At 50.2% G+C, this 71,135-nt stretch overlaps 1 protein-coding gene and 1 long non-coding RNA gene across 3 annotated transcripts; both read right to left on the bottom strand.

Annotated features, from left to right (window-relative positions):
- Window positions 1-16,725: 16,725 nt before the first annotated feature.
- Window positions 16,726-43,408, bottom strand: SSUH2 (ssu-2 homolog). 2 transcript variants are annotated; one of them, XM_077860868.1, is made up of 12 exons: window positions 43,355-43,408; window positions 33,729-33,827; window positions 33,275-33,356; window positions 31,656-31,788; window positions 30,453-30,513; window positions 29,034-29,158; window positions 27,942-28,004; window positions 26,199-26,284; window positions 24,753-24,845; window positions 24,077-24,182; window positions 22,082-22,189; window positions 16,726-17,312 (listed from the first exon to the last, which is right to left on the bottom strand). In XM_077860868.1, exons 1-12 carry the CDS (start codon window positions 43,380-43,382, stop codon window positions 17,166-17,168), a joined length of 1,131 nt encoding a protein of 376 aa, XP_077716994.1. In that variant the 5' UTR covers window positions 43,383-43,408; the 3' UTR covers window positions 16,726-17,165. The 2 variants fall into 2 exon arrangements, with proteins under 2 accessions (XP_077716994.1, XP_077716995.1); XM_077860869.1 differs by having other exon boundaries at window positions 31,656-31,785.
- Window positions 43,409-50,084: 6,676 nt separating this feature from the next.
- Window positions 50,085-53,978, bottom strand: LOC144291172 (uncharacterized). Its single transcript, XR_013358507.1, has 3 exons — window positions 53,709-53,978; window positions 52,725-52,823; window positions 50,085-50,264 (listed from the first exon to the last, which is right to left on the bottom strand). It is a non-coding gene; the product is annotated as an uncharacterized LOC144291172 (long non-coding RNA).
- Window positions 53,979-71,135: the final 17,157 nt, after the last annotated feature.

The following is a 71,135-nucleotide window of genomic DNA, read 5'->3' as shown; positions in this document are numbered from 1 at the left end:
GCCACTTTCTATTTATGGAAACAATGCTGGCTTCCCATGTACAACCAGAAGACAAGGTAAAGAAATGTTAAGTAAATATAATTCAGCTGTTCTGCAAATGGTGATAAAGCAGAGATTTAATGAAGCTTGCATAGGCTTCCTGAAGCTGCCCCAGCATTACGCAACACAAGAGCTAGTGTGCAGGAGGGGAAGTCGGAGTGGGCAGAGAAAGTAGTCACAGTTAAGATATCCAGTATCCAACTTTTCAAATTCTATAAAAGCATATAACCATATTAATATATTCTGGGTGGCTTTTTTTTTTTCTTAAAAAGTGCTCAGTCACCTGGCCTAGAACTCCTGCAGCCATCCCTGACTTTTTCTTCCAATCCCATTTGTCATCTCCATCCCTGATAGTTGTCACCATAAAGTCATCATCGTCATTATCTTCACTATCACCATCATCACCACCACCACCATCAGCACCATCCTCCTCCTCACAATCACTATCATCTCTATCATCATCATCCTCATCACCACTATGCTCATCATCAATGGTTAGCAGCATTTATTGAATGCTTCCTATGAGCCAGGCAATGTACAGGCTCCACTTGAATTATTTCAGTGAATCCTCCCAACCCTCCACAAGCAGAGATACTCCAGCCTATCTGGATCGTGAAACAGACCTGGAGAGGTTGTGTGACTAGCCCATGTTTACACTTACAAGTAGGTGGCATAGTTAGGATTCAAACTCAGATTTTTTTTAAGACTTACTTACTTACTTATTTATTTATTCATTTATTTATTTATGATAGACAGAGAGAGAGAGAGAGGGAGAGAGAGAGAGAGAAAGAGAGGCAGAGACACAGGAGGAGGGAGAAGCAGGCTCCATGCTGGGAGCCCAACACAGGACTCGATCCCGGGACTCCAGGATCATGCCCCAGGCCAAAGGCAGGTGCTAAACCACTGAGCCACCCAGGGATCCCCTCAAACTCAGATCTATCATTAGAGTCCAAGCTCTTAATCACTGCATTTTTCTGCCTTTGGTGCAAGCACTCACCTAACTCACACCTTTAGTATTTCTTCCCTCTTCTTCATCACTACTTAACCAATCCTCTTACCTCTATCACCCCCCAGGCCCCACAAGAACCAAGCCATACATTGTTCAGTCACCAGCATTAAAATCTGTCCCATAGATTCCCCTAGTTAAAATCCCTAGTTAAAATCTTCCAAAGCAGCTCCACCACCTAGATAATATAACCTCCTTGTATCTATTAGAGCTCATTAATGAAAAGCAACATAAACAACTCTGAATAATTTATGAAGGAAAAAAGGCAAGAGCAGAGAGTGTATTGGAAGGAAAAGAGGTAGCTCACTTAAGCACAGAGCCTAAGATATTAAGTACTCATCACGAGTTTGTTAGATGGACAGATGAATGAGAGACTAAGTAAATGAATGGGGGAGGTTGCTTGGCTTCTAAGTAGAGCTGTAAGGATCCATGGAATTACTTCAAACACCCCTGGTGGTTGAGGCTCTGGGCCACACATAGCTCCCTTCCCACTACTTCTATGTATCTAAAGTTGAGAAGACTCACATAAGACATCTTTGATGGGTTCTATTTTTACAAAACCACAAGTAAAATAAGTAAAGCACCAGCCTGGAATCTGGAGATTGATCTTCTAACCCGGGCTCCAGCATTCAGTGGGTGGGCATTCTTGCTAGATGTGACCCCTCTCTCAGCTTTGATTCCTATAGCTACAAGACCAGCAAATCCAGCAACTTTAAGTTACCTGCACTCAGGAAGAAAGAGATGCAGCGTGACTGCATACACTTGGATAAGACCACGCACAAGCTCTGCAGATGAACTTTCTTAATCACATTTCTTTTTTGCATTAATAGTATAATGAAAACTACCCAGCCACAGGGCATGTTGGGGGCACAAGGGTAGTGACAGGAAGAGGGCCTTATCAGGGTAAGGCAGCCCGGAGTTTTAATAGCCACTACTAGTAATCTACTAAATGCATTTCCAGCATTAGGGTAAGTTGGAGGAAACTGAAATTAAAGATGGATGATTTGTGATTTTCCTATCCACCAGGCAGATTATGCAATTAAATGTAAATTTTGGATGTGTGTGTGTGTGCGCACACGTGAGTGTGTATGAGCATATGTGAACTCATTGGGAAGACCCTAGAAATCTACTCAACACTAACCCACATGATGAAGAAGCTGAAATCCAGAGAAGCTAAATATCTGCTTCTTGTACAACCATTGATTTTGTTCCGATGGTCTCTCAAGTCCCATGTCTCCTCATTCCACACCTAGGGCATGCCTACCCCTCCACCAACTCCTCATACATAAATCCTTTCTAAAATGCCTCCTGCCTGCTTCCCTCCAGGGGATCCAGCTGCTCAGGCAGTGTCCCAGAGGAGCCTGGGGTGGCCCCTGAGTCCACAGGAGCCCAACACACAGTGTTTTTGTTCTAAGTGGGTTGGCACCAAACCACCATCAACCTGCCAAAAATTTCCTGTACTCTTTGGGTTTAAGCCCAAGGTCATCATATCACCTTCCAGGGAGCTCTGGAATTGGTCCCAGAGAGAAAAAACATCTGGAAAGCAGAATATAGATATGTATTACTCTTGGAACCACTACATGTGCTCCCTACCAGCGGGCTCACCTTTGATACTAATGGAGGTGGAGGTGGGAACTGGGGCAGGCAGGGCCTTGAAATGAGGTTCTACCCAACTCCATAAGGCAGAGCTGTGTTGACACCTGCACTCTCATAGGTGACTAGTTGGACAAATGGGACTTTTCAGCTTCTCTAGAAAGCAAATAATCCGCATAGAACAGGAGTCTTAAAAATATATGTGTGTGTGTGTGTGTGTGTGTGTGTGTGTATATATTTAAAGATTTTATTTATTATTCATGAGAGACACGGAGAGAGAGGCAAAGACACTGGCAGAGGGAGAAGCAGGCTCCATGCAGGGAGCTAGACGTGGGACTTGATCCTGGGTCTCCAGGATCATGCCCTGGGCCGAAGGCGGCACTAAACCGCTGAGCCACCAGGGCTGCCCCCCCTTCATTCAGAATTTTAAAAGTGGATCATGGCCTGAAAGGAAACATTTATATGTATGTATGAACTACACATATTATATATTGAATATACATTATATATGTATCTGTACAATAGCAAAAAAAATACAAAAGAAAAATATTAAATGCCCACTATCATAAGAATAGTTACAAAAACAAATGGCAATCTCTATGATATAAAAAAACAAAGTTTTATTATATATATATATATTTTTTTTTTTAATTCATGAGAGACACACAGAGAGAGGCAGAGACACGGGCAGAGGGAGAAGCAGGCTCCATGCAGGGAGCCCAATGTGGGACTCGATCCCGGGTCTCCAGGATCACGCCTGGGCTGAAGGCGGCACTAAACTGCTGAGCCACCCAGGGATCCCCTATTTTTTATATTTTTGAAGATTTTATTTATTCATGAGAGATACAGAGAGAGGCAGAGACACAGGCAGAGGGAGAAGCAGGCTCCATGCAGGGAACCTGAAGCAGGACTCAATCCCAGACTGTGGGACCACGACCTGAGCCAAAGGCAGATGCTCAACCACTGAGCCACCCAGGCACCCCAAAAAAACAAAGTTTTAAAAATCATGTTTATCTGCTATGTTTTTTTAAAATATCTTATTTATTTATTAATGAGAGACACAGAGAGAGAGAGGCAGAGACACAGGCAGAGGGAGAAGCAGGCTCCATGCAGGGAGCCCGGTGTGGGACTTGATCCCAGGATTCCAGGAGGTACCAAACCGCCAGGGACATCCTGGGTGGAAACATCCTGGAAGGAAACATACTTAAATAACAACTGAGTTCTAAGTGGCAAGATCCTGGATATTTCTAGTTTATGCCATGGCTTTCAAATGTCCCATAGGAAACCTGAATTGCAGCAAAACGGAGGAGCATCTTTTCTATCTCCATACCGCAGAACTGGCCTGGCTGCCTTGCTTGAACCATTGTGTAAATGCTCCAGCTCTGCACCCTCCTCAGTCTGGCCAGCTCCACTCTGTATTTACTAGTCTGACACCTCCTCTCGTTGACATTGTAAACTGATCTTGAACCAAACCCCATTTTTGCCTCCGTACAGCTCTCATCCCAAGTGGGCTGGTCAGAGTCCTGGCAGGAAACAGCCAGCACCCTCAAATTAGGACAAATTTGGGAGTGTCTCATAGAGAAAAATTTTACAAAGGTGTGGGCAGGGTGTGGTTCCCTGGAACTGACAACAGCCAACTCAAGGCAATCTATAAGTGGGAAACAGGGGAACAAACAGCCCCCCACATCACTCTCCTCATTCTGAGGCCCTAATCAGATGTAAATGGAAGCTCCTCATTGGCCAACCCCAAATGAAGCTTCCATTGGCCCAAACCAAATGAAATTGCTCATTGGCCAACTCCAAATGAAGCCAGAGGGCAAGAGAGCCTCTCCAGCATTGCCTCTCAGGGCTAGAGAAGTGAAGAGATTCAGCCCACAAGCATTTGGGGATTTCTTAATAATTTTCACTGACACTGTGTATGTGCACAGGGAAGGCCCATAAAACCCAGCACCCTGGATGTCTCTTGAAAAGCTCCCCACCTGACACTTCAACCTTTCTCAGGCCCTTCTCAGCAGCACTACTCTCCCTGTCTGCCATCCTCCCTCACACCTTGGTCAGTTTTTAAAACCAATCACTCCCTCCTCAACTGCAAACTTCTCCCTCAATTATGCAGAGCAGTTTAGGAGGCATCCTGCTCTGTGTTCCAAGAGCTCATCACAGCACTTCTTCCTGGCCACACAGTGCCCTCCCCCAGAGGCAGTTTGGCAAACCACTTTCTCAGGTCACATTTCTGTCGTTCGTGTTGCACACGCCTGCTCATTACTAACTGCAAAGCCTTGTTGGAGGAGTATTGCAAAAAAAAAAAAAAAAAAAAGAATAATTCTCCCTAATTGATCTGGATAAACATGTGCCTGTCAATACAAATCCCCATCCCTTCACGGATCATTTGCTGCATCTCCAGCTCTAGGCTCCAGGGCAAAGCTAAGAAGGCTTTTCTGAAGCTGTACGGGGCAGCCACTGAGTGGATCTTTCTTTGAGAAAACTCTCCCAGAGGCAAGCTGGAGGGATGAGAAAAAATAGGCAGATGCCAGGAGAATTTTCATGTTTTCATAATGGGAGCTGGTCTGTTCCCTTGCAAGAGTCTACACTCCCTCGTGCCTACCAACCGCAGGCCCAAAGCCACCTGCCCAGGCTGCCTGTCACTGCCCAGGGCCAGACCACACTGGCTTCTGCTGCCCAGCCTGTGCCCATTCACTGTCATTCTAGGGAAGAGGCTGTATTCTGCACCACCTGAAGACAGTGTATGTCCCTTAGAAGCAAGTGGCTTCTTGTCTTCCTGGACCATCTCCCCACTATGAGACAGGGTGATCCTCAAAGGGCCGAGCACCACAGGAAGGAAGGAGAATGAGGAATCTGACTTTGCTGCCCAGCTTCAGACTGAACTCAGGCTGGTGTAGACAGAGAGGTTCAGCCCAGCCCCTGCATCCTCAAAGGAAACTGTGCACCTGGGTTCCTATCATGTGTGACACTGAACAGGTTCAAGCTCACCTTTTCGGAATGAAAGAGGTTGGCTGAGGAATGCCCAATGTCTAGAGTGTGTACAAATGCTGTCCCAGTAATTATTTGGCTGCGTGGAGTCTCCTCCCCTCCTGGGAGCAGCACCCAGATTATCCTAAGGGAACCAGCCTCCTCTCCTTCCAAATCCAGGTGGTTCTCATGGGGCTGGTCCCATCCCCAGACCAAGGCTTGGCTAATCAGCTCATTTCATCACCTGGGCCACAGTTATTGGCACAAAGATGGCCCAAACCAGGCCATTTGGCCCAATGAGTCTCAGTACTGGAACCTTTTCTGGAGCAACCAGGAAAGCCATGTGCTCTTGGCTGCAAGAGTTGCTGAGAGAGTCTGCATAAGCCTGGAACCAAGGTGGACAGCATGCCACCCAACTGGATGAGAGATGGAGAGAAACACATTCCTAATAGCACCGTTTGAACCTCTGGGTACACCCGGCCCCAGGCCAGAAAACCCCTGAAGCTTTCCAGTTCTGCAAGCCAACAGACTACATCAGCCAGGGTGAGCCAGGCTTCCGGTACCCACAACTCAGGGTCCCGGTGCCCATGTATACATCCATATTTTCTTTTGCTATACCTGAGTCACTCCGCTGGTGGTGTCAGCAACATCTACCTTCTGCACACCTTTCTCTGTCTTTGAGTGTCCCACCTTGGTCTGGAGGAGGCAGCATGTGGTGGGTCAGAGTCCTAGCTCAGCTGCGTGGTGGACAGGTGGTAATGTGTTGGCAGATCTGGGGTAAGACCTTGGAAGCTGAACCTAGGGATGGCCAGGGATCGGATGCTGGGAGAGGAGGCCCAGGATGTCCAAATATGCTCTGTGCAGTGAGAAGTGGGGCGGGTTTGGACTCTAGGACGCTGCTCAACAGGAGTCATCAGTTACAAGCCAGAATCAGGGGCGGGGGTGGGGCCTCACAGACGGTTGGAGCCACAAGGGTGATCAGGAAAGACAGGACAGGGAAGGAAGAACCATGCTCTGTGTTAGTATGTGCTTCCTGGGACGCCCGAGCCTCTTCTGGGCTTAAAGGAACTCTCTTCAATCCCATGCTGGAGATTGAGGAGCCAGGAGGTCCTGAGTCTAGTCCAACCTACCATGTGACTTTGGGCAGGAAGCGCAACCTCTCTGAGCTTCAGTTTTCTCATCTTCGAAGGGGGTCTTAAAATAAATAGGCCTCAAAGGACAAGAAGTACATCAGATTGAGACAGTAGGTGGATGGGTGTTTTGTAAGTAAGTAATTAGGAGCTGGTGTGGTTTGCAACGTGGTTTCCTATATAACCAGAGGACAGTTTAAAGGAGTCTTTGATGCCTAAGAACGTAGGGTTTTGAGCCCAAATATGTTGAATTTTAGGCACAACTTTGAACTCCTACTCTTTAGGAAATCTGGAACCAGACATTTTGCTTTTTTACTCATCTGTTGGAATATTGTTCAAATGAGAAAAGGAATTCCAGCTTTCCCTCCAAACCAGAGTGAGGACCAAAGGAGGGTACAAGAACTTAGTAAAATAAATAACAATAATCATCATCATCATCATCATCATCATCATCATCATGAGAACCCTTTAATGAGAACTTACTGTGTGCCACACATGAATTCATTTAAGTCCCCAATGACCTCCAAGGCAGAAGTAACAGGAATAACAATCATCATCACCAACATCAGATTAATAATAGTAAACGTTTCGGAGGGCTTAGCTTGTGCCAGGCCCCATTCTCAGGGCTTTCCAGACCTGAGCACTCAAACAGCTCCCAGAGGAGGAGCTACTATTAAGATCCCATTTTGCAGATGGGCGGACGGAGCTCACAGAGGTTGATGAGCCAGGGTCTCAAGGCCAGAAAGAGCATAGTTGGGATTTATGCAAACGCAGGGGTGATTTTACAATTCCTCATCTATCCGTCGTGTGTGTGCTCTACATATACCACATATCGTATGATGCATGAGTAACTCTAGCCCGGTGGATTATTGGCTGGGAGAAGGACCACACAGGGGTCGATTAGTCCCCTTCCCCAGGACAGTGGCACAAATAGGAAGCTGTGGACAGGACTGTCACTTGCACTCCAAAATGAAGCTCCTGCTCTTGGGTGCGGCTAAAGGGGTGACCTGGGACCAACCCACCTTGAGAAGAGGCCAAGTCAGCCCGGGCCACAGAGAAAGCTGGGCCCCAAATATCTATCCAAGAAGAACAACGCATTTCCTTTCAGCAGCTGCCAGGCTGGGGCCTCCCCAAAGCTGCAGCTGTTCCAGCTGCCCACAGGCAGGCACGCTGCTCAGCTCACCCGGCCTCCGCCTGCGGGGCGGGGGGGGGGGCCTGCTGTTGCTGGCTGCTCAGAGGCACACATCTCCCCTGCAGACCTGGGGGGTCGCCTCTTCTTACACGCATAGAAGCACACCATCTGAACTGGCGCACCGCATTCACAGCCGAGATTGAAGGCCAGACAGGATGGCTCTGCACTTCTCTGCTCTGTGACTTTGCACAAGTGATTTAAACTCTCTGGGCCTCAATCTGCTTATCTGTAAAATGGGGATAAAACCCATCCTTCCTTCACGAGATTGTTAAGAAGATTTAGGGCCAAACACCCGTAAAGTGGTAAAAGACAGTGCCTGGCACTTAGTAAAAGCTTAATAAATGTTCCCCATGATGATTATGTGTTTCAATCAGTGGAAACGGGAAACAGGAATTGGGAGGAATCACAATGCCTTCCCCAGGCCAGGTTAGATGAATCCCACAGAGCTCTGTCTGGTACGAGGGTGGGAGGCGGCGAGGGTTCTATTAGCATAATAAGGTCCAGATGTTGGGCTGGGTCTCCTGGATGGAGTCAAGAGGACTGCTTCTTTGGCCATGTGCCCCTAATGTGAGATGCTTGGATTTCTACCGAGTGCGGGGGGCGTCCAAAAGAAACAAGCAAGAAATAGAGCATCTCTCCTTTTGGTTTCTTCCAGGAACCCAGAACATCATGAAAGAGGGCAAAGACCAGACTGAAAGATTGCCTGACACCCAGGGAGGGAGGCAAAGATAAGCAGCTAGTGACTGAGCTACCTTCATTCACAAGATTACAGCGCGTGCGGGGTCTTCCCAGGGGAGCTCTTGAGCTGAGAGCCTGTTCCCACCTTATTACACTGAGACTCATAAGTGCCTGGTGAGGGAGCATTACCATCCCCATTTTACAGATATGGCAACTGAGGCCCCAACAGGTGATCTGTGGCTTGAGATGGCTAAAGAGAGCTAAGCAGAAGCAATTAATTGGTTAACGGTGCTGATACATTCGTGGGAAGAAAATCCTTTGAGGGTGTGAATGCAGGGCTCAGCAGGCACTGGAGAATCCTGGGTGTCTGGAGTATGACTCTCTGAGACCTCAGGGAAGCTTGTGGGTGCCAGAGGCCAGGAGGAAATCAATGAGGGAGAATGCACCTTAACAGCAAGGTCAGGCAGGGACGGGGATCCAGATTCAGCAGCTCAAATGCCATCTCTTCCGAGCGGCCTTCGCTGCTCCCCATGGGGCCAAATCAATGCCCCCCCAAACCTCTGCAGCCTCCAGCTCCACTCCATTCAGCCCTGGCATGTTCTGGGCTAGGCTATAGCTCTGAACTGGATGCAGCTCTTTGCTCCTTAAAGGATACACACTTCAGAGAGATGGGCGTCCCAGGCAGGGCTCCCCCCAGAGCAGGTCCTGAACCAAGGGCTGCAATGGAAATAGTTTAGTTGGAAGGCTCCACTGGGGAGCACCAGACGACGACGATACCTCAGAGTCATCCGCCCCAGGGGGCTGGGGCATTTATCCTCCAGGGGCACCATCGCCCCAGCAGTGCCCCACTGCCCAGCTCGGTAAGACATCATCAGCGCGCCTGGGAACATGGAGTGACTAAGGCACGCGTCTCGTACGGCTCTTCCTGCTAAGTCATTATCACGCCTGCTCCCCACTAACGCAGCTGGATCATGGGCTCTGGAGTCAGCCGGCCCACCTTCAGATCCTCGCTTCTCCCTTCCAAGTGGGACCTTGATTTAACTTCTCCGGACCCGAGTTCCCTCCTCTGTCAGTTACAGGTAGTAATAATACCCACCTGGCAGGGCTCACATGAGTTAACGCCTATGAAGAACCAAGAACAGCACCTGACACACGGGGGATGCTCTGAAAACGTTCACCATCGTCTTGAGAACAGTCCTCAAGGCTAGCTCAGCGCCTGATTCACCTTCGTTTTCCCCATGCCTGGCTGAGTCAGTGCCCACCCCAGCGAAGGTGTCAGCTCCCGTCTGCTGAGTGAACAAATGAGTCAGAGAATGAATGAATGAGTTGGATTCAAGAGCCGATGTGTTGACCTGGACCGTTAACTTCCAGTTTGGCATCTCAAGCCTGGCTTTCTAAATGTCAGTCATATGTCCTTCTGGAAGGATAAAACATTTCAAGTGGGGCCCCTGGGTGGCTCAGCAGTTGAGCATCTGCCTTTGGCTCAGGTCATGATCCCGGTTCGGGGATCAAGTCCCACATCGGGCTCCCCACAAGGAGCCTGTTTCTCCCTTTGCCTGTGTCTCTGCCTCTCCCTGTGTGTCTCATGAATAAATAAACAAAATCTTTAAAAACAGTAACAACAAAAATCACACAAAAAAATTTTAACTGGAGCCTCTGAATAATATCTACTATAAATATACTACAGGCATCTCTGAAGAACTTTCTGGAGACACCTCAATTATTTATTTCCCTGAGGCCTGAACCTTGCAAGGGTCTTCATGGCCCAGGAACAGCCGAGAACAGTCTTGCAGAAGTTCTGATTTCACCAGGCAGGGAACCGGCCCGTGGGAGGAGCTGCTCCAAGGTTTGGTCCACGTGCCCCTGCTGCCCCCCGGTGGACAGGATCAAAGCGGCAGGAAGCCCTGGAAAGCCTCGAGCTGGTCTTTCCAGCTGGTAACAAGGAAGATAAAAACGTGGGGTGCTAGTCCACAAAGTGCCGTCACATTCCGTGTTTTATGTGAGCCCTCAAGCAACCCTGGAAGGTCGGTAGCGCAAGGACTGTCCCCCTGTCACAGCGGAAACTGAGGTTTAGAGAAGGTAAGTCCACGGTGAGCTAACAGCTGAAATTTAAGGTGGAGAAATTTGATTCCAGAGCCCAAACATTTTGACTCCAAATGTCCATTTCCTGTTCTGACTAGGCACAAGAATCATCTCGGGGCATGGGTGAAGGCTGCAGAATCTCAGCCTCCAACAGCCCAAATATCCAGGGGTGAGACTGGGATCCTGGATCTTTCGCAAGCTTTCTAGGGGAGGCAGGTGCCATCAGGCCCCGACACTCAGCCCGGCTTTTGGAAACCACTGCCTGGTACCGCAAAGCCTCAGATTCTGTACTCAGACACCCTCTGCCTTAGTCTGGGACGCTATCACAGAGCACCATAGATGGGGTGGCTAAATGCTAATGTCTCGCATTTCTGGAGGCTGGAATCCAAGATCAAGGGGCCAGAAGACCAGTGGGTGGTGAAGGCCTGCTCCTCTGTTCACACACAGCTGTCTTCTCACTATACGCTCACATGGCAAAGGAGCTCCCTGCCTCTTCTAGAAGGGCACTAATCCATCACTGATGAGGGCTCTACCCTGATGACCTAATTACCTCCCAAAGGCCACATCTCCAAATACCATCACATTCAGGGGTTAGGATGTCAACATATGAATTTTGAGGAGTCAAAAATGCCCAGTCTATAGCACCCTCCTTCTGCCCTACCCCCAATGCTAAGGATCTGATCTCTTCCTCCCAATAGTTGCCTCTTCCTGTATACGCTCATACTACTAACCTCTCACACCGTTAAGGACCTGTGCCATGCAAACCATATACACTATTCATTTTGTCTCCCACTATCCTAGTGTCAGTGCACAGTGTGTCTGTCTTAAGATAGGCCCTCTGGGCAAGCAAAGGAACACTCGTCCACATGGGTGCATTGCAGCTGAGATTCCCAGGATCGGAATCCCAGGCTGTGACCACAGAGGCCAGGCCATGTGGCTTTGTCCATGCTGTGCTATCTCCCCTACAGAAAGCCTGACTCTCTGACCATGGGACAGAAACTAATTATTACTAAAATGACAGTGACTAATTTTGGCCTAAAATATTAGCTCCCTCTGTCTGGGTCACATCTTTCTTTGAACTGGAAATCTCAATTGGCTGATGGACAGAGCATAGAATGCCCCAGACTTGGAAGACATAAAGACAGATAGCAACATTTGCTTCCAGCTTGGGGACCGAAGTAGAAAGAGGGGATCCCAAATCTGGATGTCCTAGGGCCCTTCTGCTCCAGACACAATACAGGAGAATTATCAACCGGCGAGAGCACCAGTAGACAGACCTTTAGGGTGCTTCTTCTCTATATACATCTTTCACTCTGAGAAAGAATCAGAAAATAAGCTCACATCAAGGGTTTAACTCTCTTTAAAAAAAAAAATGACAAAGTTTTCAAGAGTGTCCTGTGGTCCATTAGAGATGCAGACTATCACCCAGAGAGACTCTGGGCTGGCCACGTTCAAGTGGGTGTCATGAGGTGAGAAGGGGGCAGACATCAGGGGACGGCTCTGGACCCCACCCATACCTCAGCCACAGCGGCACCACTTGGTCTATGAGCCGTGTTTAAATATCTGGGCCCCACATGAGATCTTATTTGAGGAGAAGGAAAGGGTACCATTAGAAAGAAAAGGAAAAAGTGATCCAACCAACTATTCATGGTACAAAAAGCAAATGGAAGCCCAAGAGGTAAAAGGGCTTATAGAGCATCACGCAGCTGGTGGAGACTGGGGTTAAAATGCAATGTTGGTTGTGTTACACCAGTATCCTGCTCCTTCATTCAGTCGATGAGTCACACTTGGTAGTATTTACTAAGGGCCCCTAGATAACCCTGCAATGAGCAAGGATACAAGTCAAATCACGGGAAAAATACACCTGTAATTTCTGCTGAGATCCTAGCTCTGAGCAGGGGCAGCAGGGCTGGCCTGACCTGAAGGTGAGGAGAAACACTCTTGGGAAGGGGTGGTTGAGCTGAAGGATGAAGAAAGGGAGAGCTGGCAGGGAAGGGAGCTGCAGCCGTCACTGGGGTGCATGAGGCATGGCTCATCGTCACCAGGGGAGACCCTGTGACAAACTTCAAGTGCTGCTCATCCGCCCCGTCCCCAAGGGGAGTTTCCTTCAGGGAGGACACAGTCTTTCCCTGTAATGAACACCCACTGCCACCAAGCTCTGCACACCTCATCCCTTGCCAAGCCACCCTGCAGAGCAAGTCATCCCCGTCACACAGCGAAGGTAGAGGGCTCGGCAAGGCTAAGTTGAATTGCCATGTCACACGGCAAGAGGCAGGGCCAGAGTTTCAACCAGAATGTATATGACCCCAGACCCCTGCCCTCTCCACGATCCCTGACCACTTGATGTGCGCAGAGGGAGACCAGACCTCCGATGTACCCACTGGAGCCAGAGGGTCTCTCCTGCTGAAAAACATTAACTCCACTTGGGTCGTTTGTCCTGACTGTGAAGAAAGCAGTTCTCTCATCATTCTCCGTACCAATGGCTGCACATGTCCTAGAAATTGAAGTTGGCCGTGGGCTCAACAAGCTAACCAAGTGACGAAGGCCGGGAACTACAGAGAAATGACAGGGGCCTGGAGCAAAGGGACGAAAAATAGGTCAGAGGAGGAAGCCCCTCCTGCCTTCTAAGCAGTATCCTCATCTGGCAAATACACACACACACACACACACACGCATGGGCACACATCCCCCATGCATACCCCATGCACACATAAGCACAAATACACACACATGCATGCACACCCCATGTGCATACACACAATATACACACATACATATGCACACATATACATACATATACATACATATATGTATGCAGGCATGCACACACACATAAACACAGATAAACCCTCTCTTACCAGGACCACATGCCTCCCCTGAGACCAAGATCAGTCCAAATTCTTATTTTAATAGCCAACCTGCGGAGGCGTAGCAACCCTACGACCCCAGCAAATACAGGGAAAGGACCGAGCCTTAATCTTACCCATCTGGCTCAGGATGTCATTTGGGGCAAAGTACACAGAAAACTCCTGAACACCATCCCTGGATAAACTCGGCACTTTCTGTGTGTGCCTCTAGTGGACCGATGCCCAGCTTCCGGTGCCCTTTCTGAGAGCCCCAGGCTGAGCCCAGCTTAAGGGGAGGGGTACATGTGACCAACTGAGTCGTTGCATTCACTGGTCAGTGATCGGTTCAAGAATGGGCATGTGACTCAATACAAGCCACTGAGAACCTTCCCGGGGATGTCTGTGGGAGTTTCTTTGGCAAAGCAGCTTGTAGCCCCCACTTTCCAGGGGTCACTGAGCTCTTATGATGAAATTCCAGAGCTGCTGGTAGCTGTCTTACTGCCAAAGTAGGGGAAATCTGCCTGAGAACAAAAGCAAAAGTGAGAAAAGCAGACAGGAGAGGCAGAAGGCAGGAGGGCCAGGGAGATCACATTCAAATGAAACCCTTCAAATCCCTGGATCCAGCTGTACCTGAAGCTGGAGAGCTCTATTAAGGGATAAGAACTAATCAATCACCTTTTCTGCTTAGGTCAATTTGAGTCTCTGTCCCCAGTAATCACTACCACTGACTTAGGGATCCTCAGCCTATAAAGCCACCTCTCACGTCCATGCTTTCACTTCCCTCTGCGTACATTCCCTCCTACTATCCTACAGCCTTAGGGCAGAGACTACCGATCCCCCTGAAACCTTCCCCAAGCCCAGCATCATTCTGGCCACCCAGCGGATGGACCGTCAGTGACTAGTGAAGAGAAAGCAAAGCACTGGAGTCCAGCGTTCTTTTAAAGCTAAACAGAACTGAGACCAGAGTCACAGTCTGCGGTGGCCAGTGCTGGGGTCAGGCTGTCCTTGCGCTCTACTCTCTACCCCCCGGTGACTTCAGTTAGGTTTAGGGCTACACACAACCAGCCAATTCAGCCCTGGGATGATAGAAAGAGGCAGAAATAGAAAATGAAGTCATACCCTGGCTGCAGCGGAGGCCATAAAAATAGGTAACGCTACGAGGCAAAACATGCAAGAGTTATGAAACGGCTGGGCGACCCAGGATTTATTTGGGATTTCTGCCAGAACCAAGGGGACTCATGGCCCTGGAGCTAGTGACCCCTGGTGCCCAATGGGAACGGTGTCCCCTTGGCCCCGCTTTATTCCCGCTGGATTTTTCTCCTCGGGTTCACACATCAGCAGCACGTGCAGGTCACTGGGCCCCAACCTCTAACATACTTAAGGCTCCTTTTTTATCCCAAAATGACACTCACGTATAGTCCACTGACATCCCACGTTTTTAAACACACACACACACACAAAGCGACTTAATGCCCAAACTGAAATATAACAGAGAAATGAGAAGAAAGTAACATCGCAGTGCACGTGGGGCGCTTCGTGAAGGCGCGGCCAGGACCGCGGGGGGGGCTGTACCCAAGTCGTCCGGGATTTACTGGTTTGGGCTCTCCGGGAAGTGAGAGGACCGGAGCCATCTCAAGCCAGGCTTGCGCGGCAATCAAAGAACAGAGCTGAGCACACGAGGGAGCACTGCGGCCGTAGCCACCGATGAGGTGTCGTGCCACGAAGCTCCCCGTGAATGCGGGCGGCAGGGCGGGGGCAGGATCGGGGGTCTGCGAGTCACGGAAGATGTGAAACAGGCTGCGCCGCACAGATTGCTAGACATCCAGGTCGCAAATGCCGGTGGCGTCACTTCCAATCACGGCGACAACCAGAAACCGAGCCCTCCGCTTGTCCAACGCGCCCAGGGGCAGAAGCACCCCAGTGGAAGGCCACGGAGGCAGGCTGTCGGGACACCAGGGAGGTGCCACCACCCCCCCCCCCAGGCTTGCACACGACAGACAGAGCTTCAGGAGGCAGAGGAGGAAGGGGTCTCGTCGTCCAGGCGCCGCCCCGGGGCCAAGGACCGACCTCACCTGCCCTCAGCCTCCCCACATGCAGAGCGCGTGGCACTGGCCAGGGTCAGCTGGCGCGGGAGGCAGAGTCTGAACATGGAAGCCTGGCCGGGTCACGTCCCCTTGATTCTCAGTTCCCCCTCGTCTTCCATGCAATGGCAAGGGGGCTGGACACCCCTCCAAATGCTGCTGCTCCTGTGAGCAAGACGCCAGCAGAAGTTTGGCCAGACTCAGGTGGGGGTGGGGGCAGCAGTAACTGAACAGGATACGGGCATCCCGAGGCTGGGGCGCAACAGGTGAGGGTGCAAGTGCTCATCGGCCTATCATTTGTCACCAGTGCCCCAGGGATGGCCTCCCATTTCCCAAGCTTCCTTCAACGAGGCCCCCTGTGTCCACATCCTCCCATACCCAGGGAACAAGGGCTGTGGGCAAGAACTGGGGGGCCACGGGGGCCCAGGCTGGCCCCATCAGTGTGTGGCAGTCCCCATCCGGGTGGGGTGCGGATGGACTAAGATGACAGGGGCCTCAGGTTACCCCCAACTTGGTGCACAGTGGCCCACTTGGCCCCCAGAGCAGGGCATTCAGTCTGCAGAGAAGAGAACCCCCTGCACCCACCCAGCCTCGCTGCACAAAGTGGGAGCTCCCATGAACACATGACTGGGCACACAGGACACCCCGTTCACGTCCCACTGATGTGCAGGTTCTAAGGTTGGCACGTGAAGAACCAACGTGTATCCAGAATCGCTCTCCAGAACCTCCCCTTGCAGAGGCAACATGTTAGATGCCAGCGCGCAGACCTTCAGCCCATCCAACTCAGCAGCGCTCTTCTCCAGCTGGGAAACACATCTGTTTCTTCAGTTGGCTGTGCATGACGGCCACTGCCCCTCAGAACCGCCCCAGGGGGTGGAGCCCAGGCTGCATGGAGAGGTGGCTTGCAGGTGTCCCAGCCAGCAGCCACTATCCACGGCCAGACCTCAGGGTGAACCAGCCTCCCACCAATAACCTCAGCTGCCCCCACCTGCTCCAGAGCCCACCCAGGCTTCACATATTCCAGGTGAGATCCCAGATATCACAGAGCCCGACATAAATGATCTCCACTGTGTATCTGAAATCCTAACCCACAGAGCGGGGGCGGGGGGGTGGGAGGCTTTGTTCTTGGTGCCTTAGAGCACCCTTCGGGACACATTAAGAGGCAGCCGGTTTGTAGGATATCTTTCAACATCTGAATAACGCTCAGCTTGGCAAAAGGCTCACCCTAGCATTGGCCCAGCAGAACTGAGACAAGCTAAAGGGAGAGGCAAAATCAAACCACACGCTCCATCGGGGCGAAAGCTTGGGAGACCAGGGGCCACTTAAATTATCTGTTCTAAAGAAATGTGTGTAGCTGGATTCTTGTAGGTTAAACACATGATGTGGATTCCTCTAGATGAGCTCTGGAAAGCTTGACAGGTGATTCGTTGAACTGTCTAGAAGGACATACTGGGATTTGTATATGATCGTCCAGTGTAGCCAGTCACTCAGGGACCTCATTTGTCCTCCTTGGGGAACAAGAGTGCAGGCTCTGGAGATAGCTGAGCCATGTCAGATGATGGTGCAGCCACAGCAGTACCGCTCAGGGTAGTCCACCACATACACCCTGTGGTCAGTGCCATAGATGTAGTAGACATAAGTCTGTCCTTGGTACCAGTAATGAACTTCTGTGAGGGGGATCAGCTCGATGGTCTGGCGCTGGGGAGACAATTGGGCAAGAAAAACCTCAGTGTTCTATTCAAGTCACTTGCCCGCTCAAGAACCTCCAGTAGCTCCCTACTACCTGTGGGATGAAGTTCACACTCTGGAGTTGGCCTTTTGGCTCCCATGTGCCCTTCTAGGTGTCTCTCCTATTACACTTCTTCACACACGCTAAGCTCTGGTCCAGACTAACTTCTCAGCTTTCACCACCATCTGATTCCATGTGTCACAAAGGGAGGGTACAGCCATCCCCGGGGGAGTCCCAGGATGTATGGAAAGCCACCAGCCAAACGGGACATCTTACAGAAACATTAGTTTTTAGATGGGGAGGAAGGGCAGGGAAAGGTGGAAAATAAAGTCATTTTAGGGCAGCCCCAGTGGTGCAGCGGTTTGGTGCTGCCTGCAGCCTGGGGTGTGATCCTGGAGTCCCGGGATCAAGTCCCGCGTCGGGCTCCCTGCATGGAGCCTGCTTCTCCCTCTGCCTGTGTCTCTGCCTCTCTCTCTCTCTGTGTCTCTCATGAATAAATAAATAAAATCTTTAAAAAATAAAATAAAATAAAATAAAGTCATTTTAAGCGTTTCTATATTAAAACAGCCATGGAATGAATGAATGAATGAATGAATGAATGAATAAATAAATAAATAAATAAATAAATAAATAAATAAATAAATATCAGCCATGGAGATATTAGGGAGTAGATTATACAATTTGAATGAAATTTTAAGGTAAAACACTGACACTAAAGAAATTCCAAAGTCTAGTGGTCTGCCTCAGGCTTTTTTCTCGGGACCCTCCCTCACCACACTCTTGCACTGACCTTACTTTAAGAGAGGCCTTTCTCAAATCCTCCCTTTCTTTTAGAAACAGGGAAACTGAGGCCTGCAGGCTCATGGAATTTCAGGTTTGGAAGATGATCCAGGTCAAGCCCCAGGGGTTTAATGCTCAAATCCCCTCCCAGCACCACCCTGTACCTAAGAGCCTGGGCGCTCACTCCGCCAGCAGAGTGGTCCTAAAGCCCCTCATGCCCCCACCCCTGCTCTGAGCACTTGCTCTACTACCTCCCAAAATTGTGGGGCCGTGAATGGAATGGAGGTGACACTACTAAGACACCCACCTCCATCAGCTTTGGATGCTGCTTGGTTAAGGGCAGCTGCACACAGCTAACGTAGGAAAGTTATTCCTAGTCGCTGAAGCTAAGCTTCCTTGGGGATGTACTGTGGTCCAGGCTCTGCGTCAAAGCCCCAAAGTTCTTCCGCACAAGATGCTTCTTTGTCCCAGACTCACATTTAAGGGTTCCCAAACCCAGAGGGAGGTGGTGTGGACAGCCCAGGGCTGGGTCCTTTTTGGGAATTTCAGGAAGTTCCACTCCTTGGGGACCGTTCCAAGTCCCCTCACTCTGTAGGTGACGGTCCAGGGGCCGCCGGAGAAGGGGAAACAGGCCAGGGAGCGGATTTTGAGAAGCGGGGTTCCTCACTCCACTGGAGGGACAGCCAAAGGGCAATGCGACATTGTGGCCAGAAGAGGGGACTCAGAGTCTTCCATGAAGTTCCCTGAGTGATCTCGTACTTGCTTTTTCTAGGAAATGGGGATCAAAGCTTCTATGCCACAGAGCTGCTGAGATAACCAGAGAAGACCCGGAGACTTCCTGTATGCCAGAAAGTGGTCTCTAAGTGATAATTTTGGAAATCACAGATAGAAGACCCCTCTGCGACATTTTGTTATAGAGGACATGAAATGGGGACCAGGAGACAAGAGAAGGTGGGAGCCCACGTCCCTGCTCCAAACGCCTGGGCAGACGGGTCAGGATCACTCTCGTTTCCAGGCTTTTCTACCAGGATCAAACAGGAAGCAATAGCCATACCACTCCCTTCCTGCCTCCATTTGCTTCTGATCCAAAAGGCCTCCAGAAAAAAAAAAAAAAATTTTTTTAATTTAATTTAATTTTTAGAAAGGCCTCCGGGTCTGAGGCTACAGATTGGTTGGGACATCAGCTGCCATCGAGTGGCTGCCTTGTGATCAGCCACGGATCTGTGTGCATGCACACCTTGGCCATGACCCCAGGACCAGCAGTTTCCAGGTCTGAGAGCCATGGCGGGGGCACCGTGTCGTGACAGGCAGGTCTCCGGCTGACTCCACTCGCTGACTTCTCACTCCTGAACAGAGTGATCTTTGCCTGCAGAGGCAGGACCAAAAAGGTTCACCAAAGAGCCCTTCGCTCCCGCTGCTCTGAGATGTCCACCTGCCCCGGGTTTACCCTTCCCGCCTCCGGGACTGGTTCCCAGGGGCCTGTGTTGCCCAAGTCAGGACTGCGCTATAGGGGATGTACTCCCCAGGGGGAAGCCTGGGGACATCCGGGCCTGCCACCGACACGGCGTGATCTCGGGCAGCTCACTCCCCCTCTGCAGGCCTCAGTTTTCCCAGCTCCCACATCAAGGACCCAAAAAGGACTCAACTTGTCAGTCTTCGAAGTCAAAGAGGCTCAGAATAACCGCGAGTGTCTGCGAGCTGCTGAACTTGGGCCCTTATCTTCTTCCCCTTCCCAGTGACGTACCTCAATACTGGGGGCTCTTCGTGTGACCCACACCATTAATACTAGTGAGGCAAGACCAAAGTCCCCCAGGGACGATGCTCTGGGGGCTTCCATGGACAATGTTCTCGTCTCCCCCGTGTTCCCACAAATCTGCTGCTTCTCTGCTACTCACAGCCCATTGCTCTTCCTCGGGGTCCTGTCCTTGGATACAGACCCTCGCACACAGGAGTACAAAGTGCCTTGGAAGTTGTGCCCGATGATTGGATGGTGCCAAACAACAAAAGGCCAGCTCCCTCATCTGCAGGCACACGGTTGCTGAGGTGTAACCGGCGCTCAGAGCTCCGACGGGATGGGGCAGTCACTGATCCCTTGCCACACTGTGCCCTTGTGTGACCCCTGCCCCTCCAGCTCTGGCTCCCCTACTCCTTTACAGGCTTTTTCTCCTGGGAGCCCTTTCTTGATAAATGTCCTGCACACAAGCTCTCATCTTGAAGCTGCTTCTGCAGACCCCAATCTAAGGCAATGTCCAATCCAGCTCATTTTAAAGATGAGGACATTGAGGCCCTTAGAGGGCAAGAGCGTGGCTTGGGGCCATGAGTCATGCGCCAGAGCTGGCAAGCAGATGCTACCCTGGTAAATGAGCTGTCCCTGCAGTTTCTGGCCCTAAATCCCTGTCAGCTGACATATCCCAATAAACCTGCACTGGCTTTGAAGGAGTTACGTATCTTGAATGCAGTGAGTAATCACCTTAGGCTTGGCACTAGGGAAGTGGGTTCTGCTCCTGGGCTCTTCCACCAAGAAGCTGTGTCACTTTAAGTGAATTACTTCCACTCTCTGAGCTTCCTCTGATTTACTGGGAGACTCATGGGTTTGGGCTAGGCAGGGGTAGCCGACAATAGCCCACAGGCCAGAGCCAACCCATCAGCACATACAGTATTCCTAGCATTTTTTTTTCAGCTAGCTTTTTTTTTAATTTATGATAGGCACACAGTGAGAGAGAGAGAGGCAGAGACACAGGAGGAGGGAGAAGCAGGCTCCACGCACCGGGAGCCCGACGTGGGACTCGATCCCAGGTCTCCAGGATCGCGCCCTGGGCCAAAGGCAGGCGCTAAACCGCTGCACCACCCAGGAATCCCATTCCTAGCATTTTTAAACGTTTGTTCTCAATATGGAAAAATTAGAAGGTTTCATATAAAAATCCGGTTTTTTAGAAGATCTGAAATCTCTGCCCCTGTGCCGATGCAGAAGATGAGTGGTGGCCCACCCCTCTGGATAGGGAGGCTCTCCCACCCATGATTTCTGAGGCCCACTACAGCTCCAAGAGGGGCATCATTACTTTTTAATTAAATGTATCTTTTTCTCTCCTGCAAACAGGGGAGATGTGCAGAGAGAGAAGGGGAAGTACTCGTTGCAAAGGGACCAGAAGGAAAAGGGGCATTTTGAACACCAGGTTCCAAAGCAAATTATTGCATCTCTAGCAAACCCTGAGGTGGTGCCAGCGTCTCCTTTTCACTCATGAGAAATCGGACTTCAGGGAAGAAGTAGCTGGGCGACGACCACATTGAGACACAGGAGAACCAGGATATAAGGCCAGGCTATAAGACTCAGGGAGCCCGGGCGCTGGCCATTCCCTGGCCAACCCCTCTCCCCCGTCCCGGGTCCCCCCAGACACCTGCAGCCGTGACCACTCAAAGCCGCAAAGCAACACCGCCACCTCGTGGGCCTCCCAACACAGCACCGGAGCAACCCTTCCCTGGAAGCCATCCCAGCCTGGAGACGCCTGGGATTTGCAAAGTGCTCCCAGGGGCAGGACTTGGGGCTCCAGACTTGCCTACCACCCCGAGGCTTGCACTTTTCTTCCCCCTCTCTGAAGATGCTAACCCATGGGGTTAGAGTCAAACTCATGCTGAGCCACGGTCCTGCCTGAAACCCTACGATAGCTTCCAGTTGCTCAGGATAAGAATCCTGCTCTCTATGTCCAGGGGTCCCACCTGCCCCTGAGGCCCCACACTGCTCTGCTCTCTGCCCTCCGGCCACATGGCTCTGGTCAGTGTCAGGTACTCCCTCCGCTTCCTAAACCGGGGCTCCTTTCCGCCACCCTTCCCCTAGCCGACGCCTCCCTCCCTCCTCTGGAAGGGGCCCCCCAGCAGAGGGAACAGCCCATGCCCTCCTTCATGGGACCAGAGGGCCGGCCCCAGAAGTCTCCCAACGGGCCCCAGCCCCCACCCCACTCACCTGCTGCAGGACTCGGGCCCGGGAGGCCAGGGCAGCGCTGTGCTCCGCAATGCCCCTCTGGGAAGCCAGAGAGATCTCCCGCAGCGGGAAATCCACAATGGGGTACACCTGCCGGAGAGATGCAGTCGCCTCGCTGCCCTGACCCAAGGTGTCAGCACCTGAAGCCTTGCAGCTCTGATTCACAGGGGGCAGGAACACGAGCCCAGGTAGGAAAGGGCCTGAGGCCACTCAGTGTTTAACCTCCAGGGGACTTTGATTCCAACCAAGAAAGGGGGGCTGTGGGTAGAGATGACTCCTCTACCTGCACCCCCCTGCTGCCTTCTGACTCAGGCTTGGGGCGGGCAGGGGTGCTTCCTGAGGGGCCGATGCCTGAGCTGGGCCTTTAGGAAGCCACACTGATTTGGGGCAAAGGAAGGAGTCTGAGAATTACTATTCCACCATAAAAAAGAAGGAAACCCTGTCCTTTGTGACAACATGGATGGACACTGAGGCCATTGTGCTAAAGGACATAAATCAGTCAGAGAAAGACGAATACTGTAGGATCTCTATGCTGAATCTAAAAAACAAACTCACGGATACAAAGACAGATTGGTGGTCGGAGGGGAGAAGGTGGTGGAAAGGTACAAACTTAGTTATAAAGTCGGTCAGAAAAAAAAAAAAGAAAGAAAGGAAAGAAAGGAAAGAAAGAAAGAAAGAAAGAAAGAAAGAAAGAAAGAAAGAAAGAAAGAAAGAAGAAAGAAAGTCGGTCAGTCCCGGGGATGTGCCGTACATCTTGGTGACTATACTTAACAATACTGTGTTGCATATTTGAAAGCTGCTAAGGGACCAGATCCTAAAAGTCCTCATCAGAGAAACTAAAAACCGTAAGTATGTGGTGAGAGATGTTAACTAGACATTGTGGGGATCATTTCACAACACATACAAATATCGAATCACTGTGTTATACACCTGAAACTAATACGGTGTATGTCAATTATGCCTCGATTTTTAAATATACATGCTATAAAGTGAGGGGAAAAAAGCCAATCTGAAAAGGCTACTTACTGTAAAAAAGAGAGAGAGAGAGAGAGAGACAGAGAGAGAGAAAAGGAGGCTGAGCACCTGCCCTCTCAGAGAAAACAAGCCCTCTCAGATGTCCCATAAAAGCCAAGTTTCCTGCCAAGGCCTACAGCAGAGGTTGGCAAATCTCTTCTGTATAAGGCCACATAGTAACTATTTCAGGCTTCTGTAGGCCATCGGGTCTCTGTCTCAACTACTTGACTCTGCCCTTGCAGCAGGAAAGCAGTCACAGACATATGTCAACAAACAGGCATGGCTGTGTTTCAATAACACTTTATTTATAAAAGCAGGCCAAGGGCCAGAGTTTGCCAACCTCTGCCCTGCAGGACCCCCCCCCCCCCCCCCCGCCGCCCCGATCTGGCCGCTGGCACCTCTCATGGCTTAGCTCCTTACTCTGCACAACCCACATCCCTCCTGTCCCACTGCCTTGTGCTGCTCCCTCTGCTGGACACCTTGGCTCCAGAGTCCACACTGTCCACCCCACTACACACTGTTCCAGTCTTTGCCCAGGGTCACCTCCCAGCCCCCCCCCCAAAACCCCACCCCACCCACTCCTGTCTCTTTACCCTGCTGGCATGTTTTTGGTGACCCTAACCACTCTCTGACATGAGGGCAAGACGTGATTACCTTCTCCCTTCACCAGACTATGAGATCGACCTGGGCGAGGGTTTTGTTTTACGGTATCCCCAGGGCACTATCCCCAGAATAGCTCCTGCTAGGAGAGGAGGGTCTCAAGCTTTGTGTCAGGGTGTGGAGGGAGGAAGGAAGGGGGTGAGCAGAGAACTGGCCCCGCGGGGTCCCAGCAGGCTCTCCCCTGCTCAGCCCCTCTGTTCCCACCCAGCCGGTCTTCCCATGAGGATGCAGCCCTCCAGGAGGCGGGAGGAGGAGGGGAGGAGGAACCCAGCTTCCTTCGTGATGGTTCAAAGCCCCCCTTACCATGGTGTTTTCATCCTTAAAGAGGCTTTCTCCTTTGGCTTTAGCAAGGAGCTCCCCAGGGCAATTCAGGCGGTGCTCAGACACAAACTCAAACAGGCTGTTCTTCCTGGAGGTGACGAGCGAGAGGAGCAGAGCACATGGCACGTTGGGTTAAGAACAGAGGTTTGGAATCAGTGCCGGGCTGGAGGGCTTGCATTACTACTGCTGGGGCCTCGGGAAAGCTCTTTAGCACCCTCATCTGTAAAATGGCAAACCGCTAGAGTCCTGACAGTTCTGTTCTAGCGCCTCATTTTGTCCTCAGCTGCGAGGCGCTTAGCACGGTGCTCACAGGACAAACCCATCACGCACGGGAGCCTTCCCTGATGGGGGCATTTACGACACAGGGACTCTGTTCCAGAAGAGACGGCCCAGGCCTCGAGTGGCTGCTGCACTAGAAAGTGGCGATGTCAGAATTTGAACCCAGGTCTGTCTGTTGTAAAGCACGCCAGCATCCAGCCACCCGACCCCCTTTCCCAGGGACCTCTCCTCTTCCCAAGGTGCCTGAAGCCCTCTTCTCCTGGCACGAGTCCCTGGACCAGGAAAACCCCAACCACCTGGAGTTCTCCGCAGAAACCAGTCCAGGCCATGTCCCCCGGGGACCCCCATCAGGCCACAGTGCTGAGACGCTGCCACATACCACATGATGACCAGCTGGATGAAGTGCAGCAGTTTCTTCTCCCCCTTGCAGGTGGCGCAGGTCTTGTTTCCCCTCCCTGAGCATGTGCTGCACCTGAGGGGGGCACGTGGTCAGCACCACTCAAACAGCTGCGGCGTCCTGGTGGCTTCTCGAGGGCTCACCCCAAATCCTCCCTCATAGAGGTGGACTGAGGTCAGCATCAGTTGCTTCCACCTGCCCACCATCTCGACCTCCTGCTTCTGGTGGCAATGCCCCTGGTCCCTTCAAAGACCACCCTTTTCCCACCCTGACCACACAGATTGTGGGCTCTGTGACCACCCCTTCTGTGACCAGCCTGGGACCTGGGTTTGGCCAATCAGCTTATTCCATCTGGCCACAGTGGCTGACGCAAAGATGAGCACACATGAGTGCACCTGGGTGAGTGCAATGAGATCTGCCCTAGAACTTTGTTAGAAACTATCAGGAAAGGGACATCTTCATCTACTGAGGTAATGAAGCTTGGAGTTATTGGTTGTCCCCTCTGTCACCACAGGAGACAGCATGCCTAAGAATGAAGCCAACACAAAGAAAAGCAGGATGAGCGATGGAGACAGAGTCCTGGTGACTTTGTTTAAGCACCTGGATCCAGCTGTACCTGAAGCCATCCCAGAAATATAATCCTGTACTTTTCTGTTCCAAGGGTAGAATTTTTTGTTAAGCTCATTTGAAATAGGATTCTTTGACTTGTAAACAAAAAAAAAGCTAAGCTTCTCTCCAAATCAAAGACCTTCTTTACCAACCACAGGTGGTAGGTCTGCCAAAGCTTTGCTCTCTGGCTTCTTAGAAGGATGGCCTGGGTCAAAATGAATCAAAGGTATCATCAACCAACACAACTTTGAATAGTCTCACTCCTCATGGTTTCCTGTTTCCCTCTAATGATTTATAAATAAATACATTAAGGACACGATTTACAAAATGCAATAACCCACTATTTGCAAAGCCCTGTGAAGAGAGATGGAACTTTGTTGATTGTTTAGTCAATCAACCAACCTTCCTTGATGTCTCCACTCAGGCTCCACAATGAGTTATAAATAAGGGTTTGCCTCGGTCCTGATCCTCAGAGCTTTACAGGTCTCACCTTTGGGTGGTTTTCTGTGGTTATTTCCCACCACATGTGCAGTCTCTCCTCCTTAAAGCACCCCTTCCCTTCCTCTCAGCAGTGCCTCATTCCTTACATCTGGCCCCAGACTGCTGGACGAGGTCTAGTCTCGTCTCGAAATAGCAAGCCTGGAGGAAAGCTCACCCACTCCACAAATATTTACTGAGCACCTACCAGGCACAGCACCCTGGGGCATAAGAGCGACAAGACAGGGCACCTGACTTCCCTCCAGAGGAGCAGACAATGAAAAGCAAGAAGGCCCAGAAGTGAGAGCTCGTCAGCTCAGCGCTGGGGAGACCCACTCCTACCTCCGCCTGCCAGACCCTGAGCACATCTGACACCTCCGGGACTGCTTGGCTTTGCGCTTGGCTCCGCTGCAGGAGGAGCATCTCACCTGTGGACACAGCACAGCCTCAGCCCTGCCGGCCTCCCAGGGAAGAGGGGCAAAGGGCATCTGGAGACTCGGTTCAAATCCCAACCTGGTGACCCTGAACAAGCCACTTCCTCTCCCTGGGCCTCAGTTCCTTCATCTGTAAGATGGGAAAGGTGGACGTTGTGCACCTCTGGGCCCCTCCAGCTGTAGCCTTCAAAGATGCTACATCCTCACATCTGTGTTTCTCCTGAGACACCATCTTCCCCTGCTCCTCTCTGATTCCCCATGACCCCTGAGAGTGCACCCTGACCAAACAGCCACGGCCAGACAGACTCAGAAGGGGGGCAGGCTGGCTGAGTTGGGGATGGGGAGTTCTGTCTTGGAAAGGCCTCCAGGCTTTCCAAGAGTGGACTCTGGAGACATTGCAGGGAAAGCCTGAGGGAGGAGGGAGAGGAGGAAGAGGAGCAGGGGTGGAGGGAGAAAGTATAAAGACCGCAGGGAGGGGCTCCAGGAAGGCCGAGAGGAGGCATGTGGCAGGAGTGAGGGTACAGGAGACAGAGGGGGCGGGACGAGCCATAGGTGGGCCCCATAGGTGGCATGTGAGTAGGCAAGGAATGCACGCAGCAGATGGAAGGTGGGCAGAGAGAAGGATGGGGAGGGCATGGCTTAGGGTGGCAACTGGTCAACATGTGTCCAAAAGATCAGAGCGAAAGGAGAGAGCTGAGGACACCTGAGGAGCATGGTCTCACTCCCGGGAGCGTCAGCAGCCTTGAAGTTTTCTGAAGAGAAGCCTGATGGCGCCAGAGCTTGGCTGTGCACGTAGGGACCTGTACTAGGTTGAAGACCGGCTCCCTCCACCCCCAACCACGACATTTACACCCACCAGAACCTCAGAATTGCCCTTGTTTGGAATTCGTCCTGGCAGATGTCATTAGTTAAGATGAGGTCATGCTGGACGAGGGTGAGCCCTAGATCCGGAGCCTGGTGCCCTCAGCAGAAGGCCTGAGGAGACCTGGGACACACGTCGGGAGAAGGCCCAGGACAAGAGAGGCAGAGGACGGAGTGGGGAGCCGAGGGTCAGGAGCGGCTGCCAGGCACTAGGAATGAGGCTCGAGGTCTCCCAAGAGAACCAACCCTGCTGACCTCTTGATTTTAGCCTTCCAGCCTCCAGAATGTGAGAGAAGAAATATCGATCGTTTTAAGCCCCCTGGTAGCCATAGGGCACTAACACAAGGTCCCCATCCATTCTGCCCCCCGAAGCCCCCTGAACTTCACCTCAGGCTCATCACCGCTTACTACATGTGCTGGTCATTTGTCGGTCTTCCCCAGGACAGAGGGTCCCTGCTGGGAAGGCCCTCAGCCCTGAGTCCTCTTATAGGGCCCAGCACTGAGCGAGTGCTCAGTCTCAGGGAGTGTTTGCAGACAAATGAGAAAAAGAGAGAAGAATTAAAATCATGAACCATAAACCATCCAAGGGAACAAAGGCCAGTAGCAAACAGCCGATCCAACTTGCCCATTTTACAGGTGAGCAAATGGAGGCCCAGAAAGGGAGGATGACTCGCCTCAGGTCACACTGTTAGTGGGGGAGCCCCAGGCCCCCAGCCCAGCCCTCCATCCCCACAGGGCCCCTCTTCCTCCTACACAATCATTAATTCACCAGCAGCCACACAGGACTCACCATGCCGGCCCCATGGCAGCCGCTGCACTTGTAGCGCCCACGCCCATGGCATTTGTGACATTCCTGAAAGTGAGAAGCCCTCCTTGGCTCCAGTCTCCCAAGCACCAAGGCCTCCTGATGTCAGCAGCCCCACACCCACCCCATGGCGTCACCAATCCAAACATAGGTACAGCCGTTCAGGCCCAGCATGGGATGATGGCCATTCTCACTTGACTAGGATTCCAAAGGGCCTTGAATGCCAAGCCAAGGAGATCATGTTACCATTTCCTGAGGGCCCCAGCCCAGTCTGTTCTCCAAGCTCCGCGTCCTAACTCATGCTCCCAGGCTAAACCACAAAGGCTGGTGTCCTCGGCCCATTGGGCAGCTAAGAGGTCTTTGGGAATAGAAATCACAAAAAATGCACAGCATTTCTGTGAAAGGCAAAGAATGGGCTATTGCAATCTAATCCCTGAATCAAAACAGCTTTTCCACTCCTGAGAAAAGAATAGAACCCTCTCTTGACCTCTCAAAGTTCTCGTCATCACATGATGCTATGAAAACTCATAGGGGAAAGTTACATACTTGATCAAGTTCTACAGTGAAGATGAGAACATAATAGGGAGTTCCTCATCTGAGGTTTTGTGATACACTAGACCAGCCTCACTTCGTGTCGGGATTATACTTCCATAAGACGGGATAGAAGTCAAACTCTGTCCCTTTACTGAAAATCCAAATAATGTTTGAGATTTGCTTTATATCCATTTCATTCAGCACTTCAGCTGTTTACTGTCAGGCAAAAATAAAAAACAAAAATAAATTTAAAACACTCAGATGGTCTCAGGAATGTGAACACTTACTGTTTAAAGCTGGTGACAGTTTGGTAAATGGAATCATCCCTTCGCTATGTGACTACTCCCTAATTTGCATGGAATTTTGTATGGGTCTATATTCCATGCTCTGGGGTTCCTTAGAATTCGCCTTATGGATAGCCACAGCATGAACCAGCGGTCTGCATTCTGGCTTTCCTTTCTAAAAAGAAAAGGTTTGAGGAAATATGTAGTGTCTGGGAAACCGGCTCAGAGAGAAGGGCAAAGACGCCAACAATCATGTTACCTTGACCACTGACGAGTGAGGGACTTGGAACTTCCTCGTGTCTTCATGAAACATCGGGGGGACCTGGACCCTGATGTCCCAAAGTCTGGGGGAGGTCCCTCTTTGTGGCCCATCCACTGACTGGTCTGACACAGAAAGGGATCATTGTAAGGCCAGTGAACAGCTGCAAGGACAAGCTTTCATTTATCTACCAAATAGTATAGAGCCTTCACTTGATGCCAGGCACTAGGCAAGATGCTGGGCCAAGGGACGGGTAGACAAGGCGCCCCTCGGAGTCCATGGTTAAGCACCCAGGTGTTGGAACTGAGCAGACCTAGTCTGACTCCTGACTCTTCCTCTTCCTAGCTGCGTGACTCCAGACAAGTTATTTTACCTCTCCGACCTTAAACTCTCTCACCTCCAAAATGAGAAAATAGATGGCACCTGCCTACCAGATAGGATGGTAGTGAAAATTAAATAGAAGGCATAGAAATGCTTAGCACAGGGCTGGCCCGTGAGACAGATCAATAACAAGAACCACCATCACAACTGTGACCATCCCCACCTCCTTCCCCTTCCTCGTCCCCACTCCTCCGTTCAAGGAGGTGCGGCACAGCTACAACCACGATACAACGTCATGGGATATGTGGAGTACTTTGGATAAGAGCTGCATGAATGCTCGGAAAGCCCAGAAGACTGACTCCTTCTATTGAGGATGGGGTCAGCAGGTAAAGAAATCCTGAAGGGCTTCATAAAAGAGGTGACACAGGGGGCACCTGGGTGGCTCAGTGGCTGAGCATCTGCCTTGGGCTCAGGTCCTGATCCCAGGATTCTGGGATCGAGTCCCCCATCTGGCTTCCTGCAGGAAGCCTGCTTCTCCCTCTGCCTATGTCTCTGCCCCTCTCTCAGTGTCTCTCATGGATAAATAAATCTTAAAAAAAAAAAAAAAGAAAAAGAAAAAAGAGGTGGCACAGCTGCTGAGTCTTGAAGGATGAACCAGAGATGTCAGCAGAAGAGGAAGGGCTTAGGGCTTCCCAGAGGGAACCCTCAGCCTCCAGTGGGGTTCAGCAGCAGGTGGGATGGCACGGCGAACAGGGTCCTAGGGACTCTGGGAGACACTGGGGGCGGCCTCCAAGGCAGGCAGATGCCCAGGCACACACACTGCCTTTGTCTGTGGCCAGGCGGCACCAGTCTGTGGCCAAAGGCAAACACTAGACTTTTTTAGGTCCTCCTGCAAACCGCTTTCCGGACAGGAAGGATTTGCTGAGATCAGCACTGGAAAGCCCGAGATGAAAGCCCACCCGCTCATTTCACAGGGAACGGGGAGACCGAGGCTGCACGCAGAAGAGCACCTCATTCAGGGTTAGTGGCTAAGACGTGTCCTGATATTTTCCACCAGCCCCTGTCAGATTTGCTCCCAGTTAAACTGAATTCACTTACTAGTAAAGGGTTGAAATGTCCATTCGCTTATCCTTGATTCGCTAAAAGTCTCTAGTCGATACTACAGAGGAAAAAACAAACCAGCATGTTCACACTCATGCCCTTTAGGAAGACAGCATGCCACAGAAAGAGGACGCTTCCCCCCTGCAGAGGCTCGGAGGGGAAACTGGAAGGCCCCCTGCCAGCGCCACCAGCTGCTGAAACAAGACTGCACCAGGGATCTCTGCTCCAGATGCCCCCAGACAAGCAGGGAGATCAGTCAGCCCCAGGAAATCTCTCCTGGCGGGCTCACAGCTGGGGCGATCTCAGCCCCCCATTTCTTTTTACCCAGAAGTGTTCTACAAAGCAAGCTGTGGAGCAGCAATTGCTCTTTGACAGATGGAGACCGATGGAATCTGCTTCTCCAAACATCCTCTTTGCAGGAATTTTTCCACCTGATGTCAAGAGCCTCCTTCTTGATCACATCCACAAAAATCCCAAAACAGTGAGGGATCTTGGACATCAGCTGGCTCCTCCTTTGACACTGGAGGAAACAGAGGCTCAGAGAGGCCAGGGGACTCGCCCCCGGTCACACAGCGACACAGGAGCCTCCTCCCCCAGCCTCCCACTCTGACCTCTCACCAGAGGGTGGCTGTGCCAGTGACACTAGAAAATAGGAGTTTTAAATCTGTCCCCTCGGCCCTGTCAATGCAAAAGGTGACATAGGTACCTGCGTGGTCTCAGTACCAGACAGAGGATTTCCCTGGAGCTGCAGGCCCAGGGGGATGATGAAATGATTCGTTGGCACAGATGTCACTTGGGGGATCAAGGGAGTGGATGGAGCTTTCTCTGCCCACCCCTCCTGGAGGCGGGTTAGTCATGTGTTTCAGGACATGGACTTTGGTACCAGCAAGAGAGTCCCAGCCCTGTCACTTCTAGCTGTGTGTTTGGGGCAAGTGACCTTACCCCTCTAAACTTGCAGCTCCTGCCCTTGAACTCGTGACCGTAATATCCACCACATGGGGTCGCCCCTGAGGACTTCGTAAGACATACATGTAACGTGCTCCCCACGATGGCCAGCACATTCCAGCTTTTCAGCAGCTACAGACCAACAAGGGCTTCAGCGTCACCACTATTCATAGACACCGCCCCCCAAGACTCCTTGCACCCGTTTGACATCACAGAGGCCGCCCCCAGGGGCCCGCCAGGCCCAGGCCCCCTTACCCTGCAGAGGGTCTGCTGCTTGAGCTCCTGGATGACGAGGTCCCCGGCGGCCGCGCTGCCATAGCAGCATTTGGAGCTCACAAAGCTGAGGAGGGCTTCACGAGCCACTTCCTCTGTCACCGTGGGGACTCTGCTGGGGACAGAGCACAGACGCAGGGTCTCTGGAAAGGGCCAGCCAGCACCTCCGGATGCAGATGAGGCCGGGAGAAAGGGAAGGGCCCGGCCGCGGCCCATCACACTCATGAAGCTCCCGGGGCTGCCCCGGGGACGGCAGCTCTGGCCCCGGGGGGCTGTGTGAACCCATGTCCGCGGTGGGAGCACAGTAGCTCCTTCTAGAGGACAGCAAAACTGCATGAGCTCAAGCGCGGGGCTCACGGGAAGGGCTGAATCTTGAACCCAAACACACACACACACACACACACACACACTCACATTTTGAAGATGAATTATGCCATTTTACAGATGGGGAAAACTGAGGTCTGCAGAAGATGTCACACAGCCAGGAGGAGGCAAAGTTAGGCTAGACCACGCTCCTGCCCTTGGAGACCTTGACCTCGGGCAGGAGCTGTGAGCAGTGCCCACCGGAAGACCCCAGCCAGGAGCTACCTGACTGCGGTGCCGACACAGAGCACGGTGGGCCGCAGCGGCAGTGGCTGTGAAGGCAGCAGCTAAGGCCCCTTCCTTGGCAGTCTCCCTGGATGCCTCCCCCTCCTCCTAGAAAACCCTCCGCCCAGGCCCAGCTGCCATGTCCCCTCCTAGCGAAGTCCCCCCGTGCCAACACCTCCAGGAAGCAGGAATCCTCTCCTCCTTCCTCCTCCCTCACATCTTCATTTACTTCTTTCTCCGCAGCAGCCCCACTCCAAAGGCCCGTCTCAGGCACAGCGATGTCTCCAGCACCCCTGCCTGCGCACAGAGGGGCCTGCGTGCATGCACCCCAGGAGGTGTGGGCCCGGAATGGTCAAGAGTGCTCCACGGAGGAAGTGGGGTCTGCCCCGGGCACGGAAGATGGGCGGCCAGGGAGGAGAAGGGGAGGCGCTGCGGGCAGCAGCGGGGCAGCAGCAGCCAGGAGACCCCTTGAAGGCAGGACACAGCCAGCCAGACAAGAGGCCAGACCCAGAATGCGGGCCTGCACCTTCCCTCCACACCAAGCCGGCTGGGAAGCCGGAGCTCCGCCCAGAGTCCTGGGCCCGGGTGTCAGCAAGCTTCTCTAAGGGACTCGACAGTAAATCTTGTAGGCTTCATGGGCCATACAGTCTCGGCCTCAATCACTCACTTCGGCTCGTGTGGTACAAAAGCAGCGACAGACAGTCAATAAACAAATGAGCATGGCTCGATTTACAAAAATGGGCAATGGGTTGGATTAGGACAGCCCCTGGTCGACACCGTGGTTCTCAACCCCAGCCTGGTAGCCAAACAGCCTGAAGAGCTTGGTAGAATCCACCTTCCTGGGCCCCGTCCCTGGAGAATCCGGTCCAGTAGGTGTGGCATCCCGATGCACTGTCAGGATTGACATCCGTAGACCCTAAAATCCCCAAGGAGGGGCTCTGGGGAGGGGGGGGCAACGGTGACGCGAGGGTCACCACATACGATCCTCTGTGACGGCGCTCGCTGCAGCTCACCTGAGGTCCATGAATGAGGACCAGCACCTTTGGTCCAGGGGTCTCCCGGGAGCCTCCAAAGGTGGAAAGAATATCTGCCGACCTGGGGGAGAGAGGAGTCCGGGGCTCAACGGCCTAGCTCAAAGGCACAGGCATTCGTGCGGTGAAGGGAGGAAAGACTGAATGTGCGGCCGGACGGGACGAAGGGCACGAGTCCCACATCCTAAGGCACCTAATGCGAGAAGAATGGTTCTCACACCTGCATGATCCCAGTCTTAAAGGACATGGATATGGTCACGGAATGTTCGTGGACACAGAGTCGTCCCACTCCCCCCACCCCGATGGTGACAAGAGGTTTCCCAGGACCCCCCCAGGGGAGGGGCGAGCTGTCCCGGCCTGGCCCGTTCCAGAGAGGTCTCCCCAACCAGCCCAGGCCCCGGGAAGAGGCTGCAGAGGCAGGCGCTCGCGGACTTACCACCTCCTTGAAGAAGCCAGTCATAGCTGGGCAGTCTGTCCAGGAGCTCAGCGGGCGGCGCCGGAGGACTGTCGGCCTCGAAGCTGAGGTCGGCCACACCTGCGGAGGGAAGGCAGTCCCCAGCCTCTGGGAGGGACGGGCGCCGCCGTGACAGCCGGCAGCTGTGCTCACCGGTTAACTAAGCCAGTCTCGCTCTGGCCCCCGTGGCACACACATTTGCAGGGCAGGCAGGGATGGGGCGGGGTGTGCTAGTGGCAGCACGAATAATCACGCTGAGAGAAGCGTTCAGAATGGCAGCTCCTGTGTGCTGGGCACCTATTCTGGGCCGGCCACCGTGGCAGGTGCTTTATTTAGTTCTTTTTGTATATTTTTTTATTGCAGTTCGATTTGCCAACACATAGTATAACACCCAGGGCTCATCCCCTCAGTGCCCGTCACCCTGTCACCCCAACCCCCCTGCCCACCTCCCCTTCCAGTACCCCTTGTTCATTTCCCAGAGGTAGGAGTCTCTCATGGTTTGTCTCCCTCTCTATTTTTTCCCACTCCGTTCCCCTCCTTTCCTCTATAATCCCTTTCACTATTTTTTATATTCCCCAAATGAGTGAACCCATATAATGATTGACCTTCTCCGGTTGACTTTCTTCACTCAGCATCATACCCTCCAGTTCCATCCACATCAAAGCAAATGGTGGGTAGTGGTCGTTTCTAATGGCAGGTGCTTTAGAAACATGACCGTATTTCAGGACCCCAGGAGACATACTGATTTAGAGATGCTCACATTTCTTCGATGCTTCTCTCATCAAGAGATGCATCTGTATCTCCTCGCCTTGACCCTGGGCAGGCTTGCGACTGCTTCAAGCAAGGGAACACAGTGGAAGCAATGAAGAGACCACAGCTTCTACTTCTTCCCTCCTGGAGCACTGCCCCCTGAGCCGAGCTGCCGGGTCAGAAATCAGGCTAGCTTCCTGGGAGACCACGTGGACTACACGTAGACCCATGGACAGAAGCCCAGCAGAGCCCGGACTTCCAGCCGCCCGTCCATCCTGCCAAGCCACCAGGCCCACGAGCAAAGCCATCAGGCCCGCCAGGCCAGCTGCCTGCTGAATACCACTGATTGACCCTGTTATGGACCACATGTCGGTGTCCCCCGGACATTCATATGTTGGAGCCCTGACCCCTGATGGATGGCATTACAAGCTGGAGCCCTCGGGAGGTGATTAGGTTTAGATGAGGTGGTGAGGACACAGCCCCTGTGGTGGGATTAGTGCCCGGGCAGGGAAAAAGACTAGTAGGGCTCTTTCTTTCACTGCCCTGTGAGCACACAGTGAGAAGGTGGCTGTCTGCAAGCCAGAAGCAGGCTCTCACCGGACCCTGGGTCTACCGGCACCTTGATCTTGGCATTCCCAGCTTCCAGAATTGTGAGAAATACATGTCTGCTGCTTAAGCAAGGCGGTCTATGGTTTGTCGCAGCAAACAACCTAAGACAGACCCTAATCGGTTATACAGGGAGCAGAAGGATCACCCAGCTGAGTCTTGCCCAAATTCCAGACCTGCAGAATCATGAATGATAATGAAATGGTGGTTGTTTTAAGGCACTGGGATGTGGAGTGGGTTTTTTTAATGCAGCTTCCTGCAATGGGCAGTCTTTGCTCTGGGACTCCCCGCAAACCTGGGCAAGACTTTCTTGGAGCTACACCACAGTCTGAGGCTCCTTCCTTCCCGCCCTCCTCTCACGGGTGTCCACCTGCAGCGTGGTCTGCCCACACCGGCTCCCTCTCCTCTTTTCCCTCCACATGTGTTTCCAAGGGACCTCTGACACATCTACTGCCATCTGGGTGTCTACTTGGATGATCCAAACTGACGCATATTGTCCCATTCTCCTAATGAGGAAATGGGCTCAGAAAGGTTGTGGCTCACCCAAGATCACACAGCCAGTGAGTGACGGAGCTGGCTTCAAACCAGGGCTCGTTGTTCTCCAAAAGCCATGTTCTTCCCACGTACTTTTCAGATATATGGAAGAATCATTCACCGTATATCTGCTGTTAAAAACCTCACCTTAGACTCCTGCAACTAATATAACACTATGTTAATTATACTTCTATTTTTAAAATTTAAATTTTAAAAACCCCTCAGCTTGGTCTGTCAGGCTATGACAGAGATACACAGCCCTGAATCTCCAAGGAGGAAAGCATAAGGTAAGAAGAACTGGCTCCCAGGGAGCACCTGGGTGGCTCAGTGGTTGAGTGTGTCTGACTTCAGCTCAGGTCATGATCCCATGGGATCGAGTCCTGCACCAGGCTCCCTGCATGGAGCCTGCTTCTCCCTCTGCCTGTGTCTCTGCCTCTTTGTGTGTCTCTCATGAATATATAAATAAAAATCTTTAATAAAAAAAAAAAAGAACTGGCTCCCAGAAACAGACAACTCATAAAGCACCTCCCAATACCTGCTGCTACTCCCCACCCTCCCACCTGGAGATACAGGAGGCAGGACTTCTAACTCCATTTAACATGAGGAGTCTGAGGCTCAAAGAGGTTATCCAGTATTCCTAGGATGCACAGCAGTGAAGTCACAGCAGGCTAGGGGCTCCTTGTTCCAGTTCCAGCACACTGAGCCACCCCCAAACCTATTCCCTACAGCCCCCCTGCTGGGAGACAAGAACTCCTCATCTCTGTCCTTGCAGGAGCCAATTTGATTACAGGAAGTTGACTTTAAAGGGCAAGCTGATAAATATGGCTGGTGGAAAGTAATTCTCTCCGCATGAAGTCACTAAACACACTCTGGTCACCAGCTGATCCCCCTCACCCCTTAGATCCCTTCTTTATTTTTTTTCTTTTCTTCTTTTTTTTTTTTCTTTTTAGCTCTTTAAAGCCTACAGCTCTTCCCCTCTACAAAAATAAAAAGTGTCTGCCCTGTCCTTTCAAGTTCAATAAAAACAGAAGCCAGAAGAAGCAGCAGATCTTGTTCTAAGCTGGAGCAGCTGAGTCTATCTGGAAGTGGGACCGCAGGTGGTGAGGAATGCTGGAATGCTGAAACCCACAGCTAAGAACAGTGGAGGGAGAAGGGGAAGGCAGGGTGTCATTAAGACAAATGAACAACCTCATTCTTCCACTCCCCCTAAATTAGAAATGTCTTAGTCCTCTGACTATAAGAAATGCATATGCATCTCTACAGTTTCTCTCTGCAGGAAACTTACAAAAGAATGTTTCTAGATGCAGACAGTGCCCGCCTTAGCAGGAAAGCTTATCTTTGTAAGCAAATGATTCTGCGCAGACACACGGGAGAGATCTGGGATACATATGGGTGTGATGCAAGGGGACAGCATCCCAAGGCTTCACACTGGTGCCTGCCCACGTGTACTGAAGTCCCCAAGATGATAACTCACTAGGAATTATCGCTCATACCTGGCTTCTCAATATCGTTTGCTCCTAATAGGCTTATTAGCATTTTAAGTTCTTTTAGATGCCAGGAATCAGCAAACATTTTCTACGAACAGCCGGGGAGTAAATACTGTGGACTTGTGGGTCATATGGTCTGTTTCACTCACTCAACTCGGCCGAGAGCAGCCATAGCTAATGCACGACGCAGTGAGCACGGCTCTGTTTCAATACAACCTTGCAAAAACGGGCCGTGGGGCAGACTTGAGCCCTCTTTTGCCTTCCCTGCCTTAGACATCCCCTGTGTGCATAGGTCCCCTGTGTGTTTGAGGGGTTCAGAAAGAAGGAGGCTGGAATTTGAACCTTTCTGGGATCAGGGCCCAGGCATGTCATTGCAGTTCCTGTGAGCCCAGGTGTCAGAATTAAGGATAAAGGTCAGGGTTGGACTGTAGCCAAGGGTGTCCCGAGTCAGAATTCCTGAGGCACGGTGGTTAGGGACCTGGGCTCCGACACATCTGAGTCATGGACGCATGATACCGAGCCCGCCACACAAGCCCTCCCTGCTGCTGTGACACACGCAGATGGTACTAGTGCCCCTCGGGTAGGACAGCGTGCGCTCGGCTCTTAGCCGCGAGGCTCGCATGCGATAAGTAAATGCTCAGTCAAGGCCTTGGCCCGGAGGAGGGAGGGTCTTCTTCCCCTTCCCTTGTGCTCCTTTAAGCCAGAGGGGAAATGTCAAGTGTAGAGAGAAAGGCAAGACCGTCACAGCCCTCTCCCCGGGCAAGGCCCTCGCCCACCCCCACGTCTGGGGCCCGCTGGGGCATCCCCACTCCGACGGCCAGAAGACAGACACACATGCTGTGGCTGCGACGCCCAGCTGGAAACCAAACAAAGTGGCAGGAAAAGGGGAAGAATAAGAGGTGGGAAGCTCAGGGCTCCATCCATCAACCAGGAGCCGCCCTGACCTCTCGGGGCAGCCCTAATTCGTCAGCACTAAATTAATCTCACCATTATGTTATGTACAAAAATAAAGGGCTCCAGGCTGACCTGCAGGCAGATGCGTCATTTCCTGGGCCGATCAGCGGGCACAACAGGAACGTGGACGTCGCGGGTCATTGTGTGACGCCCAGCGTGGGGCGCCCCGAAGGGCCCCCCAGCCGCATCACTGTTTCCCCGGGGTCGGGGCTGAGCGCCAGCTGGGCCACCCCACCCTCCGACACGCATTGTGTCCCGTGGCTCACAAGGGGATGGCGCGGGCCTGATCTCTTTTGCGCTTGACAATAGCCACCGTTTTCCTTGCTTTGCAGAAGAACGAGGAGACTGAGAGATGCGACGTGGGGCACGAGGCTCACACACTCACGGCAGAGCCAGGAAGAGAACTTAAAACTCAGATGCGGACTCTAAGCCGGTGACCTGTCCACTTAGCCGAACGCCCTATTGCTCCACGCGAAGGGCATCGAGTGGTTGCTGAGAAGGCTTTGCAGAGCGTCTCTACGGTGATGCTCACCAGCCACCAGCTATTTTTCTTTTGTGTAGAAAGGAATTTTTTTTCTTGTGGAGCAAGGTGTAATTAATGGATAATCGCTTTAACTTCCTCTTTTTAGAATGCCATTCCCTTTATTTCAGAGGATAAAAGGAGTCCACATCCTCTGCCTCTGATTCCAGTCCTAATTATCTTAAAAGCACTAAAACCATGCCCCTTTTCTGCTCACATGGCTCCCCACTGCCATCTTGCTTTTGTTTGTTTCCTACCTTGTCTCCTCCAAGAGGGGTGAGAGCCCCCTTCAGAAGGGAAACTCCCCCCTCCTGCACAGTCAGTGCACCAAAGTGCACTGTGGTTAGAATTACACTGAAGATGGGGCAGGAGAGACTCAGGTGGCCAAATCCACACAGACATAAAATAGAATGGTGTTGGCCAGGAGCAAGGAGGAGAGGGCAGTGGGGAACTGTTTAATGGGGCTAGAGATGAAAGGATTCTGGAGATGGATGGTGGTAATAGTCGTACGATAATGGGAAGGTACCTAAGGTCACCGAACAGCACAATTAAAAGTGGTTAGGATGGCAAATTTCACATTACGTGTATTCTATCATAATTTAAAGTAATAAAAACGGGAGAGTCGGGTGAAGATAAGAGAAAGAAAAAAGTCCCGCTCTGCCGGGAAGAAGAAACAAATAATTGGCTACATTATTTAAAAGCCTTCGTAGCAAGACCAGAAAGCCTGACCAGGCCGTCCCACGTCTTAACCACGGTGGTGGCTCACCACAGCCCACAGCTAACGTCCAAGCTCCGGCCTCAGCGGAGCAGGCCCTGTATCCACAGGCCCCATATTACCTGCGGGACAGAAAGAAGAGATTCTAGTCTCCTCCCCGGCTGTAGGGAAGAGACCTGCCCATGCTGCCTGGAACCTGAAAGGGTGAGAGAAGAGAAAACAATCACTGTGGCCCATGAGGGAGTGAGGACAAAGAACAGAGCAGAAAGGGGGAGGAGAGAGAAAGGCCTCTGTGGGAGCTTCGGGGTGGGAGCCAGTGAGAACACATTTGGGAGAGCAAACATGGCGCCCGCCATGGGAGTGAGACCAGCATCAAGAGGCATGGGGAGGGGCCGGGGAGAAGTTCTCCTTGGGGTCCTTCAGGCCCCTGCGGCATGCCAAGAGAGAACCCAGCCAACGTTACAACAGATTTTTCAGTTAGGGTGTGGAGCTCTAGCTTTGTAGGAAGTGTCATCACACCAAGACAAGGCCACAGGGCGGGGTGGGAATTCTAAGTGCTGCCTTGTCCTTCGGGACACTGATGTGTGCGTTCACCCTGGCACATGCACCGAGTCATTTCATCCAGGGCTTGTTCTGGGGGTTCCTGCCCATGACACACCCGCTCACCCCCTTCGGCTGGACTCAGCCCGGACTGGATCTCCTACAAAGCCTGCCCCGCTGTGCCCCCGCCTCCCCTCAGGACTCTGTTCCACTCTCTGCTGTTGCTTTTGCCAAACAGCTTTCTAAGAATTATTGTAAAAAAGTCTATCTGGGGTCGGCCTCCCCCACTAGGCTTTGAACACCCAGGAGGTAGGTCAGCGCATTCATCCTTATGTCCCCAGCCATGAGCGCAGCACCAAAGAGCTAGCCTACTGTGTCATCTGGGGGGGACATCACTGTATATTTTAGGGCCCTGGTCTTTTTTCCCGACAACAGGGCTCAGGGAATATAGTCCCTGAGACGAGCTATTGGGAAAACAGAAAGGGACACTCTATCTTTCTGCTAAGAGTTGCCCCAAGAGGTCAGGGCCAAACTGACAGGGAGGGCCTGTGCTTCTGGTGGCCGTGCCCCCATCCCAGGGGGTCCGTGATGCACTAAAGCCCCACAGTCAGTCGCCAAGGCTCTTAGAAGCTGAGCGCTGCCATGAAGTCCTGCATCTTTCCTACCAAGTTACCCTGAGAGCTTCATCCAATCTCTGGTCTCTAATTCAAAGCTGGGATGGGAGGAACACTGATGAATAAGTCTTAAGGGCGCAGAGCTGGCCTGGGTACCAAGGGATGAGCCCCATCCCTCAGCAATGAGTCACTGATGGTGACGGTGGTGTGGCTTCCGATCACTGCTCCCCCTCCCCAGCTATCAGTGCCCAGGAGTAAGGAGTTGCCACCTGGGTCATATTGTCCAGAATCACAGCAGCCCTGTCCTTAAATTACGGTTGGAGGGTGGGGGCCCACCTTACTTGAAGAGGCTCTTGCACATCATTTCTGGGAGGGGGGTCAGTCTATAATAAAATAAGTTGTATACAAGGGATATGGTTCTTAGAATAAGGGAGGGGATTTTTCTGCTTCATTTCTGGGCTAAGACATCTCCCTCCCGGACAAGAGTGATTGAAACCACATTATATCTGGGACTATTGAAAAAACAGGACCTGGTCATGCTAGAAAAGAAAAAACTCGGAAGGTTTCTTATTTTAAACAGGGAACAGACCTGTACTGAGTAGCCTTGGGGGATCGGGGTGTAGAACCAAGACCAAAGAGTAGTAGTTCCAGGGAAAGAGATGTCAAGGGAATGCAGAAGAATTCCTGACAGCCTTAGCTAAGGAGAGGGGACCAGCCTATCACTGGAAGTGCCCCTGCCAATAGCGAGAGGTGCCCTCTAGCCGGGATGCTGTGAGAGGCAGCCCGGTGGCTTACGATGGCCGTGCTAAGAGGCCCTCATGGTGACTTCTACGTGGATGCCACATCCAGAATGTCTCTGTCTGTGCCTCCTTTTGGTCCCAAAGTGTGTCACTGGAAGAAGATATGCTGCCTCTGAAGCTGCCCACGTTACAGATTCAAAAACTGAGGAGACAGCATTTTGGGGACTGGGGAAAGTAACTCACCTGGGACAAAGTGGGCAGCGACCTCTCTCACCTAAGGAGGGACATTTCAATTACGTGAGTCCCACCACAGGCTCCCTCTCTGAAACCTGGACAAATATTGACCTAGTTTCAGATTTCATCAGAAATGAAAGACTTTAAAAAAAAAAGAAAGAAAGAAATGAAAGACTTGCTTCTAGAAACTTTCCTGAACAAGCCCATACCTCGCAGTAAGACCCTATGGTTTGATTATATTGGAAACCAGCATTTAGGTGACCCTTTGGCAGAATCAGAGTTTTTAGAAGTTTAAGGGAACTAAAGAGTTAACCTTGCTCTCACCTGGCTTACCAAAAGGCATGATGCCAAAACAGAAACACTGCAGGTGAAAGTATTTTTCATTAATGGCAGTTTACTTTTAAAGATCTGGGAGACATAGTCTGATCATTTTCTAGAGCTATCATTTATTCCATCCCTGCTCAACTCTAAGTGACGTTACAGGCACTTCACATCCAATTAGTCTTTTACCAATTCTTCCAGATGATATGATCTATATTTTCAATGTGAGAAATGCAGCTCAGAGAGGTTAAGTGACTTGAGCAAAGTCACCCAGCAATTAGGAAGCAGAACTTGTATCTGAATCCAGATCTGACCTAGCCCATTGCTACTAAGAAACTCCAAGTATAAACTGCAAGACTGCTAAGGAGCAGTATTTCAAAGAGGAAAAGTTACATTGGCTTATCAGTAGAAGCTTATAAGATCATGGCTACACAATTCCCAATATGTCAGAGAGCAGATTAGGTCCATCTCAAATACATGATAAAATATCTCTGTACAGTCTCTCATTTCAATATGAAAAAGGATTCCAACAAGATTTTAAATGTGTTGCTGAGATTTGCATGGGTGTATTTCATACCCCGCTTCAGCTCTGAAACCTAAAGCTTTCAGCTACCTACATTAAAGACAATAGTGCTGGATCTGCAAAGGACCTTCAAAGTCCCCAAGTTCGGGAACTGTGAAAATGAACTCGTGTCACAGGTCTCTCCAGGATTCAAATGAAAGCTGAGGACCACCTCCCTTCTCCCCCCCCCCAAAAAAAGTACATTCATACAACATTTTGCCTTCACCTTCATGGTCTTCAAATTAGGAACTCCTGACCCATCTCCTTTTATACCTGGGGAAACTGAGACTCAGAGAGTTTAAATGACATAGCCAATTCAAAGCAGAGCCAGGACCCGAACCCTAGCCTCCCAAGCCCCAATCTTATAGTCTACCACACTGCCCCTTCCAAATGCAAGATCAGAAATTTCTTTTTTTTTTTTAACATAGCACATTTCTTCCTAAAATGCCATGTCCATCTTCACCTCTTTAAATAGTCCTTAGATTCCATTGTATTTCTGTTCCAGGAATGACAGCATCGGGGCCACCAGGACTGTGTTTCTGGAGCAGTAATGAACAAGCACCTCTTTGCTGGAGGAAGATCATGAGTAAAGACCTTCCAGGACACTTTTTTAAAATTAACCTCATCTCAGAACTGAGCCCAAGTGCGGTATTCAGGCTCACCTGTGGCTGGGGCAGGAGCAGGGTGGGGAACTGTCAGCCAGAGAAAGGAAGATTGAAGAATATGAGACTTGGACGGTGTGACATGGTCAGGGAGGAAAGTTCTCGACTGGGTTGTTATCCTCTTCCTCCTCCACTGCCCAGAGGCACACTCTGGAAGAACAGCCAGCAGGCTGCAAATGGGCTTTCCACGAGGAAGGAAGGAAGGAAGGAAGGAAGGAAGGAAGGAAGGAAGGAAGGAAGGAAGGAAGGATAGATGCTCTCAGCAACACAGACCCAGAACCCAGGACAGCACGGAAGACAGAGGGAAGATTTTGTTGGGTCAGTGCTAGCCCCAGAAGTGGGCGCCCCACATCTCCCAGCTGTACTTACTGTCCTCGTCACTCAGATCCCTGTCCATGGTGCAGACGTCCAGCCAAGGAGGCGTCTGACCTCCCAGTGGGCTGGGGCTGCCGGGATCTGAGGGACCACCCTCGGCCCCTCCCAGAACCCGGGCCCATTGTTCCCCGATTTGAATACAACAGAGGGAAACCATCTCGGGAAGGCACAGTGTCCATCAGAGCTGCTGCTCTGATCCAATCTCCGGGGGTCCTTGGAGCTCCTTGAATAGGAACTTCTACGTGCCAGGCTCCTACGGGGTGTTTCTAGTCCCCTGTGTTCTCATACAACCCTGTGAGATGGGCACTTTTACGGTGCCCATTTTTTTGAGCTGGGATTCTGACTCTCAAGTCAGAGCCCCTGACCACTGTGCTAACTTGCTCATCTGTCAGAGGCAGGCTTCTAAGTGTTGTGGGGGCAGAGGGAGGGGATACAGAGAAATGCAGTAACACAAGGGTTACCTCCCCCAGGGGGAGAGTAGATATGGGCAGGGTCTCTGAAGTCTTGAGAGTCAACCTCCTCCTCTCACCAGGGAAGCAATGAGGCAATGCTCCAAAGCAATTTACAGCACATGGTGGGCAGAGCCAGCTCCCAAGCCAGGCTGCGCATGGCCACCGCTCTCATCACACCAGCCTAGCTCCCTAGGAAGCATCTGTGGCTTTTTCAAAGTCTCTTCCTGAGCCTTTTGTATTGGAGTTTGAAAACCCTTCAACCCAACACTTGGAGGATCACTCCTTTCTTCTGGATGAGTCTAAACAATGAACACCTAGACCTGGGTATCCTGGTGGTGGAAGCAGACAGCTGTGAGCTGGAGCCACCTGTCCTGCATCCTTGGCAATGACCTCTCATGTCTCTGGCCAGGGCAGCCTTCCTCCATAGGGAAAGCAAGTACCCCACGTCCGTGCTTGCCCAGCCCAGAAACGGCCATGGGGTTGTCCCATGATACTTCTCAGTGAAGACTGGCTATTGCATTCACCCCAGAAAGTCCTGTGACTGACCTGTCAGCAGCCTATCTTGAATGGCCCCAGCACACACAGAGAGATGGCCTCAAGGGGCCCCATGAAGTGCCTTTTGTCTCTCTGCACTGCATTCACCTTTATCATTCACTGCCTACCCTTAACAGGATGCTAGTAGCAATAATAAAAATAAAAAAGCTGTACCAATACTTTGGCAAACACTTCCTAAATACAGGCGGGTGACTCAATGCTCACAAATAGGTTTTTATGGTTGGTAGGAGCACTGAATCCTTAAATTTGAGAGTTATGTACGTTTCATTACTTCATGTTCATGAGGAAGACCCAGATCCTGAGGAATAAATACAGTCTTTTTTTAATGGAACTGTGTGTGCCCTACTAGGTATAGTCTTTTATATTCTTATACATTAAGCAATTTTTAAGCCCTTGTAGAACTGTCTCCATGGTAACAGAATTACCATGGATGTGTGTATATTTCACTCTAAACATAATGTGTGTGTGTGTGTGTGTGTGTGTGTGTATTTAAGCCTAAATACAATAGATAGATGATGGACAGACAGATAAGAGAGAGAGAGAAACTACTTGTGGCTTAACTAAAACAATATACCACTATCATATCCTAAGTCTTTTTAAGCAGGAATATATGCTTGCCTAAAACCCTACTCGGCATTTTAAAGAAACAACCAGAGAAAATTCTTTAAACGGCAAAAAAAGGAACAGCATGTCAAATAGAGCAAAGTATTAAAGAAGCCAGAAATCTGGAGCCTGCACAAATGCAGATAACCCTGAGTGGTATCTTCAAAACCAGGAGGTACAGATCAAAGTGGGTGACAGTCCTTGCTGCATACTAGATGGATCTCACAGCAGTAGGTTAATAGACATCTCTTAAAATACATGAAGATGAATAAACCAACGGCTAGACCTTTCTAATCTTGCTTAGGCATCAAGACAGGAAAGCTGTCTATAATGGTGATTGAAGGCTTGAGTGATTGAAGGCAGGGAATGTACCCATCGCCACCTAGTATTCATGGTGTCAGCAGGAGCAAGCATCATCGATTCCAGGACCCAGGCTAGCACGAAGCTAATACTGGTCCCCACCTCCCACTAGGACCAAAGGGGCTTTGGGTGGGAGAAGAGAAGCACCAACCAGGCTTCTTAGACTCATTCTGTATCACTGCTGTTGATGTCAGGAAGTGGGTTCCTTAGAGCTCTTCTTCCTGAACCAGTCCTCAGTGGTCCATGGATAGGATCCAACATACATGGCCTACACATGGCAAGTACTCATGAAACATTTGCTGAATGAATATTGCTGTCCAAGAGCTCACTCTACCCATTTACTTCTGACTGTACCTTGTTTGTTCTTGGAAATAAAGTCTATATAACCTCAGTGGTTGTCTCTGGATGTTGAGGGTACGTCGTGGTTGCAGGAAACACATCAGGATGGTGGATGCTTTAGAAGAAAGTCAAGAAACCACATTGTGTGGTTGCAGTTGAATATGATGGTAAGAGGAAGGCCTACAGGAAGGGTTCAACAAATGCCTTCGAGTATTTAAGTGGCTGACATGGGGGAAGAGGTGCAGAATCGAATCTCAGGACACTCATGAGGAGTAGGCATACTGAGGGCCGGTCCCCAGTGGGCGACCATCTTCAACTTACCAAAGAGAACATCTGTCTGGTGAATAGAGCTCCCTTCCATTTGGTTGAGCCTCCTAAAGAAGATTAAAACAGAAGTGTGATGATTACTCAAAGTGGGGAGAAGTACAATGTAACAGTTTAAGGCTTCAGAGTCAGTGTAAACTGTGTTTGAACCCCAAAAGTGGACACGGAAGCATGGCAGTCCCTTTCTGGAGCACCCCTGGTGGACCGGTGAAGGGCCATCCTCGCAGGGGCAGACCCGTTGTACGCAGCGCACCCAGTTGTACATTTTGCCTGCAAGAAGAAATGGCCACAGGTGAGGCTCTATACCAATTCATGTGCTGTGGTAAATGGTTTAGGTAACTGTGGTAAATGGTCAGGAACTTTGGAAGGAACACTACTGGAAAATGTGCCTTGGAGGTCTGAGGTAGAGGTATGCTGACAGGTTTCTCTGGGTGGCTAAAGAAAGAATGTGAAGAGATTTGTATTCCACATTAGTGCTCACCAAACGCTAACTTCAGCAGAGGGGGATTTTAGTAACCAGGTTGATGGCATGACCCATTTGTGGGCACCCGTCAGGCTCTTTCCTCAGCCATTGCTGCCCATGGCCCGGTGGGTCAGAGTGGCAGGGATGGAGGTGTGCACGGGCTTCCACCCACCAGCGCTGGCCTGGCTACCGCTGAATGCTCCGTCTGCCAGCAGCAAAGACCAGACACTGAGTCCCCAGATGGCACTGCCCTCCAAGGTGGTTAGCCAGCACCTGGGCAGGTTGATTACACTTAACCACTTCCACCTTGGAAGGCGTAGCGCTTTGTTCTTCTGACCCCTGCTTGCCAGCTCCCTGCTAGTACACTTCAGTTCCCTGGGGGCCACTTCGGAGCTGCCCAAGCATCCCAACATCTGGTTGCTTCTACCTTTTTGCCACTGTGAATCACGCTGCTGTGAACATGGGTATGCAAACATCTCCTCAAGACCCTACCTTCAGATCTTTTTGGTTATATGCCCAGAAATAGAATTGCTAGATTGTATGGTGGCTCTATTTTTAATTTTTTGAAGAAGCGCTATACTATTTCCACAGCAGCTGTACCATGTTACGTTCCCGTCAATGGGACCTAAGGGTCCCTCTTCTCCACATCTCATCTCCACTTTTCTATTTATACAGCACTTTACAGTTTACAAATTGTTATTCCTATTTCCACGTGATAGATGTTTTTTTTTTTAAGATTTTATTTATTTATTCATGAGAGATACACAGAGAGAGAGAGAGAGAGGCAGAGACACAGGCAGAGGGAGAAGCAGGCTCCTCACAGGGAGCCCGATGTGGGACTCGATCCTAGATCCCGGGATCACTCCCTGAGCCGAAGGCAGACGCTCAACCACTGAACCACCCAGGTGTCCCGTGACAGATGTTTTTAAAAGGTTCAAAGAGATAAAGTGAGTTGCCCAGGATGACACAGTGAGAAGCCAGTCTGGAGCCTTCTAACTCCCGGGACTGCCTTGTCCCAGCGCCACACAGGGATACGGGAGCACTGGCTCCAAATGCAGTCTTGCTCTTCTTTCCAGGTGAGGCTCTCGCCCTCTATGTCCTAGAGCTCCCAGTCACTTATTTATCCAGTGAGCACTCGCTGAGCATCTACTAGGAGCCAGGCCCTGCCCCAGGCCCTCTCAGCTCTCCATCTAAACCTGGATCCACCCAGAATCACCCTCCCCGCCCCGCCCCCCCAAGGAGCCAAGACTGCCCAACAAAGGACTTCTGCCCTGAAGGGCCTGGCAGCTGCGATAACATTGTTACCAGCTTATCTGCAGGCTGGGTGGATGGAGCCCAGTGGTGCCCATGGCAGGAATCAAGGATGGAGTGGAAGAGAATGGTCCTGACACAAATAAGAAACTTGCCCAAGTGGGAGGTTCCTGGAACACTGCACCAAGCACCCCCCCTCTCCCTGAGAGCCTTTCAGGTCGGAGGCCTGGGCTCCTAGCCACACAGACCAGAGAGCAAGACTGAGTCCTTCTGATGCCTCCCAACACCAACGATGAGGGGAGATGCCCTCGTGGGTGCTTTCCCGCCTCAACCTTTCCAACAGTGCATATCTACTTTAACTCCTTGTGGATAAAAAAGCAAGGACTCAGAGAGGGTGAGGTGCCTCCACCAAGGTCACACAGCTCACGTGTGGCAAAGCCAGGATTCCAGCAAGATTTGTCCGCACAAAGGCCCTGATGCAGAAACTACACACACTTCTGTGCATTGTTATATGTCACTGAAAGAAGCTGAGGGGAAACAGAGTGACGTGGTTTTCACTGACCCAACGAGAAAACAGCTTGGTCCCTGTAAGTCTGGCTCCCCAATGTTTTTCCCGGCTGGCCAGGAAAACAATGGAGGAGTTAGGAAATTAATGACTGTAATTCCTTGGCCTTCCAGAAGGTCACCCTTCCACCCTTCCCTTTTCTGGCTGAGTGATAATAGTCTGAACCTCTGTTTCCTTGACAACAGGAAAGCCACACTTCAACAAGCATCCCTCCCAGGTCTTTCTGGAAGTTCCTGAGCACTGCTCTCCATTGCACTAATATGCGCCAGCCTGCGTTGTCACTGGCCATCCTGGTCTGGTGCTCTCCCCTTCTCTCCTTCACCTCCTCCAGGCTTCTGCTCCTCCTCCCCATCCCCCTACCCTGCCCCCGGTTCCCAGATGTTAGTGAGGCCCCAACTTTGAGTCTCTAGAACCAGGCCGACTCATGTCACAAAACTAAGCTGAGGAAATAAGGGAACACAAAAGAAACATAACCTGGACCGTGGGCACATCACAGCTGCCAGGTTCCACTGGTCTTGACTCTCCAGGGAACCCCTGAACAGACCCTGGCCTGCTACTATCTTATAAGGGCCTGGTCACCTCCCTGCAGTGGGGCGCTTCAAGGGGCAGGTGCCGGGCTGTACCCCCAGGGCCCCTGGGCACCCAGGCATGCACTCCCCAGCTCAAGTAGCATCAAGGCCGAGGCCTTTCTCCAGGTCACCCCTGAAGGGCCACCTGGCTCCCGAGCTACTCCTGGCATCGGCAGAGGCCTCTGTTGTGACTGCCCTACAGCTCGATGTTTCCTCACACAACTTGATCCCAAGAGCACCCCAGCTGACTTCCCACATGCAAATCTTCCCCCAAAGCAGCCCAGACAGGATCTCTCACCACATCACCCGGCCAGGGCCTCACAGCCATGAAGATGGCAGCAATGCCTTATCTCATCACATTACAGCAGTTCCTGGGTGGTGACCTCATGCAGCTTCACAAACTCTAGACCCTCTGTCCTCTGGATCCAACCGGATGTGTCACAGACATCTCAAAGCCCACATGTCCAACACTGAACTCCTGATGTCCACCCCCTTGACACCTCCCTGTTCCTCACCCCCTCACCCACAACCCTTCACATCGCTGTCTAGGCCACATCACATTCCCACTCACATGTGAGCTCCCTCTCCTCTCACCTGGGTCACTGCAGGGGCCTCCTCCCTGGTCTTCCTGCTTCTCCCCTCAGTTCCCTGCCCCCAGAACCCGTGTCCACAGAGCCCTCAGACTGATGCTTTTGTAACGGCCAGTCACATAAAGACTCTCCTCCCGCAACACCCTCCCTGGATGCCATCTCACTGGTACTGAAAGCCAAGCCCTTGCCACGGCCTGCGAGAGGCAACCTGCATCTCCCCCCACTGTCACTATCACTGTCGTGCTCCCCCATCACCCCTACTCCAGCCTCACCAGCGTCCTTGTTGCTGGAGCCATAGTAAGCACATTCTCACCTCAGGGCCTCTGCACTGGCTGTTCCCTCTGCCTGGAATTCCCTTCCAGCTCTCCATACAATTCACTCCCTTGCCTCTTCCGGCCTTTGCTCAAATGTCTCCTTCCCAATGAGGCCATCCTTGGCCCTCTCTTTAAAAGTGAACACCCGCCAACACACACACACACACACACACACACACACACACACACTGTCACTGCCAGTAAATCTCCAGCTCCCTATTGCCAGTTCCTGGTTTTTCTTCATAGCACTATTACAACCCCACATCAACCGTCTTATTATTTACTTTGTTTAACATCTCCCTAATGACCCTAAAATCAGGATGTAGGCTCTGTGAGGACAGATTTTTGTCTATTTTGCTCCCTGTTGCCTGCTTATCCCCCTGAATGGAACATGGCAAATAACAAGTATCCCATAAATACATGATCAGGATCATTCACAATCTACATTCTCATGCAGGGACTTTACCCTCCTGTCTCTGGACTTCTGAGCAGATTTCTCCAAAGATGAATTTGTTCCATCTGTAAAGAGAAAGAGATAGGCAAAGACCGAGAAAGATGGAGACAGAGAGAGAGAGAGAGAGACCATTAGTAATTTTTAAATATCAGTTTGTTTCTGTTTCCGACTTTCACAATTTCAAGACCTGAGGCACCCAGTCTCTCTGTGTCTCATTACAGGGACAGCAGGGGGGATTCACAGTGACCCTGGGACTCACATACTGAACTAAGGGTGCTTCCCCCAGAAGTGGGGAAACAAGGAGAGCTCTGTCCCCACAGGGTCAGAAAACTGGTGACAGCTCAAGATCCAGCCCACGGGCAAGACTCTGGAAGGCACATCTCACAGAGCTCTTGAGCAGGTCCAAGGTGAGGTCCACCCCCTCGTGCTTCAGATTCGACCAACGAGCACCAGTTTCTGTGGTCTGGCTGCTGTCTCTCTGGGCTAAAACCTGGCTCCTGGCAGGCAAGGAGGACAGAGTGGTCTGTTTCCAGCAAAAGTCCGAGATGCTAATCTCATAAAGAGCGAGGCTGCCCGCCAGCAAGTCCATGCACGTGGAGCTATCCCTCCATTTCTCCCTCTCTTCCTGCTAATCCAATCCATTTGTCTCCAAACCCAATTTGGAATTCGAAAAGGCCAGTCTATTTGGTCACTTAAAGTCTCAAACGTAAATTCAATTTGTTTTGCGAGGCACCGCCAGCCTTCCCAGGCCTAAGCCCTAGCCCTGGGACACGGGGTGGGGGGGAGGGGCTCTCTCGCCAGCCTGTGCCTCCCTCTGCCACCCAGCAAGGAAGGCCATGCAGCCAGAAGAAGGTCATCATCGCTGGTGGTGAACACGCGCCAGCACCTCAGAAATCCCCGTGTCCTGCCTCTACACCGTACACATGGGGAAACTGAGGCCAAGCTAAGGGAAGGGACTTGCCCACAGCCATATGGCAGTGAGTAGCAAGCCCCAGTGTAGGATTTCTCCTATGACAGATGCGCTCCCCACTTGGCACTGAGATCCCCAGATGTGCAATGACTTCTGAAGGCCGCGCAGGGACGTGGGAGATGGTGGGGAATAGGAATTGGGCCTTTTTACATTCGTCATCATTACCAAGCTGTGACTCCCCCTCAGAGACCTTGATGGGTACTGGTGCCACAAGAAATACTGGACATCGCCCCATCAAGGTGCCTCCCGGGGAAGGCAAAAGTGGCAGAAACAATTCTCTACGCCCTAATGTTGGGCCTCCCATTTGATGTCAACCAGAGACACAGCCTTGAGCAAGGATGAATGTGTTGCAGTGACTCCAATTAGTTTCCTTCTTCTAGGCCAGGCCTCCCCCCTTCCTTGGCCTCTGCTTGCCCCAAGGCACATCCCCCTCCAGCCTCAATCTGGAACCCTCTAGTTATCCTCAACTCCTGCCTCCATGTCTCCTGCCATCTGTCCTCCCTCATCTCCGCGGCGGCTGCCTGGCTCTGGCCCTCCAGCCTCCACGCGGCGCCCCCCTCCTGTCACCTGCCAGCGCGCCCCTGCCACCCATCGCCCCCGCCCCTTCCCAAGCAGGTCTAGGCCTTGCACTTGTGCTATGGGGAGACAGCAACCACCAGGCCACAGGGAGGGATCAGTGACCAGCCGAGCGGGAGCCCACTCAGGGTCCACGGGATGCTACGAGGGACATCCTCCCTTCTCCTGGTGAGTCTTTGCCCCACGGAGCCCACCTGGGCCCCCTCTCTCTGCTCCCCTGTCCTGCCTCTGCTTCACCTGCTCACACTCACCCCCAGAGCCGCACAGGCAAGCTCCGGACCCAGACCGTGCACGGCTTCCTGGGCTCTCCATTCCTCCACTTAAAACCCCCACAAGGCCGGCACACCTGGGTGTCAGCTGCCTCTCACAACATAATCCTGACAATCTACAATGTCTGCCAAGACCGTCTTTCATTCCTACCGGTCAGAGGCTCCCTCTCTGGAAGGGAGAATGAGAGAGAGAAAAGGACAGGAGGATCAAAAGCTCTCTCCTTCGATGTGCATAAATCTCCTGCTTCCAAGCATCCATGGCTCCCTATTATCCCCACAATGAAGCCCAGTCTTCAGTCTGGCTCCAAACAGTTTTTCCAGCCTTGACCCTCATACTTTCCCCTGATCCACCCATGTTGTGAGTTCTCAGTCACCCTTCACTCCTACCAACCCCAACATTCAAGCCGTCAGGACTGCAAACCTTTGTGTGTGTGGTTCCTTCTGTTTAGAACCTTCTCCTCCTCTATTTTCTGCCTGTCAAAGTCCTACTCATCCTCCAAGGACCACTTCAGATGCCCCCTCCTAAGGGAAGTCCTCCCTGATTTCCCTGGGTAGAACCAATTGTTCTCTCCCTCCTGTCTCCACACTACTCTTCACAGGGCCATTATGTATGGATATCAGCATGTGACTGGCATCTCCCTGAGGAGGAAGGGAGGGGGACAGCTGGGAACTGCTCCCTGAACAGCCATCCTGAGGCACATCCATTATACCTTGCTTCCAGATGTCAAACTTGACTTGGAGAAAGAATCCACAACAAAACCTCAAAGCAACAGCCACAGAAATGGACAAAGCTGAAGGCCTTTGTGGATCTATATTAAAAAACCATAAATAGAGATGCAGTGCCATACAATTCAAACCTGACCGTCCATATTGCTGGATATATAGGTGCTCAGTGTTCATCACAGACTCCAGAGTGGGAAGAGGGGGCTTCAGATATCATCTGCTCCAAACCTTTCATTTCCTTTCCCCTTTTATTTCTCCCCATTGTCCTTTTTTACATTTAAAAAAGAAATATCTTAATGCTATGGAAAAAATCAAACCCACAAAAGATTAAAAGTGTCCATACACCTAAAATGTCCATACATAAATTTATATAGAGATCTGCATATTCGTGTCCATACACTTAGCATTTTTAAAATCACAAATGGGATTATACTATAAGCATTACTCAGCATCTTTTATTAAACAACAGACATATGGATACCTTTCTGGGTCAGCATACATCTTTTACTCTGTAAATTTTGGTGAATTCTGTAGCAAATTTTGCTTTTAGTGTACACATGTGGGACTTTAGCAGGGACTGAGCTCGAGGGAGCTCTCTGGTCTTATAAGGGCACTAATCCCATCATGGGGCCCCACCTTCAATCCTTCATCTGGCACAATCACCTCCTCAAGGCACCACCTCCAAACACCATCACGTCAGTGGGTTAGGACTTCAGGGAATGGATTTGGGGGGACACAGCGTAGTGCGTAGCAGGTCCCTTTTGTAGCTGGTTTCTTTCATTCAACATTACGCTTTTGAGAATTATCCCTCATGTCCCAGTCCCATCCACTTCCCATATGTCACAGTATCCCTCCGTAGGAATGTGCTGTGACGTTTCAATCACGCTTCTCCTGATGGACTTCCAAATTATTTCCTATGTTTTGCAATTACCAGAAGCATTGTGATTTTAAAAAAGAAATTCCTTTCTTACATACGCCTGCATGTTGTGTGCATGACTCCACAGGGGAGATGTGGAGAAAGAGAACTCTGCAACTGCCTCATTTTACAGACAGATGCTGAGGCTCTGGGGGAGATGTGAGCACCTCCACGTTTCAGTGCATGACCTGCCCATGTTCGGAGTGGGTGACACAAAGGAATCGTCTCTCCAAGGTCGCACGCACAGAATGGTCTCTCCAAGTTACAGTGAATGGTCTTTCTGAGGTCACAGTGAGTGAATGGGCTTCCAAAGGTCACACTAAGAGACTGCTCTCCACGAGGGCACGCTGAGAGTCCTCCTCAAGGTCACAGTGAGTGGGGAGCAGAGGCAGCGCCAGCGCCACGCTTCCCTGACTTGCCAGGCCTGCCCCCTTAGGCCGCACTCCCTCTAAATACATCGAAAATAGTCATTTGGAATTAGTTGTGCACACAGACTCCTTGGAATCCCGAACATGCCTCAGGCCAGCTTTCTGACTGCCACCTCCAGCTGAGTGTGGAGAGAGAAAACACGCCCGTCTCTTTGTTCGAAGCAAATCAGGCGGCCTAATAATAGGGCCCCGGCACCACACAGCCCTTTGTCCACCGTGACACTTGATGGCTTCTGAAGCCCAAGACCTGGAGCACTGGCTGGCAGTGGCAGGGGAGGCAGAGAGACACTAGGGCGATTTTGAAAGCCCCGTTCTCTTCTTCTTCAAGTTCTGGATACCAGGAAATGTTTCCTATTTCTCCACATTTCTCCTGCCCCTTGCCCCACAGTGGAGCAGGGGAAACTGAATTTCAAAAGAATATTATCTTAACTAAATAGAAGCCTGTGCTGCTATGAAAGCAAGGTTTTGTTTTTGTTTTCAATAACTCTGTCCCACGTCAACAATGGCCAAGGAAACACGATTTTAAGACACAGGGTTAGTGCAAGTCTCCAACCTAACACACCACTCAAAGGCTCAGAATCGAGAAATCCAAATCTCTGGCAACACACCCTCCCTCTTTTTTGTCTCCTACTAAACAGCTAATTTTCCCATCAACAAGTCTGCAGGAAAGGGAACAAAAGGTCTGGCCCAGGACAAACTGTAGTATTTGTATTCTGACAACACATGAGAAAGGGGGAGACCTCTTGTAATGGTGTGTGCAAGCCAGGGGAGGGGCGAGGGTCCTTTGGAAAATGGGAGGGTCGGGGGATGCAAACAGCCAGGCCCCATGCAATGCTTGCCATCATCTTCGTCGGGAGAGCAAAGGCAACCTGTCGAACCAAAGTTTGGATCCAGACTTGACACGTGTCCTGGGGGGCTCTGTTCCCCTTCTCTGGATTCAGTTTCCTTGTTCACGGGATGAGGCTGGGGGCTGGTCCAGGGAAAGGGGATCTTGAGAAACTGCCCCCGCCAGGACGTATTATACAGACCAGAAGCAGGAGGGAAAAGAAAAGGGTCGATTGATTGGAAGTTTGATGCAGAGCATATTTAGGAACAAACTGGCACAAAACCTGATCATTTCAACTCCCAGGCTCTCAGCATCCCATGGCCAGCAACAGGTACCCGGGGACGCAGAAAGGGCCGTCCCGCAGAGTTGACCTGCCCCCTCCCAAGCAGGAGTAATGTGACAAAAGGGGAAAGGGCCAGGGGCCTGGCACACACCATCTCAGCTCGTCCTCACTACGACCTTGTAGGGGGGTATGACCATCTCTATTTTCTAGATGGAGAAGCTAAGGCACACAGGGAGGGATGTAACATGACCAAGCTCCCACAGCTTGGTCAAGCTGGAAGTGGCACAGCCATGACTCGAATATGAGTTTCTCTGACTCCTCAAACCTTTCTACCTCCTCTTTCAAAGGATTTACCACTCTGGTGGCTGTAAGTGCTTCCCTCTGCAGTCAGATGTCTGGTTCTTGTCCACTGGGTCTCCACGCCCCTAACACTGCACTTGATGCATATTTGCTGAATCGGGGGTGGGTGGGTGAGTGGGGACTAGATCCTGTGCACAGGATGGAGTCATTGAAGATCTGAGGCCAGAGCAGTGATACAAAGTGATGTAAAGAAGCACAAGACCCAGCCCCTACCCTCAAGCAGCTTTCAATCCAGTTGGGAAGATTTGGCATGGACACTTGAAATGTCTCTAACACCAACAAGCCACTTCCACGGAGGGTCCCTATACTTACAGACAGAGTGAGTGAGACAGGAGGTCAGGTGAGAGGCATCCCACACTGCTCTGGACAGCAGACGAAGTCGAAGTCGGAGAAGGCTGCCTGGAGGAGGTGGGCCTAGAGCCAGACACTGAAGGATGGGGAGAGTTGGATAGATGGAGAGGAGGAGGAGGGAACGAAGGCTGACTCCAAAGACCAAGCTCTCTCTGCCACATCCTACCAAGAGGTGAGAACAGAAGGAAGGAAGGGACAGAGAGAGGAGAGACAGAGACAGAGAGAGATGGGGAGAGAAGGGGAGGGAGGGAAGGAGGGAGCACAAGCTTTCTCTAAGGTACTTGTGGAGGATTCGGTGCTGCAGGATCCTGACCCCAGGCTCCCCCTTGCTCAAGGGAGGACTGGCATGGTGACACACTCATTATGGGTGTTGTGGCCTGGCATTAACAGGCTGTTGGGGCTCTCCACATCTCTCTCCATCTCCCAGCTCTCACAGGCCTGCCCGTCCAGGAGCACAGGCATGACTCCCCCTAGGAAGTCACAGGCATGGAGAAGCCACAGATTCGCCGTCCAGGTCAAAGGTAAGACCAGCACTAAAGCAGACCCCCCGATTCCTCCCCTTCTTGGGCCACCCCGCAGCATAGGCAATGAGCCAGGTGAGAAGCGCATCCACTGGGCAACCGGCAAGACTGAGGCCAAAGCACTTCCCAGCTGGTTAACTCTGAGCAAGTCACTTAACCTCCCCGAGCCTCAGGTTCCACATCTGCAAAATGGGGCTATTCCTCCCAGAGCTATGACAAGAGATGGTGCATGTAAAGAAGTCCGCACAGGGCCTGATAGCCAGCACAGTCTCGGAAAGCAGAAGTCATGACTCTTAGCAGTAGCATTGCTTTTATTCAGATTACATTAAAGGATAAACTAAACCCTGTGGCTTCTTGTCTGACGACTTGGGAAACTCTGAGTGAGAATCCTGAGCTTCTACTTCCCAGCTGAGAGAGGAAGGCGCAGGCGGGGCACTCCAGGACTTTCTGGGACACCTGGCCTGCCTGCCAGGGAGGCTCGTCCCCAGGGCGCCCAGCTGTTTGCTCCTCAGTCCCGCCTCCAGGGGCCAGTCCCTCACTGGCAACTGGCTCAGGCCGCCAGGCCGGGTGGGGCTACATTCTTGGGCCTCCCAAGGTAAAAATAGTTATGCTTTGTTAGGCTGGGTGGTTACACACTCCTTGGCCTGGCAGCCTGCCCGCTGGAAAGGCAAATGCCAGACTATTTCAAGCTGTGAAAACAAGCCCCCACCAGGCCCCAGCGTCAAGCCCCCAGAGAGCGGTATTAATATTCCACTATCTCATTCTTTCAGGCCAAAAAAAGAAGGAGAAAAAAAGCTCCATATCTGCAAGATTCCTCCTTCTGTTACGAACACAGCTGCCAGAACCACTGCAGACAATGCACATGACCCTCAAGGCCGAGTTCTCGCAAACAAAACAAAACCCAAAAGGCTGCAGAAGGAATACTAATTAATAATAGCAATAATAATAGAGGGCTTACCATACACGAAGCTGTATGATAGGCGTGCTGCGTCCATTTGGTCATCTGTTCACAGCAGCCCTAGGAGGTGCCTATTACAAGGCCCGTGTTCTAGAAAAAGAAACTGAAGCTCAAAGAGGTGAAGTAACCTGTCCAGGGTCACACCGCTAGCCCTCATGGAGGTGAGGATTCAAGCCCAGGTCTACCTGACTCTGTATTCGAAGCTCTTTCCTCCACATACTTCTCCTGATGTCTTAGTAAGACAAAGCATGACTCTTTCCTTGGTTTTCCCTGTTTTGCTCTAAGTAAGCAACCCCTCTGGGGCATTTCCAATGGCTTCCCAGTGCCTTTGAGATAAATTCCATGCTCCTTAGCATGGCCTTCAAGGCCTCTTGCAGTCTGGCCCCTCCTATCTTCTTTGTATCCCCCCAAAATTTACAGTGTGAAATCCCAACTCCCAACATGATGGTATTAGGAGGTGGGGCCTTTGGGAGATGATTAGGTCATGGGATTAGTGCCCTTACAGGGGACACCACAACTTCTTCTCTCTGCTCTCTGCCATGTGAGGACACAGCCAAGAGGACAGGAGAAGGCCCTCACCAGACACCAGATATGCCAGGGCCTTGATCTTGGACTGCCCTGCCTTCCAGAACGGTAAGAAGTAACTACTGGTTGTTTAAGCCACCCAGTCTATGTTTTTATTACAGCAGCCTGAGCAGACTGACACACCACTTTTTGGTGCCCAGCTCCACCTCACCTCCTCCAGGCAGCCTTCCCTGCTCTCCTTGCCCAGAGCAGAGTGAGCTCCTTCCTGTCTGCCTATCACACCCACTGTCCGTGTGCCTGGGGTAGCTCTGCAGAAGTGGTCTTTTAGGATTAGAAACATCACATGTCCGTGTTGTGTTTTCCCACTCGGGTTAGAAGCCATTGGAGGGTAGAGGTTACTTCTATGCTTCTTCCTGTGCATATCCCTCCCTGGTCCCCAAATCTTCCATGGCCTGGGATTCTATTTATCCCTCTATCCATGCATCATCCATCCATATATTTATTTGTTCACTCAATGAATATGTACTGGGTGCATTGTAGGAAATACAGAAGTCAGCTCGATAGCCACAGTCAGAGGGTGAGACACGAGGAAAGAGGCCTATGAAACAAGGCAGTCAGTGCTGTGGAGCGGGGGGGCTCGGAGGTCCTGGGAGTCTTGCCAGGAAAGGGGACACCTGAGGTGGGCTCACAGGGGTTCATTAGGTGACACTAGACCAGTCTTACAGGCTTTGGCACTCCCTCCACAGGCCGACCTGACATGTCGGCTCCTGGCAACCACCGTTATCGGTCAGGATCCTCACTCAAGTCAGGATCACACAAGAAGTGTTGACTTTCATGGGGATAGTTACACATAAAGGGCCAGGTGGGGGAACCACAGTCAGTGTGGTCACCTGGCTAGTGGGAACGGAGCTAGGCCTGAAAGCGTGAGGACAGGGAGAGTCTGTAAAACTCGACAAGCAGAGACTTGGGTAAAGGCCCCAAGAGGAACAGTGACTTTGCTGAACAGTAAGCAGGGAGCCCAGAGGAGCCACCCCCCGACCTCACTCTCCTTCCACCCACTGATCTGCTGGGGCCTCCATGACCAGCCCAGCCAGAGCAGGCAGCAGGGCAGAGAGGGCTGCAGGTGATTCCAGAGGGGCAGGCAAAGCGTCCACCCCGGCCAGCCACGCATCTCTGGCTCCAGCACACTTGGAACAATGGCAGTCCCTTGGCCTTCATACCTCTGTCTTTGCTCATTCTGTTCCCTCTGCCTGGAACACCCCTGCTCAGCTGCTGAACCCATCACAATCCTAGGCCTCCTTCAAGCCACACTCACAGGCTGTGTCCCAGAGAGTCCTGCCCTTACCGACTCAGGAAGGACTCCCCTTTTAGCACCTGTGTCATTCTCTCAGCCCCTTTTTCCTCCGCCCCTTTGAGGGCAGGGGCTGTGGCTGATCCACCTTGAAAACCCTACATCGTTGCTTCCTCTGTCCTATGAACCTAGAATCTCTCCAAAACTGTGAAGGGTACCCTATCTGCAAGTTTAAGAGTTAGGCTGCCAGTTTTGTGGCTACTGGCAGAAAGACACAAGATTCCTGGATCAGAGACAAAGGACTTTATTACCTCTCACAGAAATAGGGTAGCCAGACAATCAGCATTTCTGCCCCAGCTCCCTGAGCCCCAATTCCCATGGGACCACACAAGGAGAACCAGGTTACCCTCATTCATGCACCGGGTTGTATTACAGGAGAGCAATGATGAGCTTACTAAACCCAAATATCTTAGAGTGGGTGGCAAGTTCTTTGTTCCAGAGGGAGTCACTATCTCTGCCTCCCAAGGATGTCTACTGTGCAAACTTCCTAGAGAAGATAGTCCAGAATAAAGCACAGACAGGGCCTGTGCTGGTAAAGGATGCAGAAACACTGGAGGCCCGTGGAGAATCAGCCCACAACAGACCCTACTGGGGACCCACTAAATGTGACACACACATCTTTGGTCTCACTCTCCCCTCCTGATAACAAACATCAGGGCTGAGTATCCAGTCAGAGCCCTGACCTGGTCCTTCCTGGGGGCTCCCTCCCAGTGGATGCCAGGCCTCACAGTGATGCTACAATACTGGGGAGGTAGGGGGGGAGCTGATAGGTAATAAAGAACCTGACTGGTTTGCCCCAAACCCAGGGGGCCCTCAGCCATGCACAGGGGTGGAGACAGGATCAAGCAGAGGCAGTAGAGGATAGAGGACCCAGAGAAGCTTGCTCTGGTCCAATCACGCTTCTTACCAGTCAAGGAATTTACTCCTGAGCCCCACATTCCCATCTTAAAAGGGACACAGTAACACTAACTTGCTCATGGGACAGTTGAGAGGATGAAATGAATTCATTCCTGTGAGGTGCTCAAGCGGACACGCAGCAGGGGCTCTAGGTATTAGCAAAAAAGAAAGAAGGAAAGAGGAGCAGCTGTGCAGAAGGAGCAGCAGGCTGAGAGCATGGATCGGAAGGGAAGGGCCGGCCCTGGTCCTGAGCAGGCCCCAGAATCAGGGCCATGAAGGGCAAGAACCTCACCCCCCTTCCCCATTCCCCCAGGCTTGACCGCGCACTCGCACTCGGGCCAATGGGACTTCCTACAACGTTGACTCTGGTCTCCATCCTGCCTCTCCCTGCACAGACGGGGCTGGATGATATCCACGTGGCTGAGGGTGGCCCCAGGTTCCAGGGCTGCTGGCTTGGGACTGATCATTACCCACTAAAAAAATGGATCTAAACAAATCATTTTGGAATCTTTCCAAATGCAAACCACGTCCTGGGACAACATCCGTGCTATTATTCCGGCTCTCAGTTAGAAACTGATTTGCGCCCTTCAGCGGCCACCCCATGGACCAAACCTTTGGAAGACCACAGTGGCATTAATGAGGATAGCCACGGAGCGTGCTAACGAACGTGCCAGGCCCCGAGCTAGGCCTCTGCAAAGATGCTCCTATTTGAAACTCACCATAAGCCCATGGTGAGTTTAATGGGACCATTAATATGGTCCCATGGTAATGGGACCATTATCATCAGCTCCACTTTCTGGATCAGAGGTGATGGAGATGAAAGAACTTGCCTGAAGTCCCAAGCCCAGCTATAAACCCAGACCGGCCGGACCCCGAAACTCAAGCTTTCACAAAAGGCAGCACAGTGCTACAAGGAGCCTTGGAAATCACGGACACCCCCCCCCCACCTCCCCAGTCGGCAGGCAGAGGAACGGAGGCCCTCAGAACAGCAGTGGCACATGCTGAGTCCAAGAAAGTGCCTTCAATAAACACCAATTCCCAGTCCAGACCTCTGTACCCCAATCCTTTGTTCTCTGATAGCATCACCGCGACTTTGTGAGACACCAACACAAAAGGGGAAATAAAAGGGCAGAGAAAATTAAGAAGGTGGGTGTGGAGCAGGAGCCTTGGCAGGGTGGCTGGGGCTGGGAACGCCATCGCTCCAGTTCAGCCAAATCCAAGAATCCCCCCGTCAATTAGAGCAGCGACCTCCAGCAGGGGGCGCAGGAATTTGCTAGCTGCTCAACTAAGCCTCCATACAAAACGGTGCAGAATGCCCTCGCCCCAAGAGGGCTTCCCGGAGAGTGGCTCCCACGGGTACCACTAGGAGCACATGAGGGCAGCTATAAAAGGCGCACAGATGAACTTCTAGGAAAGTTAATAATTATGTATCTTCTAAGATAATTTAGTTTTCTTCTAAAGGCACTTGGCCAAAAAAAGGGATTTGCTTTCTGACTGAGCTGTCAATATTTTCCTTGGTTAGAAAGGGAGGGACTCTTTAACCCCTAAAATATAGCTTCAAAGAGAAGGAACTGAAGAGTCAGATTGTTTCATCAGCTCTTCTGGCCCTTATTGATGTAAAATTTGTGCTTATCCGGCTGCCCCATGGCTGCTGCTAGTCCAAAAAGCATCGTAAGTCTGTGTTTCTGTAATGTGAGAGAGATGAAGAGCCCAGGTGGGTTGTTTTGCAGCTCCTAAGAAAGGAAACTCGTCAGAGGCGCATAAGGGAGGTTCCATCTTCAAGAGCCCCACATTCTTCTTGGCAACTTCAGGTCACTGAATGCTTGTGCACTAGAAGCAGGGCTCCATGTTGCACAACTGCAAGGACTTGATTCTCATCATAGTCTTTATGAGCAGTGTCCCCCTTCCCTTGGAGCTGTGTATAGCACGGCCATATTTGGGGTCCCTGGGTGTGAGCATTCATCCATTCAACCGTATTTTCAAGCAATTGCTTTTTGTCAGATCCTATGGTAGGCCTTGCTTTTGAAAAACACATGGCCCAGAGCACCAGTGGAGGAGCAGGGGACACAGCTTTGAATTGAGGAAATGCATCCCATTTTGAGAAACCCAACTTTCCCATTTCAAAGATGAGGAAGCTGAGACCTTCAGAAGCTATTTACACGCTGATGATGACAAAGCAAGACAGCAGCAGAGCTAGGTTTAAAGCCCAAGTGTCCTGGCTCCTGGCACAGTGCTCACCATGCTGCCCTCCAACGAGCCAGGGACCCTCAAAATACCTCTGACAACCACTGCTCCCATTTCACAGAACAGCAGATTCAGGCATCCAGAAGACAACCTAGACAGGTTATCAGATCAACAGCCATTTGCCTCTCTTTTTTTAAAAGATTTTATTTACTTATTTGAGAGACAGAGAGATAGTGAGAGAGCACGAGCAGGACAGAGAGGGAGAAGCAGGCTCTCTGAGACCAGGGAACCCGACCTGGGACTCGATCCTGGCACCCTGAGATCGTGACCTGAGCCAAAGGCAGACACTTAACCAACTGAGCCCTCAGGTGCCCCATCCATTTGTCTCTTTAACATTCCTCAAGAAAGACATCTTCCTATTCCCACAAGTCTTCTCCAGATGCAAATCACAAAAACGCTGAACTTGTACTCTCTCTAGCTTCTAGCACTTACGATGCCACCTTTACCAGCGCCCTCTTTAAGAACAGCCCTCGCACACGGTCCTTGCCTCTACACCCACTGGGCTCCCCACCACTTTTCCACAGATACTCTGCTTCCAGTCCAGCTGGGGGATAGGGTGTCTTTTGCATCAACGTTTCTTGTCAGAAAGGTAAGAAGCCGTAATCACTTTGGTTTGGGTGCATTTCAGTGGCCACCAACAGAAAGAGGGGGGAGAAAAGAGAAAGAAAGAAAAATAAATCATGGAGGAAAAATCATTGGGAAAGAGGGAAAGAGGAAGAGAGGAAGTAAAGGGAGTGGAGGTAAAAGAGAGGAGGGAGGACCGTGGGAGGGGCAGGGAGGAAAGAAGACAGGAGAACAGGCTGCTAATGAGGACCATGCTCATCCCAGCCAAAGGATCCAGAAGAGCCAAAGATGACAGTGTATATTGGTAATGTCTACTGAAACAGCAGGGTTTTCACTCTGCAGTCTCTACCCCTCTGTGTTTGGGCCTGAAACCTAGGTGTATGGAATTGCCACAGCATCCCCTGATTAGGGGAAAAGGGATTTTGATTCAGAGCATTTTTTCTTAGAGCATCTTAGGATCAAAGGATGTCAGAGCAGGGCAAGACCACAGAGAGGCCTACAGAAGCACTCACCACCTTCAATGCTCATCTTCTCGCCATTGACCCCAAAACAAACAAACCAAAAATACCAGCTTCCTTTAATGTCACCTGGAATGTACAAACAGATTAAGCATCATCAGCAAAAACAAAGCAAGGCTATGGCCATTGGAGATGAAAACAATTTGATTCCCTCCCCACACACAAGGGAAATTGACTCTTTATTTTACTCACATGGTATCAATCCACTTGCTACCCCAGTTTTTCTCTCCTGGAACACACATGGCAGCTAAAACAAACCCAAGATCATCCGCAACATTGAGGCTATTGCATACCTTTTTTTTTTTTTTTTTATGTTGATGAAAATGGGAAATAATTTACAACCAATGGTTACTTGCTTTTAGGAAGTTAGAGAGATCATTTACTCCTGCAAATCTTTAAAGTCAATTGGATGCAGGTCATCCTGGTCACTAAGTGAAGCTTGACTTCCAAAAACACCTTTGGGAGATCTGGCAAAGACTGAGTCCTGGTGAGGAAAAGGTTCCTTGCAAAGTTTCAAATGTGCTTTCAGCCACAATAAAAAAAAAAAAAAAAAAAAAGAATATATATCCTGAATTCACCAGCAGACACATTAGTGTCTGAAAAATATCACCAAACACACACACACACACACAAAAGAATATTTTGAACTAGTATAATGTCTCTATAGATAAATTTTGGTTATAATTTCTTTTTTGGGGCAGCCCAGGTGGCTCAGCAGTTTAGCACTACCTTCAGTCCAGGACCTGATCCTGGAGACCCGGGATTGAGTCCCATGTCAGGCTTCCTGCATGGAGCCTGCTTCTCCCTCTGCCTGTGTCTCTGTCTCTGTCTCTCTCTCTCTCTCTGTTTCTCTCATGAATAAATAAGTAAAATATTTTGTTTTAAAAAATAATTTTTAAGGGGTAGAAAGAGGCCCAGGGAGAGATGGAGAGAGACTCTTAAGCAGGCTTCATGCCCAGTGTGGAGCAGGGCTTGATCTCACAACCCTTGAGATCATGACCTGAGCAGAAATCAAGAGTCAGACACTTAAATGACTAAGTCACCCAGGCGCCCCTTGGCTATAACTTCTTGACATATGAAATACTGAGAAAAGAGGTGGGTGCTTATTTCTTAAAGTTGCATAATCAATGTATTCAAAGCTTCAAATGTCTCTGCCAAGTATGCTAAGTATCTTAGGTGAGACTACCAAGAAGTAGACCCTAGGTGAGGATATGTGTTAAAGGGAGTTATTAAGGAGAAACCTGTAATGGAATAAGGGAAGCAGGACACATAAAGGGGCCTCTCAAGCAGGTCCCAACCATGTCTGGAGACCTCTGGAGGATGAGTTACACACCAGAATTTGCCCCCACCCCAACACAAGGGAGAAAGACTTTTACACCCAGCCCTACAGTCACTGGCTACAACCACCAAGGTACTATGAACTCCCAGAGGCACTTATGCTCTTTGCACCTGTGGGCAGAGGGCCCCAGTGGCCCAAGGATGGTCCTAGAAGAAAGCAGCAGGTGCAGAGCACAAAGAAGCCAAGGCATGAGTGCTTCAAACCCAGAATAGGGACCCAAGGGCTCCAGGTGAAGCACTGAGAGTGTCTACTATACCAAGGTATATGGAAAGTTAATGTTTTTAAAAACTTGAAAAAGTCTTTCCTTGGGTATTCATTGATCCCAGCCAGGTTAATTTCCCTACTAACTTCACTATTCTGGAATCAACTCTCAACTCTTCACACACAAAAAAAAGGGAAATAACCTGATGTTTCAAACACTGTTTTCCACAAACTGGCTATCCTGATAGCTAGATTGAGCTGCCCTCACAGAATTGTCTGGTTCAATGCTTAGCAATGAGAAGACATCCTTGAAATATTCATCTTCTCTTGGATTTTTGCCCCAAATGCTGATCTTGGACAAGGCACTGCTGAAATAGCATCAGTAGACACCTAATATTTTTTTTCTAATTAAGTTCATTTAACAAAGAATTTTAACAGTGCTTCAAAGACATCATCAGCCTCAGGGGTCCTCTCCCGGGCTCTTCAATGCAGCATGGGTAAATACTCAGTGAGAACAATTTTCCCTTACTGATGATGAATTAACCTTGAAATTTGATTTTCCCAGCTCAGTCATCTTTTTCAGCCTGTGACTGTAAAATCAGACATAACAATACCTTGCAATTTATTTGTCATTTTCTCTCCTAGCAAAGTTTTGGCAACACTCAGAGCTCATGGTTTTCATGAATCTCTTCAGCATGAAGTTCTTGTCATTCATTGTAATTTTTTTAAAAAATCCTCTTGCAGATGTTCATAACCTAGATAGATTCCTGATTTTCTATTCTAGTACAATCCACCCTCATATGCCAAAGAGAATGGTACCTTATGATACAAAAGGAAGAAAAAAATCCACCATCTGTTAAAGGTTTGTCTGTGTAATTCCAGGAAAGCCAAGCTGCCTCACGTCTAGTCTTTGCATCCTCTCCCATTCAAATAAACACCAGTTCAAGATAAGAAAAAGCAGTGAAAAGCAATGTTAATTATTTGTACTTACTTGTACTGTTAAAACGAAAAAAGTCACACATCGTGTCAAAAGGACGCAAGTGCCAAGCTGAAAGAGTTCCCATTAGCCAAAGCTGAAATAATTGGGGCAATAAAATTAGTCACTGTAATATTTTATTATAACCCCTCAAAATAATTAAAATTAATTAAAAATTAATTGTTTAAAGAAATATCCATGAGCCTATACTGATTTTTTTAAAAGATTAAATAAATAAATAGGGTGACATGAGAACTCTTCCTTACAGAAACAAACAGAAAAAGGAGGAAAAAGAGAAAATCATCATCCAAGCTGGACAATGGTAACTACCTCCAGGTCCACCAGTAAATACTCAAATTCGTGGGTGATAGTTCAAGGAGAAACAAGCTATAAGATAACTTCAAAGAATCCTCCCTCCCAAATATTTACTAATTACAAAAGGGGAAATAGTAATTTTCTGGCTTTCTGCTATCCACCACATGAAGAAGATTAACATGAGCAGTAATAAATGTATGCACATCACGTTCCCTAACGCTATGCATTGAGAAGGGCACCTTGCCTCTGTGGCATTCTTCCCCCAAATCCACAACCTGAGTCTATCTAGTCATGAGAAAATATCATACAGACCCAAGTTGGGGGACATTCTACAAAATACCTGACCAGTACACTTCAAAACTGTCAAAGTCATAAAAGACAAGTAAGATTGGGATGCCTGGTTGGCTCAGTGGTTGAGTGTCTGCCTTTGGTTCAGGTCATGATCCCGGAGTCTTGGGATCAAGTCCCCTATTGGGCTCCCTGCAGGGAACTTGCTTCTTCCTCTGCCTGTGTCTCTCTGCCTCTCTCTCTCTCTCTCTGTCTCTCATGAATAAGTAAATAAAATCTTTAAAATTAAAAAAAAAAAAGACAACTAAGACCGAGAAACTGTCCCACGTTGGACAAGATGGAGGAGACAGGATGACTAGATATAATGTGAGAGCCTGGATGGCATCCAGGAACAGAATAAGGACATCAGTGGGGAAATCCAAATAAAGTCTGAGTCTAGAGTCTACTTAATCTTCTTATGCCAATATTAATTCTCAGCTGTGAACAAAGATACAGTGCTAACATTATGGGAAGCTGAGTGAAGGGTATCTGTGAATTTTCCTTGCAAGCAGTTCTCCTGTAAGTCTATAATTATTTTTTTTATATTTTTAAGTGTTTATTGTGACAAGCCAAACAGAATAGGAGATAAAAAGAAAAACTTTAGGGGCCCCTGGCTGGCTCAGTCCATTCTTGGTTTCTGCTCAGGTTACAATCTCAGGGCTGTGAGATCTAGCCCCGCATCGGGCTCCATGCTGGGTACGGAGCCTGCTTAAGATTCTCTCTCTCCCTCCTCTTCCATCCCTGTTCACTCAGGCATGCTCTCTCTCTCAAGAAAAAAAAAAAAAAAAAAGGAAAGAAAGAAAGAAAGAAAGGAAGGAAGGAAGGAAGGAAGGAAGGAAGGAAGGAAGGAAGAAAGAAAGAAAGAACGAACTTCACCCTCCCCCCCCCCCACTCATCCCACCCCTTGAACTGACCAGTTTAGTGTTCCCTTTATGGTTCTTTTTGCTCATAAAAAAATATATGGATGTATATAGATATACATTTATTGAAATTTTCTGTTTTTTATTTGACTGTTTTTAAAAATGGGTTGTTCTAAGGAGCAAAGTAAACATTTACTGATTTAACCATTATGGAAATCTTCTTAAAAGGCTCCAAAGAGTCATTCTGTTGTAGGACATCCAGCAAAACATATGGGAACTCCTCTTCACCCCTGATTTCTTTCTGGGGCTTTTCCTCCTCAGAAACCTTTCCTCTGCTTTTCACTGTATCCCAGATCTCTAAATCTACTCAGTTTATTTCATTCCATGTGGCTACTTCCCACCTTTTCCAAGGGAAACCAATTCTGCCTCCTGCAAATGCTCCCGTCCACTTAGTGCATGAGCTCCATTGCCAGAGTGAAAAGCGAGTTAACAAGCAATCCTTTGAGACAGCAGAGAAACTGCAAAGGTATCAGCATCTTTGTTCCTGTCACACTGGGAAATGGGGGTGTTTGCTGCCACAGTCAGCAAGCAGCACCCCGAGAGAAAAGGGGTGTGGCACATACTATAAGGAGAGGGACTGCTTGCACTTTCAGGGTGACAAATGGTGTTAGTGATGCCCTGTCAGGGGCAGAGCAGTTCCAAGTACCTGGCGATCCTCGGGACCAATTCCTGTGTGTCTCCCTATACACGGACAGTGGCAGCCTGTGATTCCATCTCACTGTTTAAAGGAGCTTAAAGGCAGACTTGTGTGCCCTCATTCTGATTTCTTTTGGGCAAGGGTAGAGCTTGTTCTCATGGGACAAGTCATCAAAATATGTGTTGCTGACGCTGTACCATGGCAACCACAGAAAATCTACCAGTCACTTCTGGCCTGGATCTCAGTCTTCCCACTCAGTTGCTTTGTGATGTCGGGAAAATTACTTCCACTCTCTGAGCCTATTTTCCTCATATGTAAAAAGGAAATAATATTATCCATCTAATAGCTTATGTGTATGAACTGCCTACACTAGACGTTCGCATTTAAAAATCCTGCATCTTTTTTTTTTTTTTTAGGTTTTATTTATTTATTCATGAGAGACACTGAAAGAGAGGCAGAGACATAGGCAGAGGGAGAAGCAGGCTCAGTCCCAGGACCCTGGGATCACGCCCTGAGCCAAAGGCAGATGCTCAATCACTGAGCTACCCAGGCATCCCTAAAAATCCTGCATCTTAAAAAATACATTGCACACACCATTTCTTGACATATATAGATATAGACACAGACATAGATATATTTGGTTATCTGACAAGGTCATTTACGTGGAGGTGCTAACCCATGTAAAACAAGTGCTAGAAAAACAAGTAGAAACCATGTGCATTAAAACAAAAAACAAAAAACACACCTCTTAAACTTCCTCAGGTGCCACGCAGTACCTGCCAAAGCGGCAGGTGGGGCTAGATTGTTCTCCAGACACACCGGGAGGAATTTTGCAAAGCAGAATATGGGCTGGATTTTGCTTCCCATTTGTAAACCATCTCAGTGAATAGAATGAGCTTCCTCTCTTTAAGAAGCCAAGAAAAGAAAAAATTACATATTTGAGTATTATTAGAAAAGGGGAATTTAGATATTTTGAATAAGTAATCTATTCTATTCATACCATCCATTCAGTCTCCTTGAATTAGTGGGAACAGGTGAAATTAAACTTGAAATCCAGCCCAGAACTAAAAGAGAAGTGCTATTTATTGGGTTCTGTTCTACATAGTTACGTACAGTACCCAAATTAACGCTCACAAGGACATTTTGAGATAAGGAGTATGATTCTCCCTTTTTAAATGAGGAATTAGGCTCAGAAAGGTATAATGCATATCAAGTGCTTAACCGAGCATTAGCACATAGCAATCGTGCAGCATATCATAGTTATAGATAAGATCATGGTACTTATCAAGGTGTCAACAGCTAGTTCATGGCAGAGCCAGGCTGTTTTACAAACACACATTTGACTCCTAAAGCTGTATACTTCCCATACTTTGCAGAGACTTGCCACCTCTTCTCCTTCCTCTTTGCCTACATTCATATAAGCACCAACTTCATCTTATCCCCAATAGCACCTAACTAAACTCAAGACCAGGAAGGTTCTGGGCGTTGCCCAGAATTTTCAGATACCTTTCCCTCAACATTCATCTGCATGCATGCATGCATGGGCACCTAGTCACCCCAATCCCGTGGGGTTAAGCTCATTTTTTTTCTTTAATTATGGAAATCATTGATTTATAAAATTGGGCAATTCCCAAAGCTATGATAAAGAAAATTAAAATTTCCAGTAAGCACGCTCCTCAGAGACAGCTGGTATCAACATCTTGGTATATTCCAAAGGTAACAGATTGGCGGACCAAAGGTCAAAGCCAAACAACCAAACAGTGTTTTATTTATTTATTTTTAAAGATGTATTTATCTATTTTAGAGAGGACGGGGGAGAGGCAGAGGCAGAGAGAAAATCTGGAGCAGAATCCCTGTTGAGCATGGAGCCAACATGGGGCTTCAGCCTGCTACCCTGAAGTCACGACCTGAGCTGAAACCAAGGATCGGACACTTAATCAACTGAGCCACCTAGGCGCCCCTAAAACAGTGTTTTAAAAAATATTTTAAAAATATAAATTAGGGGATCCCTGGGTGATTCAGCGGTTTGGTGCCTGCCTTCAGCCCAGGAGATGATCCTGGGGTCCCGGGATCGAGTTCTGCATCAGGCTCCCTGCATGGAGCCTGCTTCTCCCTCTGCCTGTGTCCCTGCCTCTCTCTGTGCCTCTCATTTATTTATTTATAAATAAATAAAATCTTTATATATATATATAAATTAGCATTAACATTTAAAATGTGGGGGATTTCACATAAATATGATTTCCAGCTTTCCTTCAAAAATTTAAAGAGTTAGCAGTGTGTGGTAACAATTGGCCAAAAGCCCCTTTTCCTCAGAGGGCACACTCTCTCTAATTTGCCTCAGGCCTCACCTCTCCCTACTGTTTTACACCTGGCCTGAGGTCCTAGTTTCTACCAACCACTAGTTCCTGCAATCATCAAACTTATAAGCACTGAGTATATCTTTCCTGTCCTTTGTGCAAATAATTTTCTGCTTTGAGATCATCTTATTATAACATTCTTTCACTTGCATTTTTCAGTTGACTTCGTATCATTAGCAGTTTCCCACATTAGAAATCTTTAAATGGAACACCTGGGTGGCTCAGTGGTTGAACACCTGTCTTTGGCTCAGGTCATGATCTCAGGGTCCTGAGATCAAGTCCTGCATCGGGCTCCCCGCAGGGAGCCTGCTTCTCCCTCTGCCTTTGTCTCTGTCTCTGTCTCTGTCTCTCTCTCTCTCTGTGTCTCATGAATAAATAAAATCTTCAAAAAAAAAAAAAGAAATTTTAAGTATTACTGCTGTTGTGCAGCATTCCCTTCATTAATTTCCAACCTTTTCGTCATTATAAATAATTGTGATGATCTTTTTAAAAATATGCAAATTTAGGAACACCTGGATGGCTCAGCGGTTAAGCGTCTGCCTTCAGCTCAGGGCATGATCCTGGAGTCCCAGGATCAAGTCCCA

The sequence above is a fragment of the Canis aureus genome, chromosome 19 (genome assembly GCF_053574225.1).
Source record: "Canis aureus isolate CA01 chromosome 19, VMU_Caureus_v.1.0, whole genome shotgun sequence".
NCBI classification, from domain to species: Eukaryota; Metazoa; Chordata; class Mammalia; order Carnivora; family Canidae; genus Canis; species Canis aureus.
This window is presented reverse-complemented; position numbering and strand designations above follow the sequence as displayed.

Bases quoted from the DNA above. Each gene is read 5' to 3' on its own strand.
- SSUH2 (XM_077860868.1), bottom strand. From the start codon at position 43,382: ATGGACAGGGATCTGAGTGACGAGGACA. The intron at 24,846-26,198 runs GTAGGAGTGGGT...TGCCCCCCTCAG, and splicing joins TCAGGGTCTGGCAGGCGGAG to GTGCAGCACATGCTCAGGGA. The intron at 22,190-24,076 runs GTAAGGGGGGCT...TCTCTCCGGCAG, and splicing joins TTAAGGATGAAAACACCATG to GTGTACCCCATTGTGGATTT.